Source organism: Sminthopsis crassicaudata, chromosome 3, assembly GCF_048593235.1.
Source record: "Sminthopsis crassicaudata isolate SCR6 chromosome 3, ASM4859323v1, whole genome shotgun sequence".
Classification (NCBI taxonomy): Eukaryota; Metazoa; Chordata; class Mammalia; order Dasyuromorphia; family Dasyuridae; genus Sminthopsis; species Sminthopsis crassicaudata.
Genome location: NC_133619.1, coordinates 561,664,449 through 561,736,537, shown reverse-complemented (window position 1 = coordinate 561,736,537; position 72,089 = coordinate 561,664,449). Strand labels below are relative to the sequence as shown.

General features: G+C 35.8%; 2 protein-coding genes across 2 annotated transcripts; one reads left to right on the top strand and one right to left on the bottom strand.

The window, feature by feature from the left end:
- The first annotated feature begins 27,081 nt into the window (after positions 1 to 27,081).
- LOC141559811 (tripartite motif-containing protein 43-like) lies at positions 27,082 to 34,765 on the top strand. Its single transcript, XM_074297490.1, has 8 exons — positions 27,082 to 27,146; positions 29,128 to 29,479; positions 29,760 to 29,867; positions 32,343 to 32,654; positions 32,949 to 33,077; positions 33,300 to 33,322; positions 33,447 to 33,544; positions 34,455 to 34,765. The coding sequence occupies exons 1-8, from the start codon at positions 27,103 to 27,105 to the stop codon at positions 34,658 to 34,660; spliced, it is 1,272 nt and encodes a 423-aa protein (XP_074153591.1). The 5' UTR covers positions 27,082 to 27,102; the 3' UTR covers positions 34,661 to 34,765.
- Positions 34,766 to 59,636: 24,871 nt separating this feature from the next.
- On the bottom strand, positions 59,637 to 60,911 carry LOC141562389 (E3 ubiquitin-protein ligase TRIM21-like). The gene has a single exon (XM_074302430.1). The coding sequence runs from the start codon at positions 60,909 to 60,911 to the stop codon at positions 59,637 to 59,639; it is 1,275 nt and encodes a 424-aa protein (XP_074158531.1).
- Positions 60,912 to 72,089: the final 11,178 nt, after the last annotated feature.

The following is a 72,089-nucleotide window of genomic DNA, read 5'->3' as shown; positions in this document are numbered from 1 at the left end:
AGTTAGGGAAATGTGTATTCCAAGCATGTGAAAACTTCTTGTGAAGAACAACTCTTTCCAATGACCATAAAAGCAATGTAAGCAGGTGGCTTTGGAGTCCTTTGAGTTTGGTTAGACATCCAAGACTACAAGGTTCCAGCAGGGAAGGAGGCATTCATTCATAATCATCTTAATTTTTGTCTAGTCACTGGACTGACATGGAAGAAAGAAGACTAGTGACTGCAACTCTCTGCCTTACTTAAATCCAATTCATGGGTAAATCAAGACATCACCTCATGGTGTCATGGGTCCTCTTTGAAATGAAGTGAAAGGGAGTGTTAGTAATTAGCCAGATGAGGGTTAGTGGTGGAAAGGGTATATGCGTTGGGGACTATTTAAAATATCAAACCTGTCCCAAAAGGTGTCTTCTTCTTTCTATCGCTTGTTCTGTTGGAGGGATGCCTGCTTCTCACCAGAACATATAATGAACTTCCATTTTGCTCCTAGAGATATCTCCAGTTTTTTTTTTGTTTTTTTTTTCTGTTGTTTTGTTTTTTTTGTTAAATGGTGATCACTCACCATTCTGAGCTACACAGTTTGAATGCCAAATGTACACTTGACAAAAAAAATTATTTTATGGAGAACTCACACAGGGCAAGTGCTCACAAGGTGGTCAGGAAAAGCAAGGGCATTCTCAAGGTCTCTCTTAAGAACTTAAGAATTGATTGTATGACATAGGAGACACTGGTACTGTAGCAGTACCCAGCAGTCCTTTATCAGAGAAGGTGCTATGCTCCATGAGCAAAGCAGAATTGAATTATCCCAAAGGAAACATGAGATGTGCAAAATTAGAGAAGCATCTCCAAATATTCATATGGACTATTTGTGTCTGAACAGTGATAGAGCATTCTGAGCTCATAGTGGTCTGATCAGCCACAGTCCGACACATTTTAACTGGATTCTAACAAAGTGATATTATTTTGGTCCTCTGAAAATGCAGGACTACATATACACACACTGTTTCCTAATTTCCCCCCAACATTTAGCATTTTAGTTTCCTATTGCCACTCTGGTTCTGATGATAATTTATAATATAGTCTTAGATCTGGAGTGATTTTGGCCACCTTCCTTTGCATCACCCCTCATCCCAATAATTCTTTTGACATTCTTGACCTTTGTTCTTCCAGAAGAATTTCATTAATTTTTGACATAAAATAATTTTTTGACAGTTTGATTGGAATTTTTCATTAAATCCTACAGGTGTACCAAATTCAGTGCTAGCAGCTAAGAATTCAAAAACAAAAGGAAAGCACTCCCTGAGCTCTAGAGTAATATAGTGAAGCAACAACTAATAGAGACTTTTGGCAAACAAAATTATTATTTGAAGTTAGTGAAGGAGGAAGATCTTTGTAATACAGGGGAAATTGGAGGTGACATTTGGGCTGACATAAAATAATGATTTTTTTTTTTTTTGAGAATTTTTGGGTTTTTTGAGTATTTTTGATCCTCACCACAATCATGGGTGGTAGGAGCTATTATTATCTTTGTTTCATAGATAAAACAGGCTGAGAGAGGTTAGTCACACAGCTAGTATCTGAGGCTACTTTTATTAGGGAAAACACATACACAAGATAGAAGATAAATGTAAAATAATTGAATAAGGATGATGGAGAGCACCGGTTAGCTATTAGGATTGAGAAAGGCCTTCCCTAGGAAGTAATATTTGAACTAAGCATTGAAATAAATCAATCAACAAGAATTTAATTTATTACCTCCTCATGTGCCAGATAATGGTTTAGGATTGAAGGATATTAAACTAAACAAACAAAAACAAAAAAACCAACCCCACCCCCCAAAAAACCCAACACTCCTCAAGATCTAGGATATCTTGTGAGAAAAAAAAAAAAAAAGTACATATCTCGGTAAAGGCTAATTTAGACCCAAAAAAGCACAAGGAGATTTTAGGGTGAAAGCATTAGTAGCTAGAATGATAAGGAAAAGCTTCATCAGAGTTATTGCTTAAGTAAGTTGAAAAGGAAAATAGAGATTTAAAAGGAGAGGAGAGATTTTAAAGAAGCAAAAATGGAAAAAGGAGTATTGTGTAGGAGAAACCATAAGCAAGCTAATTTGACTGGATCTTAGAGTTTATAAAGGTGAATAATGTATAATGAGGCTGTTGTGAAGGGGGACAAATGCCTGAGAAATATGCTTTCTCCTAATAGGGAGTTACCAACTTTCCTCTCTTCCATGCTTTTTCCTACCTCCCCATCTTGCATCTTTTTCTCCTTCCTACCCAGCCCTTAGTAATCAAATCAATATTACCATTGCCTCATTAAAGGGTCTGCACAAAAAATTTCCCACTGTTCTTTTCCAGAGACTTTTGAGGGAGAAATATTCTTCCCTGTCCATCTTTCCTCAAACAAGTAGTCTCTCTGTGTATTACTTAACAGATTTTTAAAAACTCATTCATTCAGTGATATAATCAGATGTTATTAAAATAACTAATTTATTTTTTGCTTTTTAATTTTTTAGTTACAAAATTGAGAAATATCAACAAATAGACATTACATATGAAAAAGCTCTCCCAAAATTATATATGAAAACACATCCATACATACAGCTTGATTTTTAAAGTATATAATAAATTCAAAATAAATTTCTAAACTATTTTTATATACATCCAAGTTTCTTCTTTGCATTTTTGGGGTCCTAATTCCTATTCTTCTTTTTTTGGCATTGCTGTTGCTAATCTAACTCTCCATTCCTGAAGAAAAAAAAAAAATTCTCCTTTTTAACAAACAATATCCAGAAAGAGAAATGCCCACAATGGCCATATATAAAATGTAAAATTCCAGATTGTACCTCTAGTCTATGAACTGTCTGGCAAGAGGTAAAAATCAAGTGTTATTATTGTTCCTTTGCAGTCACTGAGGAGGAAAGAGAGGGAGCAATAAGCATTGATGGGCCCTCTAAGTGGCAGCTACTATGCTAAAAGCTTTTTGCAAATGTCCTATTTGATCCTCACAAAAGCCAGGAGTAAGCTGTTATTTTCTTTATTTTACACTTGAGGGAGCTGTGTGAAAATAAAAATTGAGTGACTTGCCTATGGTAACTAAGATTTTGAGGTTATATTTGAATTCAAGGGCTAACTCCAGGCACAATGCTCTTAATCACTGGGCCACATAGGTACTAATTTATGAATTGGCTAGATTTCTTTTTGGAGGTGGGTTGGAAATAAGGAATAGTTAATGAATACAAGATGAAGTAGCCTTTCCTTTTATCAACGTTGACCTATTTGTTCCTATGATCCATTCCATCCTATCTCCATTTTTCTTTGCTCCCTCTGCTCAGCATTTTCACTTATTTTCATAATCCATTGGCTCATTTCCTTCTCCCTACAAACACTCATGTTTCTCACCAACTCCTGAAAAAAATCTTCACTTGACCTTCCATTCCCACTATCATTCTATGTCTCTTCTGCCCTTTATACATAAATTATTCCAAAAGGTTATTTACAATAGATGCCTCCACTTTCTATCCTATTACTCTCTTTTAAAATCCTTGCAATTTGGGGGGCAGCTAGGTGGTGCAGTGGATAGAGCACCAGCCCAGACCAGCCCGAAGTCAGGAGGACCTGAGTTCAAATCTGTTCTTAGACACTTAATACTTCTTAGCTGTGTGATCCTGGGCAAGTCACTTAATCCCAATTGCCTCAGGGGGAAAAAACAATCTGTCTAAAGTTACTAATGATTTCTTAATAACCAAATTCAATGTCCCTTTCTCACTCATTATCTTAGAATTTTCAGTACCCTTTGACATAGGACTCTCCTGGTTCTCTTTCCACATAGCTGATTGCTCCTTCCCAGCTTCTTCGCTAGTTCATCTAGATTAGTTCCTCTTACTTTAGTTGTTCTTCATGCTTTTGTCCTGAACCCTCTCCTTTCGATATACTACTTCACTAGTAAAATCAGCTTTCATGGATTTAATTACCCATCTCTATGCAGATAATTTTTAAATCTCCCTCTCCTGCCCCAGTCAGTCTATTGACTCCAAATTTTGCATCTCCAACTATCCTTTCAACATCTCAAACAAGATATCAAATATATATCTTAAAAAAAAAAAAGTAATTGTCTTTTCCCAGAAATCTTTACTTCCTATCTTCCCCATTACTACAGCAGTCAATCTAATCTTCTCAATCCCTCAGGCTTACAGTCTACCAGACATCCTGCATTCTTCATCATTTTACTTTTTCCCTGACCTTGTTCAATCTGTTTTCAAGGTCATTCAATTGGACTTTTGTAACATATCTCTAATATTCCCATTTTCTCTTCAGACACTGCCAAAATGCTAATTCAACCCCTCATCATCTCAAACCAGAATTAAAGCAATATCTTATTAATGTGTTTATCCACCCAGTCTCTCCCCACTCCAAAACACCTTCTAGTCATTAAAATCATTTCCTAAAGCACAGGTTGGATCCCCTCCCCACCCTATCCCACCTCCCACTTAACAAATCCCCAAATTCCCAATTCCTATTGCCTCCAGGAACTACAACAAAATTCTATTTGACATTCAAAACCCTTTATAATCTAATTTCCCCCACCCCCAACCTTCCCTAGTTTACATTTTACACCCCAACCTGTACTCTTTCATTCAGAGGCACTGGTCAATCCTGGAAATTAGATACTGCATCTATGGGCTCCAGACTCCTTCCACTCGACCCAGTAGTCTCTAAGGCTTTTTTTAAGTCCCAAGGAAAATTCTACCTTCTCCCTTCCCCTCTTAATTCCAGTGACTTCTCTTAAGCTAAATATTTCCTATTTGTCCCGTATAACCTGCTTAGTATATATATATATTGTTTGCATGTTTTCTCCCCCACTACACGGTAAGCTCCTAGAGGGCTAGTACTGTCCTTTGCCTTTTTTTTTTTTTTTTCCTCTTTTTTTGTATTCCCAACTATCTAGCAGGGTTCCTGGCCCCTAGTAGCTACATAATAAATGTTTATTTAACAATTGAAAGATTGATTGGTTTTCTTCAGTGCTACCTGGGGCAATTCCCAGAACACTAATCCTATAGAGGATTATTTACTTTATTTGTTGTGTGTTTGTGTCTTCGGCTTATAGTATGCCCGTGATATAGTAGGCATATGATTAAAAACTTGTTAATTAGTGAAGAAGGCTTCTGATCCTTAGTAGACTGAATTATCAAGAAAGGTGTCTTATTCACAGAACTCCCTTGTGTGTTTATTTGCAAAAGAACTCAACATGCTAGGGTTCAATTTAATATCAGTTTCTAGGACAGATTCCCTAGAAACTTGAAAACTTTGCCAACCATATTGGCACAAAAACTATATAGAAGATAAAAGAAGCAGCTCATGGTTTGATCCAGAGAAAAGGTTTTTAGAAAAAGATTTTTGGTGGAATGAAGGTATAACAGGTGAAATTTCAAGATAACTTATATGTGTGTGTATATATCTATGTAATTGAATTAAATTTTGAAATTTTGAGGTAGATTCAGATATCAATATTAAAATATTTTTTTTTTCTGAAGCTAGATAGGACCAGGAGAATAGATTATTCCTCCCAGCTTGTTTGGAGGATTTCCTTTGTTATTCACCTTTGCAAACTAAGTTACTGGGTGGAGGAGAAGCTACCTTGTATTCACTGATCATTCTCTTTGTTTAAATTCTTTCCCCACTATGTACAGTAAGGTTTAGTAGTGTTCTTTATTATTGGTTCCTTATAAAAGTAACTTTTGTGGACTTGGTGAAGTCTGGAAGGAAGGTCTCCAGCCCATTTTCACCATCCAAGCCTTACTTCTAGTCATGGGTGACAGGGAGATAATTAAAAATCTCCTGGATGAGTTTATCTGTTCTATTTGCTTGCAGTATTTCAGCTCCCCAGTCACTATTGACTGTGGACATAGTTTTTGCCAAATTTGTCTGAAACAATGGGAAAAATATTGCAAGCCCTTCTCTTGCCCTGAATGCAGGGAAGTCTTGCAATTAGGAGAATATGAACCTACAATAAGTCTATCGAATCAAGTTAACCTAATCAGACTTGTAGGGCCTTACCTGTTTCAAAATCCAGAGGAACGAACCATGTGTGAGAGGCACCAGAAGGCAAAGAAGTTGTTTTGTTTTGAAGATGAGACCCTAATTTGTGTGTCCTGTTTAGAATCCCAGGAGCATAAAGACCACGAATTCTACCCTGTCATGGAGGCAGTAGAGTACTACAAGGTAAGTAATGTCTGGGTAAATGGAAATCCATGAGGGCAGCCAAGGTTCTTTTTAGTAGGGACTCACTTTCAGACCTTCCCTTCATTTCAGTTTCTCCTACATCTGGGTGTGTCTTTGAGTCTTGTCCTTAACTAACTTAGCTCTCCCCTCAAAAACTAAGTAGCTTCATTTGACTGATTTTCCAAACTTCTCTTGCAGCCTGAAATTTCAATGTCCATTTTTGTCAAAACTTTGGGGTTTCTGGGGCAGTTAGGTGGTGAAGTGGATAGAGCACCAGCCCTGAAATCAGGAGGATCTGAGTTCAAATATGGCCTCAGACACTTTAACACTTCCTAGCTGTGTGACCCTGGGCAAGTCACTTAACCACAATAGCCTCCCCCAAAACTTTTGGGTTTCTGAACCCTTCACATTTCTTATATCTCAGACTCAGCAAAGATTTCTCTTAACAGAAACAGCACTGGGACTATCAGAATGATCTGTGGAAACGTTTACAATACTTACAGAAAACTTTGTCTAAGGAGAAGGAAAGGTGCCTGTCATGGTGTGTAGTGTGGTCTGTAAATATCCAGGTGAGTCTTCCTGAATAGTAACCATTATCTGGTATTTCCCCAACAATTTGGGAGGGAGGCTGTGCTAATATTTTAATACTTAAAAATGTGCAAATTGAGGCTTAGTGAGATTTTTGGTGCATGTGGCAATGTGGAAATAATCCAACTTTTATGATTTCTAAACTACTGTTACTGTTATGTGCTTAGCTGTCTTAAAGTGAAGTGTCCTCCCTTAGATTTCTGCATTGTTTTTGCAATTTCCTTGGTCCCCCCCCTTGCTTTCTCCAAGACTTTATGGTTGGGTAGGAGTTAATGAGGAGTTTTAACCTCCACAACCAACTACCCACAAATAATTAGTATTACCAAAGGCAATTGGCTAGCTTGCTTTGAGAAATGAGAACTTTTGTCAATACAATTTTATTTAGTGGAAAAAATAGCTTTGGATATGCATGTAGTTGTAGAAAATCGGGTTAGGTTTTATCTTCTTTCATTAACTATGATAATAGTGAATCACCTTTCCATAAAAAAATTTAACCTTTAGAAGGTCAGAAACCATTTAGCTCTCTGAAATCTCTTATTTCTGCATGATATGATGAAGAAATTCAAATAAATTCCTTTAAGCAGGTAAACAGTCAGATTGATCAGATTAATGCTAGCAAAAAATTTGGTATTCTAACAGCTCTGGACTCAGGTCTTGTTCTATTCTTCTAAATCAATGGTCTTGTGAATGTTACAGGATCAGTATTTTCAAAGCATCTGACTAGCATCAGTTTAGAATTTAGAAGACATTTCTTTTTTTCCCTCTCCTTTGTTTAGTTTTATTTTTAAAAAAATAACAAAAATATCCCTTTTCCCTTTCAGCTTCACTTCTGCTCCCCCCTGCTTTGAAAAATAAAGAAAAACAGCTTATAACAGATAGAAATAGCACATTAAAACATTTCTGAATTGGCCAGTATTGTCATTTCAACACTTATTAAATACAGAGAAAGTGCTGTTGTGGATGACAAAAAGATCCTGGCCCTGACACTTTGAATCTAGTAGAATGTTTCAGCCTTCCTTTTAAAATGTATTACAAAATAAAATAAAAATTTAAGGGACATTCAGGTAAAGCGCTGTGTGATATTTGGAATCTGGGGATAGATATAGAAGGGGCATTTAATTCCCTGAAGAATGGAGGTGGTATTATATGGATTATCTAACCAAATGCCCCAATACTGGAGATTTGGTTAAGCACTAGGAAAATAGGCTATTCCTATCAGCTGACTATGTGGATGGCTGAGAATTGAATTTGTGGAGAAGTCTGTAAAGACTGGATTGGTATGATATGGAAAGGCCATTTTGAATGTTTGAGAATTTTTCTACTTTATATGCTGCAGGCAATTGGGAAGCAGTGTAGGGTTTTGAGATAGACTTGATAAGCCAGGATCTAATTGCAAATTTGTTCCTAGAAATAGTATGTCAGAAATTCATGATAAAAATGCAGCATTGAAGAAATTTGATGTGAAGAATGCAAATAATGGGCAGTAAAATAAATAATGGAATGGCTCTTGGAAATGTGAAATTTTGCACTTTGATAGACCCCTCTCATACCTTTCTCTTGTCCTGTGAGTACTATGAAGTCTTCCATTTGAGAGAATACAAATCTTCTGTGAGTCTGGGGAACAAAGTTAAGATTGTTAGCCTCATCTTACTTACATTACTTACACTTACATCTCCTCCAGACCCCTGAGGGATAAGCCAAGTGTGAGAAAAGCTATGAGGTGCAGAAATGATTATATTTCAATTATAGAACTCTAATCTGCATCCTATTCAGATTCCCAGGGTTGTGAGGATTACCTATTACATTCCATTATGAAAGGGACTTGATAGAAATTAGGGAAAACTTGGCTTTAGAAAAATTGATTGGAACCTCTTTTGGGAAACCAAGGAAATTGTGAAGTCCTTATAATATTAGACTGATTAGAAGAATGAGATTTCTTTAGAGGAAATAAAGATAGATGTTGGGAAGGCTGATTGAGAAATTCAGGTTGGGTGAAAATAAGGGTTGGTTGGTGGAGATTTTAAAGAAACGTGGAAATTATCTTAAACAGCACTAGTCCCAAAGTTTTGGGGAGATAAACTTCTTCAGATCAGAGAGGTAAGTGAATTTTCCTGGAGCCCTATCTGGGCTCTGGATCAAGTTTCAGGCTATTGTTGGCTAAATAGGAACTGGCATTTTTATGGAGAAGAACAATAAGTTGATCAGCATGTATCACCCATCTAACAAGTTTTTTTTTTTTCTGTCTAAAAGAAGCAAAAGAATCTCAAAGAATTGCTGGAAGCATGTGTTCCTGCAATATTTGAATCTTCAAATGAGCATCTTGAGGAAGAAATTGAGGAAGAGGAGGAGCAGGTGGAAGAGCTAGTGGAGCTGGAGCCTCAGGAATCTGAGCCAGACTTTCAGGAATCTGAGCATGAGCTAGAGTCTGAAGCAGACAGTGAGGAAGAGGAGGAGGTAGAAAATGGTTTACAAATACTCAGTAAGCAGGAAATGGAGGTGTTTCAGCAGCTAAAGAAGAGGGAGGAAAAGGAGATCTCCAAGGTCTTCAAGCAAAAGAAGGAGTGGGAGGCCAAACTGGAACAGCAAATCAAAGGTCTCCAGGAAATGCTTGCAGAGCTAGAACAAAAATGTAAAACATCAGATGAAGAGCTGCTGCAGGTAAGAGATCAGGATAGCTTCATCTGAGGTCTTTGGATTAAGCTGTAGAGTTGCTCTGTCATCTGCTGTTGGCTGGGGTAGAAACATGCCTTGGGCAACAAATCTGGTTTTTAAAGATTATTTTGTTGTCGTGCTTATGGATTTCTTTAAGATGTACTTGTCTGTCCTGTTATATGTACCTTGTGCTCCCTGGAGAAAAGAACAGGGAGATCACTTTTGAGAGATAAGATGCTTGTTGTCTGCTACCTAAGATGAGAGAAGCAGAAAGAGCACTCTGTGCTGATGGGGGTAGAGAAGTTAAGGAGGGGAAAGGCAAAATATTATATAGAATGGATCCTCAAGAATACTGCCCCTCCAACTTAGCTCTGTCACACATACACATACAGGTAGCCATGACTGGAATGAGAGACACCAGGGTATTAGTTTCTTTGGTAATAAATTCTAAGCTCTACTTACAGGACAAGGAAAGAGACTTGGGATGGGATTCTGTGACTTTTTTAGAGACCACTGTTAGAGACAGACTGATATTTTTTCTTTGTGTCTTATGTTTCTCTCCTCGTAGGGTGTGACAGTCAGACTGAGAAGGTAAGTTTTTCTTCAATGAGAAGTTAATAATAAAAGACTTTAGACCCAGGTAAGAGGCAAAGAGATTTGGGGAGGGAAATTAGTGACTGAGACAAATGCAGGGTAAGGGGGTAGGGATTTCTTGCTCTAATGTAAGGCATAGAGCCTGTGCTAACTAGGGCAGATAATTGAATTTCTATTCTCCACAGGAGTGAGACCCTGCTGACACAAGGTCGGGAATCTTTCAAACCAAAGTTGAGTCGTTTTTATCTCATTATGGTAGCAATATTTTTGCTAAAATTTCAAGGTAAGTAAACAGACTTTTTGGTAGTAAACCAACATATTGGCTTTTTCTAAAAGGTTTTTGTAAAGGAAATGATCTACCATTGAGAAAGTAGTCTTCTTGGGAGAAGTCTCCCATGATAATAACCATTTGCCATTCATAGGTCAGGTGCAGGTTTGCCATATATAAGTCAGAAGAAGCCTAAGTATGTTCCATGCACTCTTGTAGGAGAAGAAAATCAATTTATAAAAGTAAAAAGAATCAAAGGAGATTCTTTGAAAACTCTCCATCTAATGCTCCTTGACTGGATTAGGTCTGCAGGTGGGCATTCAGAATTTGGATTGATAAAGGATTTCTGCTTTGTTGGTGAATTTAAGACTGCTTGAATCCAAAACAAAACAAAAAGAAGACATAAGGTTTTCAAAAGGCCAGGCAAAAGGATAACTTGACAGAGATTGGGGAACATGGGCTTGTAGTTGGAACTTTAAAAAGCCAGAAGCATAAGAAAAAGGAATTCTGGATGACTCCTAGGTTGTACTGTGAGGGACACCCTTCAGTAAAAGAGAAGGTAAGAGGGGGAGAGGATTTAGAGAGTAAAAACAATGAGTTCTGTTTTAGACACATTGAGTTAAAGATGTCTACTGCATGTCCATCTTGAGTTGTATGAAAGGCAGTTGGAGATACAAAATTGGAGCTCAATAGATTGGGATAGGAAACATAGATTTGAGAATCATCAGCATAGAGATAGGAACTAAATCTATGAAAGCCAATGGGATCACCCAGTGAGGCAGTATAAAAGGAGAAGAGAATCAAAGACAGAACCTGAAGGACATCTTGCTGTTTGAGGACTTTCTTTTTCAGTAGTAATACTGTGGAACTTGTTTGATTTAGCTGTGTTTATTCTAAGGATGGCATTTCTTGACAGGGTTATGTCCCGTCCAGCAGGACAAAAACATGGACCTAGAAGAGAAGAATAGGGAAGGTGGTGGTGGGGGGGGGGGGGAACAGGAGATTCGAAGAATGGAGACAAGACAGGCTGTCTGATCAAGTCTCATTTATTGTAGAGATAAGCATAAACTTATAGGGTAAAATGGAGCAAGAAACAAAGGCTATAAATCCACAGAAAGTTCTTGTGACAGGAGTTATTCCGGAATGTAACTTGTGTGGAGACAGAATTCTTTACCCAAAGATGTTAAAAATATAATCTTTGTCCCAGGTGTAAATTGTGTGGAGACAGGCTTCTTTACCCTAGGTGGGTATTTGCCTAAGAATATGACCTTTGCCCTCAGTCAGTGCTGGCTCCCCCACAGGGTTAGGTATAAAAATGCATAGAGTTTTCATGCCAAAAAACCCTAAACAACCAATACCAGAAAAGAGCAAAAGGACAGTGAAAAGGGGACAAAGATACAAATAGCAGTGGTGGTACTAACCAGCTACATTTAATACATGCAAAAAAAAAGAAGCTGTACATAATAAAAATTCCCAATTTGAGAGAGGAGAAGGGAGGTGGGAGAGAAGTGGAAGGGAGGAAGAATTCCATTGTACTTTGTCTGCCATTATCTGGAGCACTATTCTGGGCATCTCCTTTTAGGAAGTGCATTAGTAAGCTATAGATCCTTCAGAAGAGGGCAGATACATCTCTATTTTCCTGTGAATCAAGAATAGATAACACCAGTTGGGAAATCTTAGCATAGATAACTTGTCACTTGAGGATATAGATATAGATACAAATTTCAACTTTTGGAGACATAAAAATATCTTTTCTCTCTGCAGACTCTCCACAGGTGAAAAACAACAAATACTATGAATTTTCTGAAGACAAAAAGAGATATATGACATTTCTGCCTTACTGCTGTTCAGGACAGATTCATTCTATTTACACGATCTTCAACTCTAAAGAATGTCAGAAAATTATTTCTCAGAACTTGATATATTTTAATCCTGAAGAAAAGAAAGTATCCAAATTGCTCCAGCAATTGTCATCTTTTAATACATTATCATAAAACTGATGAGAATGACATCTTGTAATATAAATCTTGTCAAATTTGCGTCTATGTGCTTTACATCTTTAATAATGTTCTGCTGGTTTTGTTCATTTCACTCAGCATCAGTTCCATGGTTTTCTGAAATTTACTTGTTAGTCCTTTTTTTTTTCCCTTATATTTTTTTCCTTATTTTTAATACATTTATGAATCATGTTGGAAGAGAAAGGTCAGAGTAAAAAGGAAAAACCATGGAAGAGATTTAAAAAAAAGTGAACATGATTTACATTCAGTTTCCCTAGATCTTTTTTCTGGATGCAGATGGCATTCCGGCAAGTTTATTGGGTTTGCTTTGAATCACTGATCACTGAGAAGGAACAACTCTTTCATAGTTGATCTTCATATATTTTTGCTGTTATTGTGTACATTGTATTCCTGATCCTTGTTTCACTCAGCATCAGATCCTGTAAAACTTTCCAGGCTTTTCTAAAATCAGCATGTTTATTTTTTTTTTTAATAGAACAATAATATTTTATCATCTTCATATATTACAACTTGTCCAGCCATTCCCCAATTGGTGTCATTTTCCAATTCTTTGCTGCCACAAAAAGAGCTGTTATAAAACACTTTTGCACATAGGAAATCTTTTCCCTCCTTTATGATTTCCTTGGGATACAGACCCAGTAATGGCACTGCTGGGTTAAAAGGTACATACACAGTTTTATAACCTTTGGATAGAGTTCTAAATGGCTCTCAGAATTATTGGATCATAATTTATTAAGAAATTCCCGATTTGATGGTTATCTTCTTGATTTTTGAATTTCTTTCCACTACAAAGAGAGCTGCTACAAACATTTTTATACATGCGGGTTTTTTCCTCTTTTTTATGATTTCTTTTCACAACTAGAAACAAAATTGAGTCTTTCAGATTATGTAGGGCAGCTACATGGCACACTGAATAAAAGTGCCAGGCCTGAAATCAGAAATACTCATGTTTATGTGTTCAAATCCAGCCTAAGACAATTAGTTATCTGACCCTGGCAAGTTACTTAGCTTTGGTGCAGTTTCCTTATCTGTAAAATGAGCTGGAGAAGAAATGGCAAACCATTCCTAAAAAAAACCCAAATGGAGTCATGAAAAGTCTGACATGATCAAACAGCAAGTTACACAGAGAGAGGAGTAAAGAGCAAGGCTATTTTCAGAAATCAGACAATGCAGACCTGGTGCTCAATCTATTCAGTGTGTCTCTCCTATTGCCATATTTTTTGACATAAAAAGATAAAAGTTTTATTAAACGATTCTCTCTGAATTTTTTGTGAATTTTATTTTTTTCTCTTTTATTTAATTTGTTTTCTGTCTTTGGAATATACTAATGACTTAGTTGCTATGAAGAGAATTGAGGCTTTCAGATTATGTAAGGCAGCTACATGGCATACTGGATAAAAGTGCCAAGCCTGAAATCAGAAATACTCTTGTTTATGTGTTCAAATCCTAGTTTATTAAATAACATCTGCCTGATTTTATTGTTAATTCTCTTCTCTTGATCTCTTCACCCATCCCAGAAATAATTCAATGGTTCTTTCCTTTTAATCCCCCCTTGATCAGCATCTGCAGTAGAACTATGTGTTTGTAATCCCTACCTGCCACTTAACCTTACTTTTTATATTATGCTTATCATTGGGTCTCTTATTCATCTTTATCTGACCAGCTTAAAATATTTATAAATCAAATCTTTATCCTTTCTCCAAACATTCTTTACCTAATTCTCATAAGATCTAAATTCTCTTATCCCAGGTACCATATTTATATCATCACCAAGGCAGTTAAGTGTCACAATGGATAGAATTAAGAACTGAATTTAAATCATTTTTCAGATGCTTATCTACTAGTTGTGTGGCAATGAGAAAATCACTGATATATTTTACTCATTTGTAAAAGGATAATAATGTAAAATACTTGATAAATCTTAGAATACTGTAGAAATGCTAACTTTGGACATTCCATTCATAAGAAATAATTTATGTTCTCTTTTTTTCTTCCCTTTTAATAAACCATCTTTTTGGTAGGAGGGATAAAATCCAGCCCTTGCTGTATAGTTTGGACTTATTCTGTATTGAAACTGTTTTGGAAATATAATTATCTGAGAAGACTAAATGGGTAGGGCCAATGATATAATCTAGACACAAAGTCTGGTTAGGAATGGCCTCATCCCTTCTGCCAGGTTTCCAACATGCAGACCTGTATTATACATTGCAGGAAAGCTAAGCCTCAGCTGAAGTAGTATCATATTCTTTCTGTGCTCTAAATATGGTATTGCTATCATTTGTTAACTGCTAGGTAGAACACATTATTATTTCATTGCAAATCTAATCCATTCACTTATTAGCTATCAAGTTTATGGTCTTGTTGTAGTTCTAAGCATGTCATTCCATTCTCTTTAATGCACTCTAGGGATTTTTTTCCTCCAGAATCAAATATAAAACCTGTTTGATATTCTGTTCTTTTTTTTATATGACCCTTTCCTATCTTTCCTGTCTTGTCTACAACCTTTCCTGTCTACAACCCTTGTTGTAAAAGATTAAATAACTCCATTTTGTTCTAAGCCCCCATTTTATTAGAGTAATTATTAAGGTGTTTTTTTATTTAAGGATTCAATATCCTTTGGTCATATGTGTCCTCCACATTTGGATTCTCTGGCCATCAGGTTTTGTCTGGTTGTCCTCTTACAATTGATTCATTCCCCAAACTTGGAGATGAAAGCAGAATCTATCAATATGTTGATTGCAGTAAAAACATGTGTAACCTCAAAATTAAACAATCCAAGGACTGGATCAAATTATGTTATGGATGAACTTTAAAAAAAGACAAGAATAGCAATCATGATTTGAGAAAAGAAAATAGTCAAAAAAGGAAAGAATCCTTTAAAAAATGGACCAGGAAATTGCAATATGTTGAAAGGTACCATAGAAAATGAATTAGCATCAATAGATACCACATCCTCTAACTAGCATAGTATCTAAAAACAAAAGCTAAATGAAATGTAGGAGAAATAGGAAGTAAAACTAAAATAGTTTGAGATCACCTCTGTCTTCCCTTAACATGCAAATTTGAAAGAAATAAATTCAGAAACTAAATAGAATTTCAGAAATTATGTATATGATAGATTTCTGAAAATTTAATGTTAATAGATGAAATGTATTTATCTTAAGAGTTGCTAGGCAAAATTTATAGAAATTGAGAGTGTTTTAGGCATGAAATAAGAAAAGCTAAAGTACTAAATACATTTTACTAGTCAGCTGAAAAAATTAAAATGAGCCATTAAAGAATTATAAAATATTTGAAGCATAAATAACTGAATTTTTAGAAACTGGTAATTTAAAAGAAAAAATATATATGAATATAAATTGAACAAGCTGACAAAAATAAAATGTAAAAATTTTTGGTTAAACTACATAAGGTCTTGTGATATATTTGAATTGCAAGCACTTTCATCAACAAAAGAAAGGAAAAAAAACAATTATCAATTGAATATGCAACTAAAATGTAGAATAAAACTCTTTTAAAAAAGAAAGACCAAATATAAATCCCAGAGGAAAAAGAGAACCTCTGTTTATTTTTACTTTTTTTTTAAATTTTATTTAGAATGTTTTTTCACAGTATATATGCATGAATAATTTTTTTTAATAATATTATCCCTTGTATTCATTTTTCCAAATTATCCCCCCCCTCCCTCCATTCCTTCCCCCCGATGACAGGCAATCCCATACATTTTACATGTGTTACAGTATAACCTAGATACAATATATGTGTGTAAATATCATTTTCTTGTTGCACATTAAGTATTAGATTCCGAAGGTATAAGTAACCTGGGTAGATAGACAGTAGTGCTAACTATTTACATTCATTTCCCAGTGTTCCATCTCTGGGTGTAGTTATTTCTGTCCATCATTGATCAACTGGAAGTGAGTTGGATCTTCTTTATGTTGAAGATACCCACTTCCATCAGAATACATCTTCATACAACATTGTTGTTGAAGTGTATAGTGATCTTCTGGTTCTATTCATTTCACTCAGCATCAGTTGATGTAAGTCTCTCCAAGCCTCTCTGTATTCCTCCTGCTGGTCATTTCTTACTGAACAATAGTATTCCATAACCTTCATATACCATAATACCATAATGGTAAACCCAACCATTCTCCAATTGATGGGCATCCATTCAAGTTCCAGTTTTTAGCCACTACGAAAAGGGCTGCTACAAACATTTTGGCACATACAGGTCCCTTTCCCTTCTTTAGTATTTCTTTGGGATATAAGCCCAGTAGTAGTACGCCTGGGTCAAAGGGTATGCACAGTTTGGTAACTTTTTGGGCATAGTTCCAAATTGCTCTCCAGAATGGCTGGATTCTTTCACAACTCCACCAACAATGTATCAGTGTCCCAGTTTTCCCACATCCCCTCCAACATTCATCATTATTTGTTCCTGTCATCTTAGCCAATCTGACAGGTGTGTAGTGATATCTCAGAGTTGTCTTAATTTGCATTTCTCTAATCAGTAATGATTTGGAACACTTTTTCATATGAGTGGATATAGTTTCAATTTCATCATCGGGGAATTGTCTGTTCATATCCTTTGACCATTTATCAATTGGAGAATGGTTTGATTTCTTATAAATTAGGGTCAGTCCTCTATATATTTTGTAAATGAGACCTTTGTCAGAACCTTTAACTTTAAAAATATTTTCCCAATTTGTTACTTCCCTTCTAATCTTGTTTGCATTAGTATTGTTTGTACAGAAACTTTTTAGTTTGATGTAATCAAAATCTTCTATTTTGTGATCAATAATGATCTCTAGTTCTCCTCTGGTCTTAAATTCCTTCCTCCTCCACAAGTCTGAGAGGTAGATTATCCTCTGTTCCTCTAATCTATTTATGATCTCATTCTTTATGCCTAAGTCATGGACCCATTTTGATCTTATCTTGGTATATGGTGTTAAGTGTGGATCCATATCTAATTTCTGCCATACTAATTTCCAGTTTTCCCAACAGTTTTTTCCAAATAATGAATTTTTATCACTAATGTTGGTATCTTTGGGTTTGTCAAAGATTAGATTGCTATAGATGTACCCTATTTTGTCCTTTGTACCTAATCTGTTCCACTGATTGACCGGTCTATTTCTTAGCCAATACCAAATGGTTTTGGTGACTGCTGCTATATAATATAGCTTTAGATCAGGTACACTTAGACCACCTTCCTCTGACTTTTTTTTCATTAGTTCCCTTGCAATTCTTGACCTTTTATTCTTCCATATGAATTTTGTTGTTATTTTTTCTAGGTCATTAAAATAGTTTCTTGGGAGTCTGATTGGTATAGCACTAAATAGATAGATTAGTTTGGGGAGTATTGTCATCTTTATTATATTCGGTCGGCCTATCCACAAGCACTGAATGTCTTTCCAATTATTTAAATCTGACTTTATTTTTGTGGCAAGTGTTTTGTAATTTTTCTCATATAATTCCTGACTATTCTTTGGTAGATGGATTCCCAAATACTTTATACTCTCAACATTTGTTTGGAATGGAATTTCTCTTTGTATCTCTTGCTGTTGCGTTTTGTTGGTGATATATAAGAATGCTGAGGATTTATGTGGCTTTATTTTGTATCCTGCCACTTTGCTAAAATTCTGAATTATTTCTAATAGCTTTTTAGCAGAGTCTTTGGGGTTCTCTAAGTATACCATCATGTCATCTGCAAAGAGTGATAGTTTGATTTCCTCATTTCCTACTCTAATTCCTTGAATCTCTTTCTCGGCTCTTATTGCCGAGGCTAGCGTTTCTAGTACTATATTGAATAGTAATGGTGATAGTGGGCAACCTTGTTTCACTCCTGATCTTACTGGGAAAGGTTGCAGTTTATTTCTATTGCATATTATGGTTACTGACGGTCTTAAATATATGCTCCTGATTATTCTAAGGAATAATCCATTTATTCCTATACTTTCAAGAGTTTTTAGTAGGAATGGATGTTGGATTTTGTCAAATGCTTTTTCTGCATCTATTGAGATGATCATATGGTTTTTATTAATTTGATTATTAATATGGTCAATTATACTAATAGTTTTCCTAATATTAAACCAGCCCTGCATTCCTGGTATAAATCCTACTTGATCATAGTGTATTATCCTGGGGATGATTTTCTGAAGTCTTTTTGCTAATATCTTATTTAAAATTTTAGCATCAATATTCATTAAGGAAATTGGTCTATAATTTTCTTTCTCAGTTTTCAATCGACCTGGTTTAGGTATCAGTACCATGTCTGTGTCATAAAAGGAGTTTGGTAGGACTCCTTCATCCCCTATTTTTTCAAAAAGTTTATATAACCTTGAGGCTAATTTTTCTTTAAATGTTTGGTAGAATTCACATGTAAATCCATCTGGTCCTGGGGATTTTTTCCTGGGGAGTTGATTAATAGCTTGTTCTATTTCTTTTTCTAAAATGGGACTATTTAAGCAATTTATCTCCTCCTCTGTTAATCTAGGAAGGCTATATTTTTGGAGGAAGTCATCCATTTCACTTAAGTTATCAAATTTATTGGCATAAAGTTGCGCAAAGTAACTCCTTATTATTTCTCTAATTTCCTCTTCATTGGTGGAAAGATCCCCCTTTTCATTTGTAAGACTAACAATTTGATTTTCCTCTTTCTTTTTTCTGATCAGATTTACTAAAGGTTTATCTATTTTATTAGCTTTTTCATAAAACCAACTCTTGGTTTTATTTATTAACTCAATAGTTTTTTTACTTTCAATATTATTGATTTCTCCTTTTAATTTTTGTATTTCCAGTTTAATTTTTGGTTGGGGGAAGAACCTCTGTTTAAGAGAATCTCATCAAGAATTTGAAAAGGGAAGATGTAGAATAAAAGTCACTTCAAAAATATCAGGTAAAAATTCTTTTCAAAGAAGTTATTGAGAAAATTGAAGGAACAGAATGGAGACAATCTATGAGAAAGATAATGAGGTTTTAGAACCTGTGGTTGAAGTTCATTGAGCATGAGGAGGTCAAAGATATTTAAGGATCAAAACTGCCCCTGAAATTTCAATTTTAGAGGACTGGTAGATAGTTCCATCAAAGAAATTGGAAAGTTGGAGATATAAGAAGATGAGAAGTTTGGTTATAGATATATTGAGTTGAAGTTATTAGTACATATTAAATGGAAATGTCCAGTAGGCAGTTGAAGATTTGAGATCAGATCTCATATAAGATGTTGGGCATGGAGATAGATATTTGAGACCCATATGATTATTGGTAATAATTGGATTTCTGGAGGTGTGTTTTTTTTTTTTTTTACTTGAGAAAGCTTTTCGTTTCATTTTTTTCCCTTTATTAAAGCTTTATTTTTCAAAACCTATTCATGGATAATTCTTCAACATAAGCCGTTGCAGGGCCAGCTAGGTGGCACAATGAATAGAGCACCAGCCTTGAAGTCAGGAGGACCTGAGTTCAAATTTGGACTCAGACATTTAACACTTTCTGGCTGTGTGACCCTGGGTAAGTCATTTAACCCCAATTGCCTCAGCAAAACAAACAAACAAACAAAAAATTAGCCCTTACAAAACCTTGTATTCCAATTTCCTGTCCCTTTCCCCACTCCCTCCCCTAGATGGCAAGTAGTCCAATATATGTTAAATATGGTAGAAATGTATTGTTAAATCCAATATATGCATATAGATTTATACAATTATCTTGCTGCACAGGAAAAATCAAATCAGAAAAAAAAAGAGAGAAAGAAAATAAAAATTCAAGCAAACAATAAAAAGAATTAAAATGCTATGTTGTGAACCACATTCAGTTCCCACAGACTTCCCTTTGGGTGTAGATGGCTCTCTTCATCACAAGCCCATTGAAACAGATGTGAATCATCTCATTGTTGAAGAGAGCCATGTCCATCAGAATTGATCATTGTGTAATTTTGTGGTTGCTGTGTATAATGATCTCCTGGTTCTGTACATTTCACTTAACATCAGTTCATGTCTCTCCAAGTCTCTCTGTATTCATCCTGCTGTTCATCTCTTACAGAAAAATAATATTCCATAACATTCACGTACCATAATTTATTCAGCTATTCTCCAATTGATGGGCATCCACTCAGTTTCCAGTTTCTTGCCACTACAAAAAGAGCTGTCACAAACATTTTTGCACATGTGGGTCCCTTTCCCTCCTTTAAGATCTCTTTAGGAGATAAGCCCAGTAGAAACACTGCTGGATCAAAGGGTATGCACAGTTTGATGATTCTTTGGGCATTATTCCAAACTGCTCTCCAAAATGGTTGGAACCATTCACAACTCCACCAACAATATATTAGTGTCCCAGTTTTCCTACATCCCCTCCAACATTTATCATTATCTTTTCCTGTCATCTTAGCCAATCTGAGAGGTGTGAAGTGGTATCTCAGAGTTGTCTTAATTTGCATTTCTCTGATCAATAATGATTTAAAGCACCTTTTCATAGATGTCTTTAAGGGAAAACACAGAGAATAAAGAGACCTAAGGACAGAGCATGTTGAACTAGTAATATCTCTAAAACATGTGAAATTAAAAGAAGAATAAGCAATATATGGGAAAAGATTAGTGAAAGTGGGAAGATAGTAATTAGTAGTGTCATAAAATTCGAAGAGTAAGGATAAAACAAAGAAGAGGTAATTGGACTTAAGAGTCAATCAGATTCTATGAATAGAGTTGTAAAAAAAAATATTTTTGAGGCAATTGGGGTTAGGTGGCCCAAGGTCACACAGCTAGGAAGTGTAAAGTGTCTGAGAAAAGATTTGAACTCAAGTACTCCTGACTTCAGGGCTGGTGCTCTAACTACTGAACTACATAGCCGCCCAGGGTTGTAAATTTGTGATGGACATTATTTTTTTTCTAGAAAAGTAAGATTTCCTTATTATTAACCCGGTAATTCCATTGATGGGAGTACACTCTGAAAGACTATGCAAACAAAACTTTCCCAAAATTTTTCAAAGTAGAATTCTATATCTATCATTTTCTTCTCTTGGTCAGAAGCTTTTTGTTTTTTCCCTCTACCTGTTCAATATCTTTGGGTCGCAACCATGAAAGTGCACCATTAAATAGTCTTGAATGGTGATGATGAGAACCGTGGTATATTGTGATGGAAAGCTATAGGATTGAGATCTCCAATTGAACTTTTAAAAGATCAAATAGTCATTTCTTCAGGGGTTGGGGTCTTTAGTTGTTCTCTGTGACATTTGCTATTACTAAGTGGAATTTCTGAAGGATCAGATATACCATCTATAATTTGTGATGATGAAAGATATCTGACTGCTGGAAATTTGAATGGGAAATTTAACTAGCACTAACTAGCTCATTGAGGAGTGACTGATTTGGGACTGGGTAGACCAAACTTCAAGCCCAGAGTCACCTAAAGGAGCTGACTTTCATGAGATAAGTAAGTATTGAAATGGAGTTGCAGTTGTTACTACCAAAGAAGAGTCTTAAATAATCAAGTGTATTCATTTTGGGGGCCAGAGGAGATGGAGCTAAAAGATGTTTCCCCTCCTCCATCTCCTTAATGCTTTTAACATAAATTTAAAAAAAAAAAAAACTGAATAGGGAAAAAGTATTTTAAAAAATAAGATAGGGTGAGTAGGAATGCATAGTATACTATGAATAAATTTTATTGATATATTTTGTACTTAAATTATCTCTAATGTATTCAATTAACAAGAATCAATTCTCTCCAATTGAATTCTTACTAATTAAAAAAAAAAAAAAAAAAAAAAAAACTAGTGTTGGAGCCAACTCTTACCAGGTATAGACAATTGTTAAATTTTCTGTGTTTTCCTCTATGCCTCAGAAATTAGCAAAAACAACAAATCAGGATTTGATTTTGTTGTTGATTGTCTAGATTAAAAAAAAATTAATAGAGGATGCAAGAAGTATTTCTTTAAACTTAAAAGTGTGTCATGTTTTTTGGTAAGGCACTTGTTACCAGCATATCCTTAAATATATTGATGGGTTGACCTAGAAAAAAATAACAACAAAGTTCATACGGAAGAATAAAAGGTCAAGAATTTCAAGGGAATTAATGAAAAAAAAGTCAGATGAAGGTGGTCTACGTATACTTCATCTAAAGCTATATTATTATAGCAGCAGTCACCAAAACCATTTGGTATTGGCTAAGAAATAGACCGGTCAATCAGTGGAACAGATTAGGTACAAAGGACAAAAAAGGGTACAACTATAGCAATCTAGTGTTTGATAAACCCAAAGATACCAACATTAGGGATAAAAATTCATTATTTGAAAAAAACTGTTGGGAAAACTGAAATGAGTATGCCAGAAATTAGATATGGATCCACACTTAACAACAAGATAAGATCAAAATGGGTCCATGATTAGGCATAAAGAATGAGATCATAAATAGATTAGAGGAACAGAGGATAGTCTACTTCTCAGACCTGTGGAGGAGGAAGGAATTTAAGACCAGAGGAGAACTAGAGATCATTATTGATCACAAAATAGAAGATTTTGATTACATCAAACTAAAAAGTTTCTGTACAAACAATACTAATGCAAACAAGATTAGAAGGGAAGTAACAAATTGGGAAAATATTTTTACAGTTAAAGGTTCTGATAAAGGTCTCATTTCCAAAATATATAGAGAACTGACCCTAATTTATAAGAAATCAAACCATTCTCCAATTGATAAATGGTCAAAGGATATGAATAGACAATTCTCAGATAATGAAATTGAACTTATATCCACTCATATGAAAGAGTGTTCCAAATCACTACTGATCAGAGAAATGCAAATTAAGACAACTCTGAGATATCACTACACACCTGTCAGATTGGCTAAGATGACAGGAACAAATAATGATGAATGTTGGAGGGGATGTGGGAAAACTGGGACACTGATACATTGTTGGTGGAGTTGTTAAAGAATCCAGCCATTCTGGAGAGCAATTTGGAACTATGCCCAAAAAGTTACCAAACTGTGCATACCCTTTGACCCAGGCAGTACTACTACTGGGCTTATATCCCAAAGAAATACTAAAGAAGGGAAAGGGACCTGTATGTGCCAAAATGTTTGTAGCAGCCCTTTTCGTAGTGGCTAGAAACTGGAACTTGAATGGATGCCCATCAATTGGAGAATGGTTGGGTTTAAATTATGGTATATGAAGGTTATGGAATACTATTGTTCAGTAAGAAATGACCAGCAGGAGGAATACAGAGAGGCTTGGAGAGACTTACATCAACTGATGCTGAGTGAAATGAATAGAACCAGAAGATCACTATACACTTCAACAACAATGTTGTATGAAGATGTATTCTGATGAAAGTGGGTATCTTCAACATAAAGAAGATCCAACTTACTTCCAGTTGATCAATGATGGACAGAAACAACTACACCCAGAGAAGGAACACTGGAAATGAATATAAATTGTTAGCACTACTGTCTATCTACCCAGGTTACTCATACATTTGGAATCTAATAGTTAATGTGCAACAAGAAAATGGTATTTACACACATATATTGTATCTAGGTTATACTGTAACACATGTAAAATGTATGGGATTGCCTGTCATCTAGGGGAGGGAGAAGAGGGAGGGAGGGGAAAATTTGGAAAAATGAATACAAGGGATAATGTTATAAAAAATTACTCATGCATATATACTGTCAAAAAATTTAAAATTATAAAATTAATTTTTAAAAAGTAAATATATATATATATATAGATGAGTTTTACTAATTGTCCTTTTCTTTTTTCTGTTTCTTTTTTTTTTTTTTTTTTGCTAAATGTTACATCTGATAGATCTCCATTAAGGAGGGAAAGAAATAATGAGGGTAAATGTAAATGATTTAAAAATAGTGGGGAAATAGTCAAAACTATTTTATTAAAGCTTTTTATTTTCAATTCATATGCATGGATAATTTTTCAACACTGACCATTGCAAAACTTTGTGTTCCAAATTTTCCCCCACCTCCTCCCCTAGATGGCAAGTAACCCAATATATATTAAACATGTTAAAATATGTTGAATCCAATATATGTATACATATTTATACAATTACCTTGTTGCACAAGAAAAATCAAATCAAACCAGAAAAAAAAGAGAAAGAAAATAAAATGCAAGCAAACAGCAAAAAGAGTTAAAATGTTATGTTGTAAACTACACTCAGTTCCCACAATCCTCTCTTGGAGTAAATAGCTCTCTTCATTACAAGATCATTGAAAGTGGCTTCAATCATTTCATTCTTGGAAAGAGATGTGTCCATTAGACTTGATCATTGTATAATTTGGTTGTTGCCATGTACATTGTTCTTCTAGTTCTGCTCATTTCACTCAGCATCAGTTTATGTAAGTCTCTCCAGGCTTCTCTAAAATCATCCTGCTGATCATTTCTTATAGAACAGTAATATTCCATAACATTCATATACCACAATATATTTAGTGATTCTCCAATTGGTGGGCATCCCTTCAATTTCCAGTTTCTAGCCACTATGAAAAAGGCTGCCACAAACATTTTTGCACACGTTGGTCCCTTTCCCTCCTTAAAATTTATTTGGGATATAATCCCAGTAGAAACACTGTGAGATCAAAGATGCACAGTTTGATAATTCTCCAGAATGCTGGATCTGTTCACACTTTCATCAATAATGTATTAGTGTCCTAGTTTTCCCACATCCCTTCCAACATTTGTCATTATCTTTTCCTGTCTTAGCCAATTTGAGAGGTGTGTAGAGGTATCTCAGAGTTGTCTCAATTTGCATTTCTTTGATCAATAGTGATTTAGAGCAACTTTTCATATGACTAGAAATGGTTCAATTTCTTCATCTGAGAATTATCTGTTCATATCCCTTGACCATTTATCAGTTGGAGAACAGCTTGACTTTTTATAAATTTTAGAAATGAAGGGGCAACTAGGTGGTTCAGTGGATAGAGCATTAGCCCAGAAATTAGGAGTTCAAATGTGATCTCATACTTCCTATGTGACCCTAGGCAAATCACTTAACCCCATTTGCCTCAGCAAAACAAACAAACAACAAATAAATAAAATAAGGCCTTTATTAGATCCTTTGAATGTAAAAATGTTTTCCCAATTTACTGCTTCCCTTCTAATCTTGTCTGCATTAATTTTGTGTAAAAACCGTTTTTGAAAGCGTAATTTAAAATAAAAAGAAAGTCTGTGTCGGAAAATTCCATAAATGGTTTGGGAACATTAGAAAAGTACTTTGGCCACTTGCCAATTGTCTAATGACAGAATATGCCTGAATAGAACAAGATATCATTTTTCAATGATGAAGTCCTGAATGATGTTTTAGACCTAGAGAAACTAAAGAATCGATCCCAGAGGCAAGCTGGGAGAAGGCACAGATAGAGATCTGTTTAGCTCCATGGTCCCACCCCTTGCCGAGTTTATCTAATCTGAAATGTTAAACCTCTAGGATCCACCCTCTGTAAGGTCTCCAGTTGTCTCACCTTACCAGATCTGTCAAAAATCCCTCTCATGATCCTGAAGTTAAATTTTCCCTATTAAAATATATTTATGGGCTGCCCCATGGCTGCTGCTTTCCTTTGGGTCAGTCTGCCGTGGCAGACAGTCTGCCTCATGGTGTCTTTCTCTTTTCCCCTTTCCCTTTCCTTTTCATTCTCCTTCCCCCACGCCATGTAGAGTCTCTCCTAACTCCACTATAATTCCCAACCCCACTTCTCTTCCTTACAGCTCTTTTAGTGTGCTAAGTCCCTCTTAGAATTTAGCTTGCCAGCTAAGGACATGCCCCAATTTCAAGAGGTGCTCCCTTTCTGTTGGATAATTGTGAAACTTGTCTTTCATTTGCTCTCCCAACTCTCTCTCATATTTACCATTCCTGGTGTCTATTGCATCCCTTCATTTTGTCTGTAACCTATTCCCCTAAATAAATCCACTGTAACTTCACATCACTGAACCCCATCTTATAGTGCTGAACCCCACATTATAAACCATATCAGTAGTACAGGACCTACTTTAATAAGTAAACACTTAATAAATGCTCATGTTTTTCTCTCTTTGTATCTGTTTCTCGTTTCCCTACAAGAATAATATGGTAATATGTTTTACATGATTAAACATTGCTTAGTAATTAAGGGAGGGAAGAGAAGGAGAAGAGAGAAAAATTTTGAAACTCATTTTTAAAAATGACTATTAACATTGTCTTTATATGTAAAGGAGGAAAAATGTTTAAAAATCACTTTAAAACCAGAGCTTTTAAGTGTTGCCTTTAACCTGTTACTTAGGTGCTAAGAAGGTAAGCCCATTAAAATCTTGTTTTCTAAAAACAAAGCTTTCTGCTCACATTCCAAGTTTTTATCAAAGGCCTTTTCCCTCCCATTCTACTCTCATAACTAGTACCTACTCTCAGACTTTTTCAAGAAATTATCTATTTGGAGATAATCTTTGCTAGAAGTGTGTGTTCCTTGAGGGGCAGAATTCTATTTTTGTTTTGATTTTTATTTACAAGATTTAATAAAAAATTTAGCAATTAGTAGTCAATAAATGCTAACTATTTCATTGAGAAATTAACTCTTTCTGTGGAATTAGGGTGCTGAGAGTTCTGGGAAGCCCGAAAAACCCCAACAAAAAACAACCCTTAAGGGATCTTCCTGATTGGGAAAAGTAGCTTTTGTTTTTATAATTGATTTAGCCTAGTGATTCACTCACTGGAAAGAGCTGATGGGGGAGGGGGAAGTACCTGGATCACGTATAAAAGCCAAGCCTAGACACTTTCTGGTAGTGTATTCTACTCAGAGCCAAGATGTTTTCTCCGCCTGCCTTGGGGTTGCAAGAACGACATCCACGGTAAGTTTCCTTCTGAGGAAAGCTCTTTTGTTTTGGTAGACTCCATATCTAGACAATGTCTGGGAACTTTCTCTGTTGTTATTTTTTCTAGGTCATTAAAATAGTTTCTTGGGAGTCTGATTGGTATAGCACTAAATAAATAGATTAGTTTGGGGAATATTGTCATCTTTATTATATTCGCTCGGCCTATCCAAGAGCACTGAATGTCTTTCCAATTATTTAAATCTGACTTTATTTTTGTGGCAAGTGTTTTGTAATTTTTCTCATATAATTCCTGACTCTCCTTTGGTAGATATATTCCCAAATATTTTATACTATCGACTGTTATTTTGAATGGAACATAATATTTCTATTAAAACACTTTTATTATCAAAATTGGGAACATTAAAGGAGAAGCTGGGTTAGTAAAAAGGGCCAATACTGCCTGTGATATTTAGTTGTGTAACCTTGGACAAGTTCTTTTAAGCTCTCTGAGTTATTTATAAAATAAAGTTAATCAACAGCATGCCATTATGTTATTCTGTAGAATTAGTGTGGGATAATTGTATATAGGTATATGAATTTCACATGAGTGTGCATATGTAGGAATTTTATGTGTATCTACCAGATAAAGGCTTTACAATTAGTATACATTTAGTAAATGCTTGCTTAGTTTTAGCCCTTATATATCAAGACTAAATCCATAAGATGATAACCACTAATAAAAAATAGAGGTATAAACAGAAGGGAAAGGTACTAATTTGTACAGTTCTATTCCTCAAGGTCTTTTTTAAAGCTATAGGACTTTCATGTCCAATTAACCTATGTCAGGAAGTTGGGGGCTCTGAGGGTGTAAGGATGAAGTCTGTAGTAATGCTGGGTCAGTTAATGCCAACAAGTGTATTCCTTATTGTAAAAAAAAAAACAACAAAAAAAACTCAAAGCTCTCGGTGTTGGTTTGTTATCCAGACTTAAAGATTTCATCTATGAAGGAAGACTCCTTTTCATGAGTTCAAACCTGACTTCAGATACTAACCGGCTCTGTGTTTGGAGTTTGGGATAAGTGACTTTCCCAATTGCTTCAGTTCCTTAACTGTATAATGGGCAAACTACTTGGATATCCTGCCAAGAAAACCCCAAATGGAGTCATGAAAAGTCACACAAGTCAAATGACTTCAGCAACAACAGTTTTTTGCAGAGGAATTTGTACTCAGCTAAGGAAGAGGAGTCCATCCCAGATGATTTTTACCAAGAGAAGTGACAAGTGCTTAGGGATAGGGGTTCCTTTCATACTTTGATGAATAATGAACTCAGGAAGACATGAGCTGAAATCTTATTTCAAATTTTAACTAAATTTCTGCCCTGGACAAGCTACCAAACCTCTCATCTCAATTCCCTTCTAATATAATGCAAATAATAGTAGCTACTTCAGAGGGATTTGTGTGCTATTTGGTATAACCAGAATGAAAATCCTGGGATTAGGATGACTGAGTTTCAGACCCTTATCTGACTTAATCCCAGTGCTGAGTAAAATACATGCCTTGGACCACACAAAAACAGCTAACTGGATGTTCACCATAGATAAATAATATCTGAGAGTCCTTACAGAGCCATTCATTCATTAGTTGTAGGGTTTTTTTGGACTAAGTAAATGAACAAGGAGATCCATTGCCTCAATTGTCTCTTAATCACTGAATGGGTGCTGTAGCCTCAGTCATATCCACACTTATTTTTGAAACCTTAGTTTACATAGAGTATCTTGTTGCTTCTTTGTCTTTTTTTAAGTGCCATATAGATAGATAGATGAAGATTTAGATGCAGTTATTATAACATTCCCTAGTTGTGCTCACTCTTCCTCTTGCTGTCTACGTTTACAGAAGAATTTGCCCTAGGTTTACAGGGAAAATTGACACTTTGCTCCATTTCATGAAATGTTTTTTGTTTGTTTGTTTTTAACTAAAAAAGTAGGCAACTTTCATAGACTCTCACTCTTTTTCCTCAGGATATTCTTAGATAACTTTGCAGAAGAGGAAGAAAGTCTTTGTACTGTCTGTTGGGCTTTTGAATCAAACATAATCACCATTGAGTGTGGACATGGTGCTTGCTTGTCTTGTCTCCAGAAAAAATGTTTGCTACCTTTCTGTTGCAAAAGATGCTGGGATTTCTCCCAACTAAAAAGTGTTCAGGCTGACATTGCTATGAATCCTGAAGGAGAAGGCATATGTGAGCTGCATCAAGAAGAACAGAAAATATATTGTGAAAATGAGAGGAGGCTGCTCTGTGTGACCTGCTGTGAATCAAATCATTGGAGTCACATACATTGGCCCATTGCAGTGGCTGCTGTGGGCTACAGGGTAAGTCTTGCAAATGGAAATCCTCCATGTAGCTTGAAGTAGACATTTGTTTGTAGTGACCCTTTCATGATCATTTTGGTTATCCCTATTTTAAACTTTCCCTTGGAAATATCCCTTGAGTACATAGCTCTCCATTGGAGATCAGAGGGATGCTTTTCTTCCTGCTGTGATTCTCCCCTGCAGATCATTTAAATACTGCCTTTCAGACTTCCTGAGTTTCTCAGCCCATCACCATTTAGCAGCCTTAGGCCTCCTAATAATGTCTATGTTGCTCTTACAGAAGATGCTCCAGATAGAAATGAAAATGTTTGGGCATACTGCAGAAAAAGTTCAGGAATTTCAATGTCAACAGAAGGAGAAATCTCTGGCATGGGCTGTAATGTGGACTGTAAGTATCTGATTGTCTTTTCAAATGATATTATGCATATATAGATGTTCTATATTAAGTTCCTACTATATTTTAGGCAGTGCTAAGAATACAAAAAGAAGCAAAATACAGACAGCTTTTAAGAAGTTTACAACTTAAGGGGGAAATCCACTGCAACAAATCTATACAAAGCAAACTATAGAAAAGGTATAGAAATTTACAGGAAAATTAAAGAGGAGTTGAAGGTTTTCCAGAAATGATGTAGTTTTAGTTGGACTTAAAGAAGTCAGAGTTCTGAAGCAGAAAAAAGACATAACTCCAAGCACAGGGTATAAACAAGAGAAAAATGCCAGACTACAAACAAAAGAGTTTCTTATTTATGGGTCTCAGATGGGTTTCATAGCAAGTTTCTCATTATTAACCATAATTGGCAGATGAAGAAAAAACCATCGTGTCACTTGCTCTTGTTCTTATTACTAGTATAGAAACTGAATCAAAGCAATGTCTCCTAACCTGAAATTCAATAATACTGTTAAGCTGTTTTAGTTGGTTTCCATCCCTGCTTGGTGCCTTCAGTTTTTTGATTTCTGGCTCAGACTCAAACCCTTCCACCCACTGAACCAGAAAAGTAATCACTTGAGGTGAGGAGAAGGGAGGGTGATTAATTAGCCAGATAGAAGATTTAGTTGGCAAGTAAGCTTTGAAAAATGAGGATTTCCTAATTCCATTCATTGTATGACCTGGTATAAAATATGATCTTGGAACAAAGTATTAGATTATCTTGCTACCGGTTTTATCATAACGATAGTCAGTGAGCATTTACTAAGCACCTACTCCATTCCAGGCACTTTACTAAATTAAGGGGATCCAAGGTGTCAACCTGATCAGAACCAATCTCTAACCCATGGATAACTGGAGCCAAACAAAGCAGGCTAGAGACCTCAAAGTCAGGAATCAAGGAGATTTTATTTTCAAATGGAAGAAAACACATTTTCAAATAAGAACATATGGCAGAGGCTCCCCAAGACAATCTGGGGAGATCTCTCAGTATTTATACCAACTGTTGAGCTTTCAGCTTGTAGCCCTGACAATGAGATTTGACAAGTTAGATTTCTAGCATGACTTCACCACCAGAACAGGATACACAGGTGCTTGTTCAAGCTCAGAAATTATCTGAGATGCTGATATGAAACAATTCTGGGATTTTGCTGTGGCTGAGATCATCCAGAGATCACTAAAGGATTGTTTTTATGCTAGGCTCAGAACAGTCTGCTTCCTTAACTCTGGAAAACAAGAGTGTTGCCTATTTTATATATATATATATATATATATATATATATATATATATATATATATATGTATAATTTGTTGATGCAATTGACTTTCCCACACAGCTTTACACAGCTAGGAAGTGTTAAGTGTCTGAGATCAGATTTGAACTCAGATCCTCCTAACTTCAGGGCTGGTGCTCTATCCACTGTGCCACCTAGCTGCCCCTTGTCTCTTAATATCTTAACGAAAGAAAAAGCAGAAGAACAGTATCTCCTTCCTTGGAGCAAACAATTTAATGGGAAAGACTATTTGAAAAAAAACAATTATGTGCAAACTGGATAGACAAAAGATAAATTGGAGATAATCAATACTAGGAAGAGACTAGTTTGCTGGGGAATCCATAAAGATTTCAGATATTTTTGCTGGGATTTGAGGGCATCAGGAAGCCAGCAGGCAGAAAATGAAGGAGAGAGTTCCAGGTAAAGGGGGAAATCAATGAAAATTAATAAGAGTATGTAAATATGGATTATCTTGTTTAAGGAACAGCAAGGAGGCTTGTGTTACTGATAACTAGAGTTCATGAAGAGCAATGTTTCAAAATTTAAGACTGGATAGCTAGGCGCTATTTCCACAGCATTTTTCATGTTTGCATGGCCAACTCAAATCAGATGGTTATGTTAAGAACTTTATGTAGAAAAAGCAATTACAAATTTCCTTGAGCGGTTTAGGACATACAGCCAGAGAATTACTAATGACTAAAGCACTATTTATACAAAATGTATGCATTTAATAAAGAAGTCAAATAATATTGGAGGCCCAGAACTTAGCTGATTTGACTAGTAAGACAAGAATTTGAGATCATGTTTTCTTCAACATGGCTTGAATGCAGTCAATTCAACCTACAGTGTGGAAGAGAGAGCTCTGTGCTGTGCCCAAATTTTATGTAAATTTGCAGAAGGCATCATGTTCCATTTTTTTTCTTCAAAATAAATAATTGGAGACTAATAGGATGAGTAGTGCAAATTTAATGTCATTGAGATTTGTGAAAATGGTGAAGCTAGGAAGGTTCTCTAAAGACATAGCTGACTGGGACTGGAGTGCTGGGCTGTTGACTCCCACTGAGTACAATATTTTTTGCATTTATACCACAGTGAATAAACAGGGATGAGGTGAGGCCATGAAGTAGTTTTATGTATAACATCAGAATAACATCCTTCCTTGCAGGATGATACAGATATCACCAAAAACATTTTTGAAGAAAAAATGGAAGCAACATGGGAATACCTAAAGAAGAAGAAAACAGAGGAGGAAAAAATGGAGACAGCAGAAATACAGAACCTAATAATGGGAACAGACAATGAAAAGTTATTTAAGTTCTTTCAGAAGCTGCAGCAAATGGAAATTTATCAGGAGCTTGACATAGTGGAGAAACAGAAGGAATGGGAAGCCAAGATGTCCAGATATGTCAAATTTCTAAGAGACAAAATCAAAATATTGGAGGAAAAGACTCAGAAAACGAATGTGGAACTATTAAATGTAAGATAAAAAGTAATATTAATCTTATACAAAGCCTGTAAATGGGAATATCAATGGATGATATCATTGCCCTTTCCTAGACTTTTGGTAGGGGTGGAGGGCCGCAATTGGGAGTTAAGTGATTTGCCCAGAGTCACACAGCTAGTAAGAATCTAATGCCAGATTTGAACTTGGGTCTCAAATGCTATAAGCATTTAAAGGTCCAAGATCTCACAGAACTCCAACCATTAGATTTTTAATGATTTTCATGAGGTTTTTAAATTATTATATCAATTTTTTTTTTTTTTTTGATAGATAATACCTAGATGGTTCTCAGAACATTTGGGAACTGTGTGGAAATACGGTGAAGAGTTCGTACTTAACTACGTTATTCATTACAGTAATGTGGAATCGCCTGAGTTTCTCCTCAGTTTTCAGGAAGATGTGTGTAAAATCTAGCTTTCCTAAATTGAAGTTTAGTGAGACAAAGGGAGGGTGAGACAGGAAAGAAGGGAGGGGACAAAGGAAGGAAAAAAGCAATGCAAGTCCTTAGGGGAGGGGGAGGAAAGGGAAGAGGGATTCCTTGAACTCATAGATGGTCTTATGGACAACTTTCGCAAAGTTCATAAATCAATTCCACTAAAGTTATTCTTTTTCTCCTCTTAGGAGTTGAAAAACAAATTTGCAAGGTATGTAATTGTTTAGATAGTAGATAATTGCATGGGATTTGAGAATTGAGTGTGATCGCAACAGAGGTAGAAAGTGTGGCTTTTAGTATCATAACTGATGTCTTTTTTTTTTTTTTTTAAACAGAAATTTCATACAACCAAGTTTGACTCCTTTCAGTCTTGATTTGAATATCAATTATCTCAAGATGGCATCTGAATTTCTAAAACTCTTTCACTTTAATAGTAAGTGATAGTGTTTTGACTATCTATTTGAGCTTTCTTCACAGGAGTAGCAGGAGGCCAACATACTTGACCTGTTATAAGTGTGGTCTTGAATATTCTTGCTTTGAATACTCTGAAGTCCTTGTGTTTTTACCTTGTGAAACTGTCTTAGTATAGATAGGAACATTTTTAATGGACTACTCCAGAAACTAGAATAGTGTTCCTGGCCAAGGTAGAGTGTTAGAACCCACTTCCCAGAGTGAGAGGGGAAGACAAATTCAAGGTGATTCACTGAGAATCCAGTATCCTACTGATACTCTCCATCTGCACTAGATTAGTCAGGCCTCTAATTGAGCATTCATAAAACTTCATTGGGGTGCATTTATTTTTGTTCAGAGGCAGAAATAAGATTGTAGGAATAGAATTGTTTCTATGGTGACTTGAGGGCATAGGATAGCTGGATTAATGCTGGGCATAGAATAAATGTTTAATAAGAGTTTTTTTCAAGTGCTCCATTGAAGAAATGGATAAATCAAGATTTTCTTCTTTGGAACGAACTTGATAGGTTGAAGGAACAAGCTATTTAGGCTTGATCTTTATTTTAACCAAGTAGGGAAACCCAGAGCAGGATAGCGGAAGAAATCTGGCAAAGACCAGGAAAAAATTTTTTGGTTTAAAACAAGGGGTCACTTACCTGTGTGCAAAATGTAGGAAGAAGAGGTCTATTAAGGAAATACAGAATATGCCTAAAAGAAAAGTCTGGTTCTCAGCCAGAAAAGTCTGTCTCCAGCAGAACATATACAGCCTCTTTCTCTGATCCGTTTCAATTTCCTGCAGACAACAAATCAGTAAAGAATCTGTATAAGCCCTCCCTGATGTGTAAGACATTGTAATTCTGTTGGTTTTGACTGATAGTTTTTCTTTTTTATAGCATCTGAATTATTGAAGACTTGTGATTCCCTCAGTGTTTTTGAAGATAAAAAGGTGACTGTCACAATTCTACCGGACTCGGGAAAGACATATGCTGTTTATGCTAATGGTAATTTTCAAGCTAATTCCATTAGACTAACAGCATTCCTATTGAAAACTTCATGTCGGGAGTATATTTCTTTCTGGACTACCACTTTTGAAAAATAAATCATTCAATCTTCTTTGCCTCAGTTAGAAATCTGTATCTGTAATTGCTGTATCTGCAAATGGCCAATAAACACAGGTTGGAGTATTTCTGAATGGTTCTAAAAATATTTTATAATTCTTGCATCTTGTCACATTCATTATTTATCCCATTCTTACCTGGTCAGTCATAGAACAAAATCTTGTAAAATCTTGCATATATATAACCCTTTTCTTCTGCCTCAATTCTGTGTATAAATATTAGATCTGCAAATGTGGAAAAAAATAGCATTTTAATTTCAAAATAATTAGTTCTATATGTTCAGTGTATAATTGAATCTACTTACATTAGTCTGTGAAGGAGTCTTTCAGGTATCACCAAATAGTCACTTTATAACTTAAATAAGAAAATTAATGGCTTCTCTAAAACATTTGGAAGTTGGAACTTAATTAGATTTTAGAATTTTTGGGAACTGTTTCAATATCAGTTTTGCATTTGTCCACATTACTTGCTTCACTAAATGTGATAATTGTATTTGATATAAAAAGATGCCCTTAGTCCAATCTGAGAACCATTTCTGATTTTCCATAATGGTTGGTTCTTTCCAAACCCTTACCATTAGAAACTGAAAGTTCTTTTTAAAGTAGGAATGACTTGATTATTTTCACTATTTTATCTTCTTGAATTTTATAATCTTCATTGTATGGTTGTATATGATTACTGAATATCAATGCCTCCATTTTTCAAGCATGAATGTATTTTTTTAGTTTATTAGTTAGGCCTCTAGGTGCTCCTGTGGATAGGGCTTTGGGGTTAGATTTAGAAAGGCTTGAGTTCAATTCTACACCTCACTAGCTATATAATGCTGGGCAATTCATTAGTTTCTGTTAGATTCATTCACCTTACCTATAAAATAGGGATAATAGTACCTAATTTACAAGAGTTGTGACAATGGAGAGAGAAAAATCACTGTATAAATATGAGAAACTATTTGATTATATTATTAATTCACATCATTATTTCAACTATTAAAAATATGCCAACGTTTTGAGGCAATGTTGTATTTAGCAAATGGAGACCTAAACTTGGGAGCAAAAGTCTGAATATAACCTCCAAAGCCAATATTGTGTATATTGTATAATTCTTAGGCCTTTATAGTCCCATGAAGACAGACATTACTCTTTATCCCTTACACTACCTTCCCTATAAATGGAAATACATTTGAGGTAGCAAAACTCTTTTGACTTGTAAATGGAGATATCTCCACATTGCCTACTTCTGAGGGTTGTTCTGAGGACCCATAGGTAGATACTATTTAAAATTTGTACTTGAGATCTTTATGTTTTGATAGCTGGCAGTTAAACATTCCAGAGTTGGGTGCTTAGGTTAGGCTGTCCTTTGTTTTCCACGAAGACCAAAATCACATCACAATGTAAAAAGTCAAATTATAGTGTATCCCAACTGTGGTTGATCAAACCAATGTGAGCTTGGAATGCTTTACCATAGGTTGGGCACAAATAGCCCAAATTGGGCTGGATTCTCTAAATTTCTAAATCCCAGTCCCATTCTCATCATAATTTCGAAAAACACATTTAAAACAGCTAAATTTAGTTTGCAATGTTATCAATTTCTCTTATTTTTAATTAAATTGAAAATTTTTTTCAATAGCGTTTTATTTTTTCAGATACCTGCAAAGATAGTTTTAAACATTCGTCTTTGCAAAATCTTGTTCCAAGTTTTTTCCCCTTCAGCCTCAAGATAGCAATCTATCCGAAATAGGTTAAACATGAACAATTCTAAAAATTGTCATATTCATGCTATGTAGGAAAAATCTGGTCAAAGAAAAAACCCACGAGTAATCAAACAGACAAACAACAAAAAAGGTGAAAATAACTATTAAAAACTAGCTATTTTCATCTATTTCTTTGCATTGCTTATTTAAAAAGTGCTTAGCACAAAATAGATGCTTAATAAATCAATTTCTTTTCCTTTCCTCTATTTAAAAAAGTCATTTTCTCAAAATCTTGTCATCCTATTTTCTGTTAATTATATTTATTAAAAATTAAAATTGTATTTATTAAAAACTATTTTAAAAAACTAGCTTTATTCACATTGTCTTCATAGTTCTTTGAATGTGGTTGACACTTTCTAGCCCAAGTCTATTGGAACTGTTTTGAATCACCTCATTGTTGAAAAGAGCCAAATCCATCACAGTTGATCAAAACATAATTGTGTTGTTGCTGCATGCAATATTTTTTTGGTTCTATTGGCTTCATTTAGCATCAGTTCAAATAAGTCCAGGTTTTTCTGAAATCAGCCAGTTTAGCAAATTGTTCACATGAGTAATCTTTTTTTCTTATTTTGTGCGGGTGTAAGAGCATATCTCCAGGTTCTTTTTTAAGTGGGTTAAAGCTATTATACTAGTTATTTTTTGCTAATCTGATTGCATGGGGGCAATTGAAGCCCTTAAAAACAATTTGCATTTGTGAGAATGATCAACCACACCTAAAAACTAAGAAGTTTACCCTGGGGTTGACTATCTATAGTATCACTAATCCCATTTCCCTAGGAGGAAGTGATAGTTACTGAGGTAACTCTTAACCCACATCCTCATTAAAATGTCTACCAATTGGATATCTTACTTTTACAGGGAGACATCTAAATCATTTTTAGGCCAATCTGAAGCAAGATACACATTGATCACTAAGAGAGACCACATCTTGTTTATTGGTTATTGTTAGCCTAACCAATAAATTGATCATGCTTAGGTCCCTGGCCTTACTAGGGTAGCCATTGGTCCACTTTATTAATAGCTATATGCATCATTATCATTAAACTGGTATCTTACCCTTGAGAAAATTGTTTTTGCATTTTAACTTGCCTCAATTTTCAATTCTGCTGTTGCTGCTGTTCTAGCCAACTCTAGGACCCCCATTTGGTGTTGCTGCCATGTATACTTTAGGTATACCACCCCAATCTTTCCTTCTGACTTAAGTTGTCTTGGGCTGGGAAAAAAATTACCTCACCTTACTTAACCTTTCATTGACTCTACCACTCCAGAATTCAGTTTGAAAATAAATTTTAACTTTCAATTTGTTGTGGGGAACATTTTAAGAAATCGGATAATAAGGATCTTTGCTTTCTATTTTGCTATCTTGGTTCTATTCCCACTGTTAATTACAATTAACAGAAAATAGGATGACAAGATTTTGAGAAATATTTTAAATATTTTGAATTTAAAATTAAATATTTTAAATAGAGGAAAGGAAAAGAAATTGATTTATTAAGCATCTACTTTGTGCTAAGCACTTTTAAAATAAGCAATGCAAAGAAATAGATGAAAGCAATAGAATGGGAAAGGCAAGAGATCTCTTCAAGAAAATTAGAAATATCAAGGAAAAGTTCCATGTAAAATGTGCATAATAAAAGAAAAATTCTAGGGATTTAACAAAAAATAGGTGAATAAACTATAGAAGATCCTTAATGTCAATGATAACAATTGTGAGGTTACTGATATACAGCTAGTCATTAAGAAATGAAATTGAGTGTTAGGAAGCATTGCTAACAATAAGGTTAGTGGAGGTGGCAATTCCAGTTGCCTATTTAAAATGCCTTAAAATGAAGCTATGGCCCTTGGATTAAAAAAAGAGCAATTTATGTCCCAATTCTAAAGAAGGGCAATGCTAAGGAATGTTCAAATTGCTGGACAATTATGCTCATTTCACATTCTAGTAAATTTATGCTTAAGACACTGCAAACAAGGCTTCAGCAATATTTGAACTAGATGGCCAGGTTTGTTTCCAAGAAGCAGAGGAGGGGCAGCTAGATGGTGTAGGTAATAGAGTGCCCGCCCTTAGTCAGGAGGACTTAATACTCTTTAGCTGTGTGACCTTGGGCAAGTCACTTAACCCCAATTGCCTCAGCAAAAAAAAAAGAAAAAAGACAGCCAAGAAGCATAGGAACCAGAGACCAAATTGTCAACATTTATAGAATTACAAATAAAGCAAGGGAGTTGCAAAAAAAAAAATCTTTTTCTACTTCATAAACTATGTTAAAGCCTTTGACTGTGTGGGTCACAACAAAATGTGGCAAGTCCCCAAAGAGACCAGCTTGTTATTAACTTTTTTTTTAAATGAAAGCTTTTTATTTTCAAAACATTTATGGACAATTTTTCAACATTAACCCTTGTAAAACCTTGTGTTCCAATTTTCCTTTCCTTCCCCCACCTTCTCCCCTAGATGTCCAATATATGTGAAACATGGTAAAAATATATGTATTAACTTTTTCCTGATCATGAAAAGAGAAAATCTTGTTTAATCAGGGAGCAAATTAAAAATAAAATTTTAATTAAGAAATGGGAAGGAAGATTTGGGGTTTATGTAAAAGAATTGCCTACTACACCCTCACCATTGTCTGGGTTTAGACTTTATAATGACTGATAAGAGATAATTATTATTGTTAGCTGTTTGGGGGAAAATTGCATGGGTCCTTTAAGATATCCTGATAGTCATTGAGGCTTCTTGAAACTTTGCATTCAGACAGGATTATAAAATCTTACCAGCCTTGATCATTTTGAGAAAATAGGTTCATCTTTCCCATTCTACTCAAGATGGGGAAATTGCCAAGTTCAGTATAATAACGAGTAAGTTTTTATGAGGAAAATTTAGGAAACGATAAAAATAAAATGCAACTTGAATGCATTAATAAACACTATATGTTAAGGTTGCATCTTTGAACCAACTCAATTTTAATAACTTCAGATTCAAAAGATTTCAATCTTGGTTTAGGAGTGAATAAATAATTCAAGATGGAAGCTTATGGTAGCCAGAAATCTTCTGGATATTGTTGAGTTTACTATCACTTATTCAGTATATGTGTAGAACTCCAGAGTGTGATAATTCTTAATTTCTAAATGAAAGATAAATGAAATGTCCTTATAGTTTTGTTCTTTGCTAATATTTGAATGAAAAATCATAATCTGGTCTTAATGTGGAATAATAAAATTCTGCTATTTGAAGTAAAATCTCTTGGGACTATAATTTGATATCATTCTGAATGTTATTTCAGATATAATTATCTAAATTGCTCATTCAACTAATCCACCATTCAGGAAGAAAATGGCATGTGTTACAGTCTGAGAACTGCCACAAGTGTATATATATCCCTGGGAAAAGTTGAAGGGATGAGTTTGGCATGGCTTAAAGTAGTATCTTTTTGTCACAATTTCTTCATGGTGCTCTTTTTTGGACAGGAAATTGCCTTCGTGATTAATTCTGACCTGCCTTTTAATGCCTAACTGGAATCAAACAGAGCTAAGGAAGTTTTTCACCTGCTATGACTCATGTCAGTTCAAAAGGGGACAAGTCTTGATGTCTTAACAATGTCCTTCCTTTTTTTCTTAGAAAATTTCTAGGGTGAACTATAGAAATTGGACAGGTGAACTATAGAAATTCATTTGATTTTATAGATTTGGAATTGCATCATGTAGATTTCTTGTTTTTTACAATTACTTATTACTATTAATAAAATAAACTAATATTATAACATTTTAGTTCAAATTATGATATAGGGATGATATCCTCCTAAGTTGAGGCGTAGACAAGTAATGAAACAGATGTAATGTAAAACAAGGCAAGGCAAGCGAAAAAAAGCAAGAAAAGGCAAAGCAAGTGACAAAGAAAAGGAAAGGCAAGCAAAATCAAAAAAAGCAAGTGAAGAAAAGGAAAGGAAAAAATAAAGCAAGGGAAAAGGAAAAAGGAAAAAAAAATAAAAGGAAAGTCAAAGCAAGGCAAGAAAGCAAAGCAAGGAAAAAAAGAAAAGGGAAGTGAAAGAACTCCCAGGAAGCTAGAGACTTTGGTAAATGGGATGTTCCCCCCCCCCCTTTTGAAATTAATCAAGGGTGCATTTAAGTTTGAAATCAGGAGAAAACATAAGATCCTGGCAAAATTCTAGGCCATTGTGAACTTTACACAAGATTGAGTCTCCAGAAAATAACATTATACTTCAGAGAATTAGATCAAAGAAAAGAGAAACCAGGGTTGGTAATAGAACAATAATTTTCATAATAAAATATGGTTTTAAGATATATAAGTAGCATGATTTCTCTTAATAAATTGCTTTGCTGAATTATCAGCAACCCTGACTTCTTATTTTCAACTGCCACTAGCCCATTTGTGTTGTACTGGTCACAACAAGGAAGGAAAAGCAAGGAAAGGCAAGGAAAGAAAAAGAGGAAGAAGCTGAATTGCCCAAATAGAATTGATTATTTCCGGACCCCACTGGGGCAGCTCCTTTTACTCACATTTGTCTTTCCATCTCTATAAGGACCATGCCATCAGGAAGGTGATTCCATAAGTTGCAAATGAATTTGATCTAAATGAAGATGGGCTGTCCAAAATTTCCAGTCTTATTTTCTCCAAAGTCATTTGGGTTCAATGGCAAGCTATAGATCAGAATGAGAGAAGATGACCCCCATTTCTGGTTGATTCCTTTGAATGGCAGGTTTCCCCATCCTAAGAGTGTTCCCATACCTGTCAGGAGGAGTGCTATGGAAATGTGTAGATTTAGCTCAATGGATTTTCAAATCTGATTTGTGTACAAAACTTCCATAGATAGAAGTCTTCAAACAGGTTCTTTCCTTTTTTTTTTTTCTGCCACATCTAATCAATTCCCAAGTCTTCTAAAGTATCATCTACACCCTTCGCTTTCAGTCCACTTACAGAAAATTATGGAATTTGAGATTTGAAAGGGACCTCTCTGATCATTTAGACCAACCCATACATGAAGTCATCCTCATAATAAGGGATGCAAGAAGTGACTGTACATTCCCTATTACAGGAAAAAAGTGGCCACTCATACTGGGGCTCTCTTGACTTCTTTTCTATTTCAGTGATCTCCACCTCTGTCTCCTAGAAAAGTATCTTCTTCCTTCCTAATGCATCCTCTCTAGAGTTGTGAAATAACATTCTTCAAACAATTTGAGCAATGAAACAAAATGGAATGATAGAATAACCAGATAGCTTCATATTTTACATAGTGGTAAGTATGTTTTAAAATAATTCTGGATACAAAATACTTTAGTTGAATTTTATTTTCTAATATTTTTATAAGTATTCCACAAGTCCGCTGACAAGCTTCTCATGCTTTCAAGGGTGATGGTGATGGTGGTGGTCCTGTATATTCTAGATTGGAACTCTTTGATATATATAGGAGCTGTATGGAGTATCTATGTGGGCACTGCACTGACCTTTTAAGGGCACTTAAACACTTGAGTCTTTGTCTCTTCTGGATACTGTGGGAATCTGGGTAGAATCTTCTAGTCTAAATTTCACAAATAAATATTTTCTTTTATTAACATTAATTTGGTTTGAAATTCTAATCGTTTTCTTTTTTTTTTAATTGGCAGTACATATGCATGGGTAATTTTTTACAATATTATCCCTTCCCTCCTCCACCCCCTCCCCTAGATGGCAAGCAGTCTTATACATGTTAAATGTTATAGTATATTCTAGATACAATATATTTGTGCAGAACCAAATAGTTCTCTGGTTGCACAGGGAGAATTTGATTCAGAAAGTAAAATAAGGGATAGAGAATACTATCTGAAAATATTGAAAAAATTAGTTAAAGGCAAAGGTTTGTTAATTAGCACAGGACAGTTAAAAGAATTCTTGGAGTCTATAGAAATATGCTATCTCTGGTTTCCTCAAGAGGGAACAATTGATTTTAAAAAATGGGATATGGTAGGAAAAGAAATGGGAAATTATCTAAAAGAAAAAGGACCAGTATTTTCTCCATGTTTTTTATTTGGAATATTTTTAAAATATGCCTTCAGCCATCAGAGACGGTTCCTTTACATAAAAATATCCTTATTCTTCTACCAATACTCTGGAGAAAGAAGAAATGAAAACTATTGTAGAAAATATAAATACTAAAAAGAAGGAAAAATCAGTACCTCTCTTCCTCCCCCTGGCTTCCTGTTCAGATCTCTCTCACAAACACAAAACCAAAGAGAAGCCAAAGTCCTCTGAATTTATAGGGCTAGTTGAGCAAGAAATTAAGAAAACTAAAGAAAAAAGAGAGGATATCCCTATTGAAATGCAACTAGCCTTCCCGGTTGTTGAGGTTCCAATTGATCCCAATAATCTGAATCTAAATGTAAGAGAATCTCTAGATTTCAAGCCATTAAAGAAATTATATCAAGCTGCAAAAAACTGTCGTTCCAATAATCCATGTATCCCTGTTCTGTTGAACTCAGTCTCACCAACCACTCTGCTAGTGTTCACTAGCAAAAACCACTCTAGATGGAGGACACTATCAGAGTCACACAGGTACTGAGTATTTGAGGCCAGATGTGAACTCAGGAATATGTCTTCTTTCCTGAAGAGCTAGGCATTTTATACAATGTACTACCTAGCTATCCCCTTATGTACATCATAAATTAAATATTTAATTCTAACGGAATCATCAAATCAGTTTCTAAATGTTCTGCCCTTTGACAAGCTTTTCATACTCCATGGGGTTTCACATATCCTAGATTAGGAATCTCTGACATATATATATATGTACTACATACACATGGAGTATCTGTATGGACAAAGGACTGGCCATTTAAGGACACTTAATCTTTTAATGTTTGTCTCTTTGAGACATAGGGAAAATATGGGTAGAATCTTCTAGTCTAAATATTACCAATAAACATTATTTTTTACTAAAATTAATTCATTTTGAATTTCTAATTTCATTTTTATCTCTGTGATTAGTCTCTAAACTTGGAAGGTATATATTGCATGCATATGCCATAATTCTTGCTACAGTGCTTCCTCCTCTCCTTTCATTTAGGTCCCAGAACAGTTGCAATGGGTGAAAACTCTTAAACGGTGGAAGACGAATCAAATATTGGCTTTTTGGTGAGCAGAAGCTCTGGGTCTCTGGCAGGAGCTCCTAAGAAACAGGGAGTAATCTGCTGGAGGTGATGTTCTGATGTTGCTGTTGCTTCTCTTCCCCCCCCCCCCCATCTAAATAATGCTTGGCAAATGTTGCTATACAAGACTATAAAGCGGGGGCAGCTAGGTGGAGCAGTGGATAGAGCACCAGCCTTGAATTCAGGAGAACCCAAGTTCAAATCTGGTCTCTGACACTTAACACTTTCTAGCTGTGTGACTCTGGGCAAATAACTTAACTCCAGCCTCAGGGAAAAAAAAAGACAAGACTATAAAGCCATCAAAGGAAAATTTCCCATGAATCACTTGCTTAATAAAATATAAATAAAAATATCAAAATTGCAGGGGAAAGAAAGGCATATTATACCATTCTAGTAATAACTAATTATCAACTTTGTGATCCATCATTTTCCTTTCTTTTGTGGAAAAACCAAACTTTTAAAAAGCTTATCAAGTGGCTGAGTGATGAGATTAGCTTTAAGCACTCAAGGTGGTATATAGGCTCCTTACTTGGGCAGGCAAAATCCTATCCAACTGAGAGATCTAATTTCTATTCAGAGTATTGAGAATCCTGGGCAAAACTTTGCCTGGAGGAAGGAAACCCTAGTCCTTGATTGCTCTTATCAGAGATAGAGCAACCCAGTTCTGGAAGGCAAATCTTAACTAGAGAGCTCCTGATAAAAATGACTTCCCCAGCCCATATGCCTAGAAAATACTAAACATCATGAGTAAATCACATTCTCAGCGGAAAGAAGGAGCTAAAGAACCTCAGAAGATAGCAGTACAAAGGACCTGCAGTTTAATAGAATTATTTCTCACGTGTTGGGACTAAAACTTGCTTATATTAATAGCTGTTAAAAAAGCAAAATAAAAATAAAAATAAGCAAAGGAAAAGGAACCCAACTATAGACAACTATTATGGGAGATAGAAAAGATCTGGGTTCATATTCAGAAGATAGTGGCACTAAAAAAAAAAAATACTTTTTTTCAATGAGAAACATCAACTGATTCTAAAAACAAAAAATGAGTTCTTGCTAAAAATTAAATAGGACTTTTAAAAATAAAATAAGAGTAATAGAGAAAAAAAATTAGAAAAAATAAGAGTAATCCAAGAAAATCATGAAAAGAAAGGAACCAATTTGAAATAGAAAATCAAAATCTTAAAGAAGGAAATCATTCCTTGAAAACTGCAATTGGGCAAAGGTAAATTAATAATAATCTAAAACACCAAGAAAACATAAAAGAACATTTAAAATTTCAAAAAAAAAAAGTCAAAATTCAAAAAGTAAATGAAAAATAGAAGAGAATGGGAAACATCTCAACAGATAGAGGAGAAATAGTTTGATGATATGAAAATTATGGTTAAAAAAAAAGAATCCTGATACAATATTACAAGAAATTATTCAGGAAAATTACCCTGAAGTTCTAAAACAAGAAAAAAAAAAAGAAAGAAAGAAAGAAAAAAAGAAAAAAACAATCCACTGACTAACTGAAAGCATTTTCAAGAGAAAAACTTCCAGAAATATTTTATCCAAGCTTCAAAGCTCCCAGGTTAAGGAAAAAATATTTTAAGCAACAAGAAAACAAATCAACTTAAAACAATGTAAATATCATGGAGCAAGACTTAGCAGCTACTTTGATGAAGGACTATAGGTCTTCAAATATTATATTTAGTAGAGCAAAAGAGGTGGAGTTATGATTTAGGGTAACTTGCTCGGCAAAATTAAGTATAATCTAAATAAAAACATATCTCAATATGTATCTCAACTATTTACATCACTGTTTGAGCAACCAAGATCTGGGGCTTAAGAGGTTCAATCATTTCCATCATAGTAGATTTTGTTAGGCTATAGGAAATTTAAAAGAATTTACTTTGTGTCAAACCTATAAGCATTTAATATATATATATATATATATATATATATATATATATATATATATATATATATTCATGGTCCTGATCAATAAAAATTGAAGAGTTCTATCTGAATTCTTTTCTGGGCTCCTGATTATCACACCCTTAATCTCAATACAGGAGCTGGACTTCAGCAGCAGCGCCAGAACAGGGACAGAGCCTTACAGGAGTGGAATTTCACAAATGGTCAGAGCTTCCATGGAAGGGTCCCTTCTTTAAACATGTGCATATTTAGGTAAAGGAGGAATTAAATAAGAAGTAAGGATAAAGTGAGGGGGGAAAAGGTGATCATCAACAGGCACTTTATTACTGGAAATAATTGGCATTAGAAATAGCTTATCACCAGGCAAACATAGGAAAAAGATATCAAAGATCAAATAAATATAGAATATAAGATATCAGATATCATTTAAGAAAATATATATTTAATATCACTTATGTTTTCTAAGGCTCAGAGGGTCAAAATAATAATCAAGATGTGACATTCAAGGGCCTCTAGGGCAATCTCATCAGGTCACAGATGTTATATTGAGCAATATTTTTTTAAAAAATCAGTTGCCATATGAAGGTGGCCTGACTGTATGGGGAATAACATTCTTTCTACTCCATTCTTTCCTTTAAAATGAAAATTTTTTGAGCTAAAAACTTCTCAGCTATTGTCTTCATCCATATCCACAGTGGGAGAAGTAGCAGCAGCAGCATTTTTAGTAAGATAAGTCTTGTTTGTTTGTTTTGTTTTGTTCTTCTGCAAGAGACCCAGAGAATCTGCTCATAAAATACAGGGGTTGCTTTGTGTCTCACCATTTAGCAGTTTTTCACCCACTGCCTTTATGTAAATACCCAAATGGAAAATAGGAAGAAGCACTAGAGAAGGAATTATATCATATTCATACTATCCTTCCTTTCAAGGCTTGAGACCCATCACAGGGATAAATGAAAAGCAAGATTAGAGTCTCAGTCATTATATACTTCAATAACTATACTGTATGAGGATGTATTCTGATGGAAGTGGATATCCTCCACAAAGAGAAAATCAATTCAGTTCCAATTGATCAATGATGGACAGAAGCAGCTACACCTAGAAAAGGAACACTGGGAAATGAATGTGATATATTAAATGATACCTGATATCTTATATTCTATATTTATTTGATCTTTGATATCTTTTTCCTGTTTGCATTTTTGTTTTTCTTCCCAGGTTATTTTTACTTTCCCTGTTGCCTGATTGATTTTTGCCCCATTCTAATTATATGTTGCACTTTATCAGCCGGACTTCATGATTTTCTTGGATTACTCTTATTTTTTCTAATTTTTTTTCTCTATTACTCTTATTTTATTTTTAAAAGTCCTATTTAATTTTTAGCAAGAACTCATTTTTTATTTTTAGAATCAGTTGATGTTTCTCATTGAAAAAAAGTATTTTTTTTTTTTAGTGCCACTATCTTCTGAATATGAACCCAGATCTTTTCTATCTCCCATAATAGTTGTCTATAGTTGGGTTCCTTTTCCTTTGCTTATTTTTATTTTTATTTTGCTTTTTTAACAGCTATTAATATAAGCAAGTTTTAGTCCCAACACGTGAGAAATAATTCTATTAAACTGCAGGTCCTTTGTACTGCTATCTTCTGAGGTTCTTTAGCTCCTTCTTTCCGCTGAGAATGTGATTTACTCATGATGTTTAGTATTTTCTAGGCATATGGGCTGGGGAAGTCATTTTTATCAGGAGCTCTCTAGTTAAGATTTGCCTTCCAGAACTGGGTTGCTCTATCTCTGATAAGAGCAATCAAGGACTAGGGTTTCCTTCCTCCAGGCAAAGTTTTGCCCAGGATTCTCAATACTCTGAATAGAAATTAGATCTCTCAGTTGGATAGGATTTTGCCTGCCCAAGTAAGGAGCCTATATACCACCTTGAGTGCTTAAAGCTAATCTCATCACTCAGCCACTTGATAAAGCTTTTTAAAAGTTTGGTTTTTCCACAAAAGAAAGGAAAATGATGGATCACAAAGTTGATAATTAGTTATTACTAGAATGGTATAATATGCCTTTCTTTCCCCTGCAATTTTGATATTTTTATTTATATTTTATTAAGCAAGTGATTCATGGGAAATTTTCCTTTGATGGCTTTATAGTCTTGTCTTTTTTTTTCCCTGAGGCTGGAGTTAAGTTATTTGCCCAGAGTCACACAGCTAGAAAGTGTTAAGTGTCAGAGACCAGATTTGAACTTGGGTTCTCCTGAATTCAAGGCTGGTGCTCTATCCACTGCTCCACCTAGCTGCCCCCGCTTTATAGTCTTGTATAGCAACATTTGCCAAGCATTATTTAGATGGGGGGGGGGGGGAAGAGAAGCAACAGCAACATCAGAAGCATCACCTCCAGCAGATTACTCTCTGTTTCTTAGGAGCTCCTGCCAGAGACCCAGAGCTTCTGCTCACCAAAAAGCCAATATTTGATTCGTCTTCCACCGTTTAAGAGTTTTCACCCATTGCAACTGTTCTGGGACCTAAATGAAAGGAGAGGAGGAAGCACTGTAGCAAGAATTATGGCATATGCATGCAATATATACCTTCCAAGTTTAGAGACTAATCACAGAGATAAAAATGAAATTAGAAATTCAAAATGAATTAATTTTAGTAAAAAATAATGTTTATTGGTAATATTTAGACTAGAAGATTCTACCCATATTTTCCCTATGTCTCAAAGAGACAAACATTAAAAGATTAAGTGTCCTTAAATGGCCAGTCCTTTGTCCATACAGATACTCCATGTGTATGTAGTACATATATATATGTCAGAGATTCCTAATCTAGGATATGTGAAACCCCATGGAGTATGAAAAGCTTGTCAAAGGGCAGAACATTTAGAAACTGATTTGATGATTCCGTTAGAATTAAATATTTAATTTATGATGTACATAAGGGGATAGCTAGGTAGTACATTGTATAAAATGCCTAGCTCTTCAGGAAAGAAGATATATTCCTGAGTTCACATCTGGCCTCAAATACTCAGTACCTGTGTGACTCTGAGAAGTCACTTTACTCTTTTTTTTTTCCCCCCCTTTCCTGAGGCTGGGGTTAAGTGACTTACCCAGGGTCACACAGCTAGGAAGCATTAAGTGTCTGAGACCAGATTTGAACTCTGGTCCTCCTGAATTCAGGCTGGTGCTCTATCTACTGAGCCACCTAGCTGCCCCAAAGTCACTTTACTCTTCCTCAGTTTCCTCATCTCTAAAATGAGCTGGAGTAGCAAGCCATTAAGATATCTTAGCCAAGAAAATTCTAAGTAAGCAAAGAGCTTGACACGAAGAAAAGGAATGAACAAGAAGATACATATAACCACATTAAAATGCTAGAATTTATTTCTTTTTTGTTGTTAAATAAGGGGACAAGGAAGGTTTACTGTAATTCAATGGATTAGGACTTAAAAAACTTGAAATCTGTGGACTTCATAAGACATTGATAAATTCTAGGAAGGCTATGAAAACCATAGCCCTCATGTGATTTTTTTAACTGTTAAAATAGAAGTAATTTATTGTAAAATTTCACAAATAGAAAGGATCCACTAAATAATAGAGAACAAAATACTTAGGAATGGTGTCTTTCAGGTTGCAAGGTGGAAGGCAAGTTTTAAGTTGATGAGCAAGAATCCTTTTATTCATCAAGATGGTAGTGCAACTCATTCTCTTTCAGGGGAAGTTTAGAGATGGAGGAACCACAGCCAGGGAGCCTAGTGGTGGATTAAAAATTCCTCCCTAGAGAAATGCTCAGAAAGATGAATAACAGCAAGCACAAAGATGAGAATCACTGGTACAGAGAGCCATGGGACCGAGTTTTGTTCCTGGAACTGGGGGGAGGGCAGGAAAAAATATGGATGTGTCAGGTGCTGTGAATGAAATAGGAGAGAATTGATAAGTATGAAAATTCTGGAGAGCATTGTAAAAGGCAAGAGTGCCAGTGGTATATTCCATGTACACTCTAACCCTAGGAACAGGGCCTCTAGTCTATGGTTCAGTGATCCAGGACACGTTTGAAATAGTAATCATCTTCCTTCTTGACACTTTGCAGCAAGAACAGAAGCCCAGGGGGTCATGTTCCTGCCGCTCTTTCTCCTTAAGAAGGGTGTGTGGATCCCCAGCATCCACTGAGGTTATTGTGTCACATCCATCTCCCAGTATAGTTTGCCTGAGCTGAAGGCCTGCTCAGCAAGGATGATGTGAAATGAGAGTCCTCAAGATGTTTGGTGTCCACCTGCCAGATTTCTCCAGCTCTTACACTCTTCAGATCTTCAGAAACAATCACACAAGGACTGACTGATGAAGGATCTATTCTGATGTCCACTCTGAATCAATTGAGCATCTCTATTGTGTCAGAGATGGGACACTTCTCAGCTCTGGGATGACCACCTTGGCCCTTTGGGACAACACTGACTCGCTTCTTTCCATCAATTGCTTGACATCCTGGAGCAGATCCAGATTGGGCTGGGAGTCTACTTCCTGTAGATCTAGCATGAGGTTCTGACGGGTTCTCCTATGCTAGGATAATCTGCCTTGCTCGGTCTTTTCTTCTTGCTCCAATGGTGGTTGCGCTATTGGAAGTATTCTATGATCATCCCCTACCAGTCAACAACAGGTCTCTTTTCCTTAACAAAAAGTTTCTCTGCTTCTTCAAAGTACTTCTCCAAGCAACTTTGAATGTGCTGGAGCTTCTTCCTGCAATTGGGAGCAGCTTCTTCTATAGGAGAGATCCTGTGAGCCCCATGCTCTGGATTTTGGTAACATCTCAAACAGAGTAGTGTCTAGTTGTCTTCACAAAAAAGCTTGAAGATTTCCTTGTGTCACACTGCCTCTGTCCTCTAGTACTCTAAAAAAGCTGGGAGCTCAGCTGTTTGCTTAGTTCAGTCAGCTGCGCTAAGTGGCTGTTGATTAATAGGAATTCTCTAATCTGGGGCACTTGCTTGCATTCAGAGCAAGAGAAAGCTGTAGCTATCCAACTTGAGTAGACACATGCTCTGCAAAAACTGTGCCCATACCTGATGGTAACTGGCTCAGAGAAGAGATAGCACAGGCCATCTCAGTCTGCAATTTCTGCAACATTTCCATAGCAGCAGCCATTTTCCTCTCTCTAATTCTTTCTTTTCTGCACCAGCTGAGATCAAGAGACTTCACTTCAATTCAAGGCAATGTTTCTGAGCAGAAGGATGTTCTCCTTTTATAGGAGTGGCCCCAAACCCATGATCCAAAAAAGTGGCTGTTCATTCTCTGTTGCATATACAATGGGATCCTTGTGACTTTACATCTGTTTCTCAGATGTCTCCTTCCTTCCTAACCCAGCTTTCCACAGTTGCCAAAAAAACTTCCTCAAGCAACTTGAGGAAATGTCTAAAAAGGAAATAACAAAAAAAAAACTGGCTTATTTCTTATTTTAAGTAATAAAATATCTTTTTGTAAACAGTTCAACATAAAAAGCACATTAACTGAATTTTCTGTTTTATAATTATAAATTACCAGGAAAGCCTTAGTGGGTGTCCAAAACTTACCTAAGAATTTATAGTTTCCTTTCCCTTACCCTACCTTTCTTTCACAAATGGAGCTCCTTTTGGGCAAAGTCTGGTTTGCTTGTCTTTCTTTATCTTCTAATATATTGCATAGTGCCTGTAAAAAGTTGTAGGTGGCTAAAAAAAAAAGTTAGTTTTTTTCTTCATTTTATAATAAAGCTGGCAATATGAGGTGGGCTATGAAGCATTGTAGATAATTTGTCAGGAACTTGATGGAAGTTTGGCTTCAGAACAAGATTGAGGCAGGGAGAAGGTAGAAAAGAGCAGTAGTGATGGAATGCTAAACAGGAGTCTGTGCCTCTGTGTAGCCCAAGAGGGTGAGTGAGTGGCTTGGTCTATCTGGAACTTTGGGTCCTTTTTCTTAGGGAAAATGTGGAGAAGAAACTAAGGACCTCCATCTCCCTGCCCCTGATTCACAAATTATCTCGTTTTTGCAAAAGCCTTTGCCAAAACAAATCAATATACAGTTCACTAAAAGCCTCTTCCTGGCTTCCTGAGATAGGCCAGCCTCAGTCTCACTCCTTTCCCTATTCTCCTCAATCACACACACACACACACACACACACACACACAGAGACAGAGAGAGAGACAGACAGAGAGAGAGAGAGAGGCAGGCAGAGTTTTCCCAAATACAAATTGAGAAGTATTTTGAACTGCTTCCAAAATTGAAAACAACAGAAAAGTTCCTTGTGGCAAGTTGTCTCAAGACAACAGAATTTGAGAGAAGTCTAAACAAACAACAAAGCTTCTCTTCAACCCATAGCTGAAGAGTTCAACCCAGACATCTATAGTAACCTGTCAGAATTACACAACTGGCCAATTGAAAAGGCTTCTGATGCCCCGGACTTCTTGACACACTAGTGATCCTTTGTGAGTGAACTCTAGCTTATAGCTTCAGAAACCACAAATCTGCCCAGTTACAGACTCAAAACCTTGCTTGGGATTTTCTAAATATTCTGCTCTTTGTTATTGTGTTATTATCCCCATTGTAAAGATGAAGGAACTATAGTAGAAAGAAGGAAAAAGACTTGCCTAGAATCACACAGCTAGTTAGTGATTGAAGGCAGATTTGAACTTCATTAGAAAAACTACCTAGTGGTCTAAGTTTGACTATTTCTACCATCCACCTTTCCTGCCACCTAAGAAAGGCAGATCATGGATTGTGAAAATGAGAATGAATATTTCGTAATTGTATATATCAAGATGACTTCTCCATGAGTTGAACTCACCAATACTGATCATAATCAGGTTATTAATAATTTGAAAAGAATTTTCCAATGCTAATAGTGGAGGAATTCACAGATCCTGTGATAGCTATCCAGTGACTTTGGGAGTGGTAAAGGGTTTCCATTTATGGCCAGTTAAGAACCTTTATTCTAGATTTATAATCCTCTGACTAACCAAATATGAAAGAAATAGACATAAGGAGTTGACAAGATAATGAAGTTTATTAAATACAATAGATTTAACACCATGTTGAATCAACTCAACTATTGTGCAAAGGCATTTTTATCTATTTTGCCTTATGATTGGAGGAAAAGGCATGCTATACAATTAATTATTCTTCATGGCAATCCTGAAAGTGGTGGTAATTTTGGCATAGTATTCTTCAAACACTTTCTCCTGGGACTAAGCCTTGATAATGAACCCTCTTACTCCAATGTCCTCAGCTTGAAAACTTCCATATATATAAACAAGGCATTTCATAATTGGGAAACCAGGGACAATTCTGATGGCCCATTTTTTTCTCCTCAGATAAGTTGTAGAAATTGCTTCTCTCTGACAGTTTATGTCTTATAAAAAGAGAAAGGTAGTAGTCCAAAAGAAAGGATTTCAATATCCTTAGTGAAAGGAAGACCTCCTTTAAACCCTATAACATTCGTTCCATAGATAACAGAGAAATTTTCAGGAAACAACTGTGCTATGATAGATATCTGAGAACCAGAGCTCTCTTTTTCAGGCATTTCCTTTTGTCTAATAGGACACCATAGCCATTTCAAGAGCAGCTCTTTATAGAATAAGAAAGCTTTCAAGGTAGAGATGAAGATAGTATTTGAATCTTCATAGTTTTAAGTAAGGCAAAATGGCGCAGCATATTAATATATTCTTTGAATAAAGATCAGGGTAAGTCCAGTTATAAGAAAAACTATTCACAGATATGTAAACGTTACTTCCTGGATTTGGAATGCCCAGTTTTCTAGCTCTGATGACTTAGGCAAAGAATTAGAAGTTGCCTTCCTATCAACTAAGTCTTCATTTGACTAAACACTTAGCTAATTATGGGAACAGTATAATTAGAAAACTGTCAAGTTCTCTACTGTTCTAAATCTCTCAAAATAAATTGGGTCATCAATGAAACCAGTTTTTACCTCCCCAAATTCTTTTTTTTTATTATTATTTTATTTAAATTTTTTATTATAGCTTTTTATATACAAAGCAAATGCATGTGTAATTTTTCAATATTGACCCTTGCAAAAACTTCTGTTTCAACTTTTCCCCTTCTTCTCTCCACTCCTCCCCTAGATGGCAGAAAATCCCATACATGTAAAATATGTTAAATACAACATATGTATATATATTTATGTAGTTATCTTGTTGCACAAGAAAGATCAGATTTAGAAAGAAAGTAAAAATAACCTGAGAAGAAAAAAATAAAAATGCAAGCAAACAATAACAGAAAGAGTGGAAAAGTTATGTTGTGGTCCATACTTATTTCCCAGTATTCTTTCTCTGGATGTAGCTGGTTCTGTTCATTACAGATCAGTTGGAACTGATTTGGATCCTCTCATTGTTGGAGAGAGCCATGTCTATCAAAAATTGATCATCATATGGTATTGTTGTTGAAGTATATAATGATCTGGTTCCACTCATTTCACTCAGCATCAGTTCACTTAAGTCTCTACAAGCCTTTCTGTATTCATCCTGCTGGTCATTTCTTATAGAACAATAATATTCCATAACATTCATATACCAAAATTTATTCAGCCATTCTCCAATTAATGGGCATCCATTCAATTTTCAGTTTCTAGTCACTACAAAGAGGGCTGCCACAAACATTTTTGCACATACAGGTCCCTTTTCCTTCTTTAAGATCTCTGGGATATAAGCCCGGTCACACTGCTGGGTCAAAGGGTATGCACAGTTTGATAACTTATGAGTATAGTTTCAAATTGCTCTTCAGAATTGTTGGATCCATTCACAACTACACCAACAATGCATCATTGTCCCAGTTTATCACAACCCCTCCAACATTCATCATTATCTTTTTCTGTCATCTTAGCCAATCTGACAGGTGTGTAGTGGTATCTCAGAGTTGTCTTAATTTGCATTTCTCTGATCAATAATGATTTGGAACACCTTATCCTATGACTAGAAATAGTTTCTATTTCTTCATCTGAAAATTTTCTGTTCATGTCCTTTAACCATTTATCAATTCCTCCCCAAATTCTGTCACTCCATGTTCATCATCCAAAGAAAAAAGAAAGACTGAAAGGAAATTATATCTCCACATATCCTTTGACAGGAGCATTTACCAGGCAGAAATAAAAGGAGTTAGAAAAATGGCTTTCTGCTACACAAAAAGTATGAGGAGGAAAATGGTATATACTTCTGATCCAAAAAGTTCTTTCCCCTTGAACTATAACTTCCGGGGTCTATTCCTTCTTCTCTTTTACATATTTTACAAGAGGCACATAGTCAGAGTCACTACTTAATAAAATCCTCCTCTGTCCAGACCCCTGGGAATTTTTTTCTCTGAGTCCTATTTCCTGTTGTTTTCTATCCTTCAACACTGAGTAAAGAGTCTATAAGAATTTACTATATGTCAGGAACTATGCACAGATGTCCTAATCCCTCCAATTGACTTCAAATGTCTTCTGTGTGCTTCTACAAACCCTGCATTGCTATCTCCAGGCAAGGATTCATCCCAAGGAAGTGACATGACTATTCCAATAGAGACCAATCTAATCAAATGTTGTCAGGAAGCACAAACTGACAGAAGACTCTGTGGATCACATGGAGTTCATTTCTCCCTTTACTTGTTTTTCTCTTTGCTTTTTTCTCCAACACTTTACTCTGGGTCAGCTTCTTTTTTCTATCTTTTGGCATATACCTGGCACACGAGTCCATCTATACTAGGAGAAATTTCTATGTTAAAAACAGGAAGTCATCAAAGCTTTGAAAATGGAGATATTGAAGATTACATTTCTAACAGGTAGTTTGCTTGGCTCGTAGGAACTTTGAGAGGAAAGGCCAAAGATTCTTGCCTAAAATGATGATACTTTGAAAGACTTTTAAAAACTCAACCATGGCATTGATGTAAGAATCATCCAGATTTAGTAGGAAAGGTTCCAAATTTGGCCAAACCAAACTTCTATAGAACAATAAATAATTAACGTTGTATAGACTATGCTTTTAATTGTACTCAATGCCTTATTTCCTCTATCTCTTTTGAAAAAACACATAGGCTTATTCTCACTCAATCTCCAAATTAACTCTGTAATTATGTAATATACAGAAAGAAACTTACCTTTCCAGTGTTTCTGCCACATCCTAGAAAGAAATAAAGAATAAGATCAGTATAGTCCATGAAGTTTCTCCTAAAACCTTCTTGTGACACCTACCTCTAAAAAAATTGTGTTCCTGTGCCAGTGTTGTCTATGTCATGTAATGGATTCTAAAGTTTTTAAGAGATACCTTGAGAGGGTCCCTGTATCACTTTTTTTTAATTTTTATTTTTTTTAACTACCTGACATATATGATAGATCCAAGTTAGAGGAATAGGGATTTCTAAGGCTTCAAATGCTGGAATCACTTGGCCCCAGTCTGACCTAGAAGTCCTCCAGGCTGCTCTTGAGCCAAACTCATCTCTCAGAAATGACCTCCCCTTTTTCCTTCCACCCACCCTCAAGAAACACAAGATATATACAGCAGCAAACAAGGGAAGATCCCATAAGAAATCTTTCAGAATCTTGGAAGAGCAATGAAAGAAGATGTCTAAGATTTTTTTATCCCCATAAATAACAGATTTCTAGCATTTCTGCATCTTTTTCTCCAGCTCAATGATTATGTTAATTAGAAATCTGCTCTCGGTGGACATCATGATCTCCCATTCTTTCTTGTCCTCCATAATTTGTAGTTCCTGTTTAGCCTCCATCTTCTTCAGTGTTTGGTAAAACTCATGCAACTTCGTGTTTTCCTTCCCCACAACATTTTCCTCTTTTACTTTCTCTTCCCTTGTCAGATATGCCCACAATTGCTTAAGTTGCTTTTGAAATATTCTTGTGTTTGTATGGTCCTGAAGAGAAAGATATCAGGTGATATATCAAAAGCAATACCCAAATATCGTCTTCCTTGCCTGCTCAACGTGGTGTAATGCAAAGACCTTTTGGCTAAGTAAGAATCAAGAGCTTAGGGAATCCTCCTACCTGTTGTGTGAGCTGGGGGAAGTTATTTAGCTTCTGACTTCAATTTTATCCTTTAAAATCAGAGCTTCTCTACATATGGATCACATTTAAGGTTTTCCAGTTTAATTTTTTTAGAAGTTTCAAGACATTCAAGAAACTTTCTCCACTCTGTCTTTCTCTATCTTCCTTTCATCCCATTCATTCAACCATCTACCATGGTACTTTATAGGAGAAATTTGCCTCCTTTACTATTCCAAACTTGGATTCCCACTTTGTAAAGGTATCTCTAATACATGCAAATCCAGTAATTAAAAAAAAAAAAAATTCTCTCCTTCTCTCTTTGATTATGTGTTTCCCAAGTTTTTCAACACTCATAAACTTCCTAAAAGTCTGTGCATTTAATTTCGACTCTTCGTTATTTCTTTATAATTCACCTTAAGGAGTAATTTTTTTATGTCTTCTATAGGAATTCTTTTCCTCACCAACTTTTTGTCTTTCCATTTTTCTTGTTAAATATAATGGATACTTCTTTCCAAGAAATTTAAGCTTCTCCATAAACTGAAGCCAAAGTAGCTTTATAGTGTCCTCTCCAATGTTCAGGCTTTCTCTGTAGTCAAGCAGAATGTCTCCTTCTGTACTTTTGGTCATGTTACAACCTAATGGGTGCAGTCTCATTGTAATACCATCATGAAGTTTCCAACAATGAAACCTTCCTGAATCTCACATACCTCTCCAACTCACAATGAAGGAAACATGACTTTATATTCCGTTTTTTTTTCTAGACGCATACCAGCTAAATTTTAGAGAAATCCTTATCCTTTGGTGTCATTTTTCCTCATTAAATGTTGTATAATTATTGTGATATTTGTAGCCATCTCCTCTATGACTATAAAGCAGTGATTGCTTATCATTTTTTTCTTTTTTTTAAATTATGCATAGGTAATTTTTCAGCATTGACAATTGCAAAACCTTTTGTTCCAACTTTTCCTCTCCTTCCCCCCACCCCTTCCCCCCAGATGGCAGGTTGACCAATACATGTTAAATATGTTAAAGTTTAAGTTAAATACAATATATGTATACATGTCCAAACAGTTATTTTGCTGTACAAAAAGAATCTGACTTTGAAATAGTGTATAATTAGTCTGTGAAGGAAATAAAAAATGCAGGCAAACAAAATTGGAGTATTGGGAATTCTATGTAGTGGTTCATAGTCATCTCCCAGAGTTGTTTTTCTGGGCATACTGGTTCAGTTCATTACTGTTCTATTGGAATTGATTTGTTTCATCTCATTGTTGAAGAAGGCCATGTCCATCAGAATTGATCATCATATAGTATTGTTGTTGAAGTATATAATGATCTCCTTGTCCTGCTCATTTCACTCAGCATCAGTTCATGTAAGTCTCTCCAGGCCTTTCTGAAATCATCCTGTTGGTCATTTCTTACAGAACAATAATATTCCATAATATTCATATACCACAATTTATTCAGCCATTCTCCAATTGATGGGCATCCACTCAGTTTCCAGTTTCTGGTCACAAACGTTCTTGCACATACAGGTCCCTTTCCCTTCTTTAAGATCTCTTTGGGATATAAGCTCAGTAATAACACTGCTGGATCAAAGGGTATGGACAGTTTGATAACTTTTTGAGCATAGTTCCAAATCATTCTCCAGAATGGCTGGATGTATTCACAATTCCACCAACAATGTATCAGTGTCCCTGTTTTCACTCATCCCCTCCAACATTCTGCATTATCTTTCCCTGTCATTCTAGCCAATCTGACAGGTGTGTAGTGGTATTTCAGAGTTGTCTTAATTTGCATTTCTCTGATTAATAATGACTTGGAGCATCTTTTCATATGGCTAGAAATAGTTTCAATTTCTTTGAGAATTGTCTGTTCATATCCTTTGACTATTTATCAATTGGAAAATGGCTTGAAGAGTCAATTCTCTATATATTTTGGAAATAAGACCTTTATCAGAAACTTTGACTGTAAAATGTTTTCCCAATTTATTGCTTCCCTTCTAATCTTATCTGCATTAGTTTTGTTTGTACAAAACACCTTTCAATTTGATATCATCAAAATTTTCTACTTTGTGATCAGAAATGATCTCTAGTTCTTCTTTGGTCATAAATTCCTTCCTCTTCCACAGGTCTGAGAAGTAAACTATCCTATGTTTTTCTAATTCATTTATAATCTCATTCTTTATGCCTAGATTATGAACACATTTTGACCTTGTCTTGGTGTACAATGTTAAGTGTGGGTCAATGCCTAGTTTCTGTCATACTAATTTCCAATTTTCCAAGCAATTTTTTTTCAAACATTGAGTTCTTATCCCAAAAGCTGGGGTCTTTGGGTTTGCCAAACACTAGATTATTAAAGTTATCAACTCTTTTGTCCTTTGAACCTAACTTATTCCATTGATCAACTAGTCTGTTTCTTAGCCAATACCAAATGGTTTTGGTAACCACTGCTTTATAATATAATTTTAGATCTGGTACAGCTAGGCCACCTTCATTTGATTTTTTTTCTTTCATTAATTCTCTTGAAATTCTTGACCTTTTGTTTTTCCATATGAACTTTGTTGTTATTTTTTCTAGGTCCTCAAAATAGTTTTGTGGGACTCTGATTAGTATAGCACTAAATAAATAGATTAGTTTAGGTAGAAATGTCAATTTTATTATATTTGCTCATCCTATCCAAAAGTATTTAATATTTTTCTAATTGGTTAGATCAGTCTTAATTTCTGTGAAAAGTGTTTTGTAGTTTTGTTCATATAGCTTCTGATTTTCCCTTGGCAGATAGATTCCTAAATATTTTATGCTATCTGTAGTTACTTTAAATGGAATTTCTCTTTGTAAGTCTAACTGTTGAATTTTGTTGGTGATATATAGGGATGCTGATGACTTATGTGTGTCTATTTTGTATCCTGCAACTTTGCTAAAGATGTGAATTATTTCTAATAACTTTTTAGTAGAATTGCTATGTTTTGAAATTTCATAAGCAGAATCCACTGACAATCAGAAGGCACAACATACTTGGGAAGAGTCCTCTTCAGCTTGCAGGGTGAAAGGCAAGCCATCTAGAAGTTGGTGATGCTCCTTGTCTTGCAGGGGAAGTTTGGAAATGGAAAAACACCAGCCGGGGAGCCTAGTGGTGGGCTGAGAATTCCTCCTTGTTGGAATGCTCAGAGAGACGAATAGCAGCAAGAACAAAGATGAGAATCCAGTGCACAGAGAGTCATGGGAGCAGGCTTTGTTCCTGGAAGTGGGGGGCCAGGAGAAAACATGGGTCTAACAGGGGCTACAAATGAAATATCAGGTAACTGATAAATAAGAGAACTCTGCAGAACATTGTAAAAGGCCAGAGTGCCAGTACGGTATTCTAGGTAGAGTCCTACCCTGGGAATAGGGCTTTTCAGTCTGTGGTCCACCGATCCAGGGTAGGATTGCAAAAAGTAATCCTCTTCCTTCCTGACACATCTCAGAAAGAACACAGAGGGACAATGGGTCTTGCTGCCACCACTTTGTCTCTTCAAGCAGGGGGTGTGGATCCCCAGCATCCACTGAGGTAATCCTGTCACATCCACCTCCCAGTATTGTCTCCCTGAGCTGAAGGCCTGCTCAGCAAGGACCATGTGAAGATGCCCGTCATCACCAGGGTCGGTGTCCACCGGCCAGCCTTCTCCAGCTCTTACACTCCTCAGATCCTCAGCCACAATCAGGCAAGGACTGGCTGATGCAGGATCCAACCTGATGTGCACTCTGAAGCGGTTGAGCATCTCTATCATGCCAGGGACGGGACACACTCTGAGCTCCGGGATGAGCGCCTTGGCCCTTTGGGACAACACTGACTCGCTCCTTTCCAGCAACTGCTTGACATCCCGGAGCAGATCCACATTGGCTTGGCCCTCTGCTTCCTGGAGATCTAGCATGAGGTCCTGAAGGGTTCTCATTTGCTGGGAAAGTCTGTCCTTCTCACTTCTTTCTTCTTCCTCAATCCTAGCAAAAGGGCATTCCTTGAATAAGTGCAGGTTGTACATTTTGTAGTATTCTTCTGTAATCATCTTATGCCAGTTCACAAGAGGTCTGGGACTAGCAAGAAGTTTCTTTGCTTCCTCAAAGTGCTTCTCCAAGCAACTTTGAAGGTGCTGCAGCTTCTTCCTGACATTGGGAGCAGCTTCTTCTACAGGACAGTGCCTGTGAGCCCCGTGCTCTGGGGTTTGGCAACATCTGACACAGAGCAATGTCTGGTCGTCTTCACAGAAGAACTCCAAGACTTGCTGGTGAGTGGCACAGCGCCTCTGTCCTTCAGCACTCTGCAACAGCTGGGAGCTGAGCTGTTTCCCCAGTTCAGTCAGCTCTAGCAGGCGCCCATTGATACATAAAGGTAATTCTCTGACCTGAGACACTTGCCTGCATTCAGGGCAAGAGAAAGCTGTAGCTGCTGAGCTTGGGGACATGCTCGGCAAAAGCTGTGCCCACACCCGATGGTGACTGGCTCACAGAAGTACTTCCAACAGATGGGACACGTGATCTGGTTCTGCAATTGTTGCAGCATTTCCACAGCAGCAGCAGCCATTCTCCTCTCTCCACTTGCTTCTGTCCTGCAGCAGCTGAGATGAAGAGCCTTCACTTCTATTCAAAGCAGTGCTTCTGAGCAGAAGAAGGCTCTCCTTTTATAGCAGGTAGCCCCAGCCCTCTAGAGCCTCCCTGGCAAGGTGTGAATTCCCCTGTCCCAGAAATCTGAAGTTCTACTTGTTAACTCTTCCTAGTTGACAGAGCCCTGAGGACCTCAGAGTTCACACTTTTAGTTGGCTCCTTTGAATGTTTGGATTTCACCATCCTGATGGTTCCCCTATCTTTTAGGAAGAAGCCTCTGAAAACAGGGAGCTTCAGATCAAAGAATTTTACAATCTGATTTGTGCAGGAGCCCCATATAAACACAAGGATCCATAAGTACCTTCTCTCCTTTACCCTGCCATACCCAATCACTTCCAAGTCTCTCCAAGAATCCTCTGCATCTCTCCCTTCAGTCCAGTTATGGAGAATCACAGAATGTGAGATGAGAAATCCTCCTCCATGGTCATTTAGTGCAAGGAACCCATGCTCATGATTAGGGCCATCTCTGTGATCCAAGAAATGGCTGCCCATGGCTAAAACACACTGTCAAATCAATATAATGGAAGCCAAAATACAAACAAGGATCAAGAGGAAAAGAGTAGAACAGTTCTTTAATGTTCTTAATCAGTATATCCAAGTGCAAATTTTTGGAAAGAGTTGTCTACTTCATGAAGTTGTCTGCTTCTGGAAAGCATTTCTTCATAGGAGTTCTTCCCTAGGGGACTGTCTTTGAGCATCATCCCAAAACTGTCCAATTTGATCTATTTAATTCTGAAATATATCTAGGCAAAATCAGCAATACAGTATCCTTATTAGGGCCTTATTTTAAGGTCAGATTTGCAGACACATTTCTTCCAGTAGATTGGTTTTTCCAGGTGCCAAGAGACTTTAATGCTGATTTAATCTCCTAGAAAGAGATATTTACAGAAATTCAAAGGGACCTTATGAAAATCTAATCTCTTAAGTCATGTGATGGTCCTGCATATACTTCTGCTTTTCTCCCCTTTAGCATCTCCTTTCTATTCCTTACCTCACTAGCATTCCTCACAACCCCCAAGAGCAGGCTATTGTAGGAACATTAAAGCCTATCTCCCAAAGGAGAAAGGGGGAGTTAATGGCTGTGTGCAATCACTCTCCCCAGTGGCACAATTAGCACAAAAGTTATTAACTTCAAACTTTTGAACTCTTGATTCTGATGGTGTTTTCCCAGCCAAATGATTTTTTTCTCCATTCTCTCCAACCCCATTTGCTCCACTAGCCACTATAATCAGCCCCCACCATTAGCCTCCCATGTAATGTGGAAAGATCTGGTTATGGGGCAGTGGCACAGTCCACCCTCAGTGGAAAGTTGGGAGAAGGGGTATGTTCTTCTCATTACTGATTCTGGGAAAAGATAACTGTACCCGAGAGAGTGGTGTGTCCATGTTGAGAGCAACCTAGTTGCTAACGTTTGTTCTGTCATGATGTTCTTGCTGTGCCTACTTATTCTTCTGTCATTGGAGCAGGCATCCATGGAACTCCTTTGGCCTTGTGGGATGTCCCATTGTGTTTCTTGCTGATGATTTGGGAAGATCCAGCCATTACTCTCTCATGAATGACAGTCTCTGAGATCAATTGGGCTATGAACATGTTATAATACCTCCTATTGTAAAACGATTATCACATGAGAATGTCATTTTGCATTTTAAGGATATGGGTGGCTCAGGCTATCTTTCTCCCCCTTCCCCCCATCCCTACCCTGTTTCCACTGAGAGGCAGGTCCTGGGATCCAGTTAAAGATGGTGTCATTAACTCTGGGAGATGACTATGAACCACTATGTAGAATTCCCAATCCCTCTAATTTTGTCCTCCTGCTTTTTGGATTTCTTTCACAGGCTAATTGTACACTATTTCAAAGTCCAATTCTTTTTGGACAGCAAAACAACTGTTTGGTCATGTATACATATATTGTATTTAATTTATACTTGAACATATTTAATGTGTATTGGTCAATCTGCCATGGTGGGGGGGGGGGAAGGAGGGGAAAAATTGGAACAAAAGGTTTGGCAATTGTCAATGTTGTAAAATTACCCATTCATATATCTGGTAAATAAAAACTATAATTTAAAAAAAAAAAAAAGATGGTGTCATTGTTCATGGCAGGGAACATAGCTACAGATCCTTTACCCTAAAGACCACATTTCTTGCTTGGTCCCTCACAGTCTCATTATGATCCCATTATTAAAGATCAGGGATTTGGATTGGGACAAGTATGATTTGCATGCTTTCGAAATGTTTATCTTATTGGATGTCTTCCAAAGCCCAATTCCTGGGAACCAGAAAGCATATTCACATCTATGATATAACCCATACCCCTTTTGCAATTTTCCCTGTAGTAGCTCCACTAGGCTATGATTTCCCTGCCCAGGAAACACGTACTACATCCAGCTTAAAAGAGAAACAAAAACATATTTCACACATACTGTCGGGGTCATGTTTAGCAGCTCTTATTGGTTCTGCACCTTCCATTGCTATTTCTGTACTAGCTGTCTTTGAGAAGGGACAGATAGCTCAGTTTGTAACCACTACACAGCATAATATAACCCTTGCATGGGAAAAACAGGAAACCATTCATGGGGTGTTGTTACAACTCATTACAGAAGTGAGAGATACTTTGTTAGCCTTAGAAGATCAATAAGTCTGCCTGGTGTAGAAGTTGATGCTGAAGATTTCACCCTCTGAGTGTCACTGATGTAAAGGTTAATGAATCTGATTCTTCTTGGGACCAGCTAAGAGTTCATTTGTTTAGGGTATTTCAACTATTCTAAAATTACCATTGACATGGCAGCTTTTAAAAATAATCATTCAGGACATGAACCGGGCTTCTATAGATCAATCACACCCTAAGGGTATTGCTGATGACATTTGGAAACTGTTCCAGAGAACCCTGCCTTCATGGCATTGGGCACTCACCTTCCTTGGCCCTATTCTCGCTGTTATTGTTACTCATGCTCTGTTGCCTGATCCCTTGGTTTTGTGGAGTAGCAAGGGGCATTTACAAGCAGATATTAGTCACTAATCTTCAGATACACCTGCAGCAAATAAAAAGGGGGAATTGTGTCTCTCCAGGCCAATGCACCTGCCTAACAGAATGGAAAGAAGGATAATCTTCTCCCAGCCCCTTTTCTTGGGGCCATGGTTATCCATTCTAGCTACAACTAATTAAGGAAATATTTTCCCTCCTTTTCTTTGATATCTTTTCTCTTTCTCTTTATTCTGTCAATAATACTTACTAACCAACTGCTTGTCATTAGAGTCTGAATAAAATTTTAAATTCTAATTTTCATTCGGATCCATAAGATATATAGTCAAGTGGACCAAGGTGGAAGGAATCACTTTCCAGCATGATATTAGAATTCTGGATTGAGAAATTCTTCAGTAATTTGGCATGGTGAGTAGGATTTATTGGGATTGCTGGTAGTAAGAAGGAATTTCCTTTTCTGGAATTACTGAGGTAATACATATTACTTTTGATGTCCTTCTCACTTCAGTGTTTTGTTTTTTTGAGGCCTGATAACTTTAATGCAATAACAGATCAAACACTGAACAAATTTACAGATCATCATGTAACAGAATTTTTTAAACCATAAATTAGATAATTCAAGTTTTAATAGCCAAATTTTAATTTTCTTTAAATTCTTACTTTTCTTTAAATCTGCAAATACCCCCTTAAAAGAAACCAAGTCAGTCCAAGCAATCTGTCATTTCAGGGAGCATTGAGACAAGGCTCAAAATGTGGCTTGTTTTAGGACCCAATTTAGTTGGAAATGTATAGTCTTTGGATGTATCCCACATTGAATCATATTTACCTGGTACAAATCCTGTCCAATACTGTTAAGAGGGTGAAACACTGTTCACGAAGTAGACATCTGTACCAGTAGTGACCTAGCATAGTGAACCTTTAATGGAAAGTGCTAAAATGGTACAAAAAATCTTCCAGGTTTCAAGCATCATTTTTGGATCGACTCCAATGTTCTTTAGAGTCTTAACACCAATATGTCTCCAATTGTTATGATGTATGAGAATGATTAAAATATAATTAGTTGAAAGGGCAGAGTCAAGATGGCAGAGAGAAGCCAGGAGGTGTTTTGTTAGATTTTTAAAAATTCTGTAGCTACCTTAAGGAGAGGAAGAGAATTTTAGGAAAGGTAAAAATTTCTAATAACTAATATCTTTGCTAAGAAAAACCCAAATGGGAAAGCAAAGAGCTTGACCCAAAGGAAAGAAATGAACAAGAAAGGTACAAATTAGCACAAGAAAAACTAAAATTTGTTTCTCTTTTTTATTAAATAGGTGGGAAAGGAAGATTAACTTTCATTTGAGTGGAACAGCTTGAAATCTATGGATCTCAGAGAACTTTAATAAATTGTAGGACAATTTTAAAAGCCACAGTCCTCATGTGTGCTGTTTTTTGTTTGTTTGTTTGTTTGTTTTTTTAACTATTGAAATACAATCATTTTATTGAAAAGTTTCATAGGCAATATCCATTCAAAATAAAAAGGCACAAAATACTTGGGAACTGTTCCCTTCAGCTTGAAGAGTGAAAGGCAAGCCATCTAGAAGTTGGTGATGCTTCTTCTCTTGCAGGGGAAGTTTGGAAATGAAAAAACACCTGTCTGGGAGTCTAGTGGTGGGCTGAGAATTCTTCCTTGAAAAAATGCTCAGAGAGATGAATAGCAGCAAGCACAAAGATGAGAATCCACTGCACAGAGAGTCGTGGGACCAGGCTTCGTTGCTGGAAGTGAGAGGCCAGGAGAAATCATGCTTGTGACAGGTGCTATGAATGAAATATCAAGTAATTGATAAATAAGAGAACTCTGGAGAACATTGTAAAAAGCAAAAGTGTCAGTTTTATATTCCAGGTAAAGCCAATCCTGGGAAATCTCTTATTCCAATGTCCTCAGCTTGAAAATTTCCATATATATGCAAGGATTTCTTAATTGAGAAGCCAGGGATAATTCTGATGGCCATTTTTTCTCTTCAGACATGTTGTAGAAATTACTCCTCGGTGACAGTTTATATCCTATAAATATAGAAAGATATCAGTCCAAAAGAAAGGATTCAATATCCTTAGTGAGAAGACCTTACCTGAATCCTATAACATTCATTCCATGATGAAAATTTTCAGAGGAGAAATTTTTGGGAAACAACAAGGTATGACAGCTGAGAACTAGAGCTCTCTTTTTCAGGATTTTCCTATATGTCTAATAGGACACCATAACCATTTCAAAAGCAGCTATTTATTGGATAAGAAAGATTTCAAGATAGAAGTGAAGATAGTATTTAAATCTTTGTGGTTTTATGTAAGGGGCTGAAATTCTGAATAGGTGTACTGGAATCAGATTACCTAGCACCAAAGGCTAATTACCTATGGGACAATACTCTATTAGCATATGCTTGGAAAAATGGCCCTTATATTCTGTGCTGGCTTGATCTTTTGGTGTATACAGATAATCTTAGGATGGATTAGGGTTTGGAGTGAGACAAGCTAGAGTCACTTTGGAGGAGGATGAGGAGAAGGGAGATTGGTAAGGTGGAGAGTATGTGGAAGTTTTGTCCATCCCCTTCACTTCTCCTTCTAAAGACCAAGGTCTTTTGCTTATCCTGACTCCAGCTGATTTTAAGGCCTCCTGGAGGTAACCTGGACTTCACAGTTTTAAGTAAGACAAAATGGCCCAGTATACCAGTATATCCTTTTAGTAAAATCAGGGCAACTTCAGTTATAAGAAAAACTATTCACAGATTTGTAGACGATAGTTACTTCCTGGATTTGGAATGTCCAGAGTTTTCCAGCTCTCATGACTTGGAAAGGGAATTTCTAATTCTTTGCCTATCAACAAAGTCTTCATTAGACTAAACACTTACCTAATTAAGGGAATAGTGTAATTAAAAAATGGTCAAGTTCTCTACTGTTCTTAATCTCTCAAAATATATTGGATAATCAATGTCATGAGTTTTTACCTTACCACATTGTCACTCATTATGTAGTTCATCATGCAGGGAAAAAAAAAAAAAAAAGACTGAAAGAAAATCATATATCCACATGTACATTGACTGGAGCACTTATCAGGCAGAAATGAAAGGAGTTAGAAAATGAATTTTCTTCTACACAGAATGTGTGAGGAAGAAAATAGTATACACTTCTGATCCAGGAAGTTTTTTCCCCTTGAACAATTATAACCTCCAGGGCCTAGTCCTTCCTCAATGTTTTACATATTTTAGAAGAGGCTCAGACTTCTGGCCAAGATGGCGGAGAGAACACACACATCTATTTAAGCTGTGTCTTCCTCTCAGAAATTTTTTTTCATAACAAGGCCTCGGAATTAGTGCTCAACTGAAAAAACCTACAAATAATTGCCAACAGAAGATATCCTCAAAATTTGCCAGAAAAGGTCTGTTTTTGCTTGGGGGTACAGTTAGATTGGATGCAGACTGAGGGTAGGCAGCAGCAGAGCACCAGACTGTGAGAGTACAGAAGGCAGCTCACACTGAGCAGAACTGAGGGTGGTGGGGTGTGATGTCAGCTATTTCTAAAGAGAGAATTTTACCACAGTGTGACTACTTTTCCTTACAGCAAGCCAGTAGATCAGCAGAGAAGCTATAAACACAGGGTAAAGACTATAACCCTGAAAAGTTAGGGTCTCTCTGGACCTGGCCACACCTACCTGGAGTGCCTCAGCATGCTCTTAGAGTCTCAGAGTGCAGATGCAGGGCAACCATTGCTGTCCTGCTAGTGCCTCACTGCTGCCCCCTGCAGCCCCCTCCCCTCCCCAAAAAAACCAGATTGCATTTGTTTATTTTTTGTTAGTTTGCTTTCTTTCATTCTTCTTTTTAAAAAAATGAGCAAAAAATTAAAACAGAGTCTAATTACTGATAGCTTCTATATGGATAGAGAGCAGACTTTAAAGCCTGAGGAGACTAAAAACAGATTGTCCCTAGATGAATCCCCAAAGGGGGATATGATCTGGTCCTCAACACATAAAACTGTCATAGAAGAAATAAAAAAGGCTCTTACAAGAGAGCTAAAAGAAAAATAGGGAATGGAAAGGGAAGCTTGGCAAGAGAGTCTGGATAAGTCTTCCCACTCATTTAAAGACAGAGTGGATAAAGAAATCAAATCTCTGAAAAACAGAATTAGGGAATTGGGGAAAAAAATAGCTCTCTAAAAAATAAAATTGGCAAACTGGAAAAAAATTCCTAGAACAAAACAACTCACTTAAAAACTCAATCAGATAATTAGAAAAAGATATAAAAAAGTGAGTGAAGAAAATAATTCATTAAAAATCAGAATTAAACAAATGAAATTGAAGGACTCGAGGAAACCCCAAGATTCAGTCAGGCAAAACCAAAAAATTGAAACAATGGAAAAAAATGTCAAATGCCTTCCTGGGAAAACAGCAGACCTGGAAAACAGATCTAGGAGAGACAATCTGAGAATTATTGGATTCCCTGAAAAATATGATGAAAAAAAGAGCCTGGGCACTATTTTCCAGAAAGTTATCAAACAGAACTGCCCAGATGTTATAGAAACAGAGGGTAAAATAGACACTGAAAGAATTCATCAATCACTAACTGAAAGGGACCCTAAAATCAAAACTCCAAGAAACATAGTGGCTAAATTCCAGAACTATTAGACCAATGAAAAGATACTACAAGCTACTAGAAAAAATCAATTCAAATATAGAGGAGCCACAATAAGGATAACTCAGGATCTAGCAGCATCCACATTAAAGGATGGAAGAGCCAGAATCTGATATTCTAAAAGGCTAAGGAACTTGGTATGCAGCCAAGAATAACTTAACCAGCCAAAATGAGCATTTTTTTCCAGGCAAAAAAGATGGGCATTCAACGAAATAAGTGAATTTCATCTATTTCTGATGAAAAAAACAGAACTAAACAAAAAGTTTGATCTCCAAATGTAAGACTCAAGAGAAACCTAAAAAGGTAAAAAGAAATCTTGGGAACGATATTGCTGTTATAAAGATAAATAAAGAACAGATGTATAATCTTTAACAAGTATTGGTCAAATCTGCCATCTGGGGGAAGGGGTGGGAGGGAGGAAGGAGGGGAAAAGTTGGAACAAAAAGTTTTGCAATTGTCAATGTTGAAAAATTACCCCTGCATATATATTGTAAATAAAAAGCTATAATAAAAAAAATACAAATTTTAAAAAATAATAAAACTGAAGGAAAAAAAAAAAGAACTCATGTATAATTTGTTCTAGAAACTAGAGGTGGAAAAGAAATTATACCAAAAAAAGGGTAAAGTGGAGATAATACATCTCACAAAGAGGCAAAGGAAATCTAATATATCTGAGAGAAACAATGGAGGGGGATGAACATAGTGTGTATTTTACTCTCATCAGAACTGGCTTAAAGAGAAAAATATTATACATATTCGATTTATGGTGAAACTTCTCCCACCTCATTGAAAAGTGGGAAGGGAAAAGTGAAAAGGGAAGGAGTAAGCTAAGCAGGAGGGAATACAGAAATTTTGAGAAAAAGAGTTAAGAAAAGGGGAGGAACTCTAATGTGGGGGAAGGGATACTAAAAAGGGAGGGTGTGAGAAGCAAGTGGTGCTCACAAGTTCAATACTGGGGAGAGGGGTAAGGTGGAAGGAAAGGAGAAAAACATAAGAAAAGGTTAACAAGATAGCAAATAAAGAATTAGTAATTTTAACCATAAATGTGAATTGGGTAAACTCTCCCATAAAGAGGAAGCAGTTAGCAGATTGGATTAAAAGCCAGAATCCAACAATATGTTATTTACAGGAAACACACTTGAAATAGGGCGATACATAAGGAAGGAAATTATATCTTCCTAAAGGTTAGCATAGATAGTGAAGCAATATCAGTATTAAACATACATGCACCAAGTGGTATAGCATATAAATTCTTAAGAGAAATTAAAAGAGCTGCAGGAAGAAATAAACAACAAAACTACAATAGTGGGAGATCTCAACCACTCTCAGAATTAGATAAATCAAACCACAAAATAAATAAGAAAAGTCAAAGAGGTAAATTGAATACTAGAAAAGTTAGATATGATAGATCTTTGGAGAAAACTAAATGGAGACTGAAAGGAGTACAGTTTCTTCTCAGCAGTTCATGGAACCTATACAAAAATTGACCATATATTAGGATATAAATACCCCATATTCAAATACAGAAAGGCAGAAATAGGAAATGTATCCTTTTCAGATCATGATGAGATGAAAATTACATTCAATAAAAAGAAAGGGGAAAATAGACCAAAACTAATTGGAAACTAAATAATCTCATACTAAAGAATGATTGGGTGAAACAGTAAATCATAGACATAATTAATAACTTCACCCAAGAAAATGACAATAATGAGACGTCATAGCAAAATGTATAGGATGCAGCCAAAGTGGTAATAAGGGGAAATTTGTTTTTTTTTTTTTTTTTTTTTTTTTTTAATCTTTCACTTCCAAATTCTTTTTTTTTTTTTTTTTAATAGCTTTTTATTCACAAGATATATTCATGGGTAATTTTTCAACACTGACAATTGCCAAGCCTTTAATAAGGGGAAATTTGATATCTCTAGAGGCCTACTTGCATAAAATAGAGAAAGAGAAGATTAATGAATTGGGCTTACAACTAAAAATGCTAGAAAAAGTATTAAAAACCCCCAGTTAAACACTAAACTTGAAATTCTAAAAATAAGAGATCAATAAAATTGAAAGTAAAAGAAAAAACTATTGAATTAATTAATAAAACAGAGTTGGTTCTATAACAAAACAACAAAATACACAAATCCTTAGTAAATCTGATTTTAAAAAAGGAAAGAGGAAAATCAAATTGTTAGTCTTAAAAATGAAAAGGGAAAACTCAGATTCTGCAACAGGGGTCATTCCCAGTTAGGTACAGTTTGGACTAATTAATATCTATAGGTGGGACCTTCCCACTCTGTCATTCTGTATTTATAATATGCTGAAAAGTTCAAAACCAAGAACAAACTCAGCTGTGGCAGTCACTTTCCCAGAAATAAGAACTGCATAGCACTCACTGCTAAGGCAGTCGCCAGATTTGTGAATGTCAGAAGTATCAGAACAAAGCTTACAACAGAAAGGTGGTCCTGGGGATAATAATAATAATGAATGAAGTTCACATCTTATGCTGGACCAGCTGAATTTTCACCTTGTATGGGAAGGGGTCAGATTCAGAGGAAGTAGCCTGAGTAAAGATTTTTATTTTAAAAAAAAAAAAAAAAAAAAAAAAAAAGTTTCTTATTTAGGAATTTTATTTCCTTTTCTGAATCTCAGATTTGGGTCCATTTGCAAGAAATTAAAAGGCATATATTTCAATTACAATGGCTTAATACAACAGTGATGATAAACTATATATGAACTAGCCCCATTTGGTTCTCTATTTGGGATTTTTGATGATTGATTAAGTTGACTAAGGAGACATCCCAACTTTCACCTTAGGAGTCTTCAGGGATTTGGATATTCAATGTAATTTTAATTCTACTCAGTTAGAATGTAATTCTAGTTTACTAATCTTCTAACTTGGCATTCTGCTGCTAAAATTTTTAAATTTTATTTATTTTATTCTGAATTTTAGGGGGAAGAGGGAAGGATTTCTGTAACATAATACAATAGAAAAAAAAAACCTAACTTTATATGAAACTGAAAAGCTTATATACAACTTCCTATTCCTTTTAAATATATTATTAAGTTATCCTGAAACTTTTTAATTTTTTTTCTCTCCCTGCCCCATTCTAGAAATGGCTAACATTAGACACAAACATGTTCATGAAATGTGTGTGTATATATTCATGTATATACACATACCATTCTTATAATACTATTTGTCAGTTCTTTATCTGGTTGAAGATACATTTTCCTTAATATGTCCTTTGTAGTTAATTTTGGAATTTGTAATAGTCAAAATGGCTTAGTCACTCAAAGAGTTCTTCTTAAAAAACTATTTTTTGTTACTGCCTAAATTGTCCATT

Bases quoted from the DNA above. Each gene is read 5' to 3' on its own strand.
- LOC141559811 (XM_074297490.1), top strand. From the start codon at position 27,103: ATGTTTTCTCCGCCTGCCTTGGGGTTGCAAGAACGACATCCACG. The intron at 29,868-32,342 runs GTAAGTATCTGA...CCTTCCTTGCAG, and splicing joins CATGGGCTGTAATGTGGACT to GATGATACAGATATCACCAA. The intron at 33,078-33,299 runs GTGTGTAAAATC...TTCTCCTCTTAG, and splicing joins TCCTCAGTTTTCAGGAAGAT to GAGTTGAAAAACAAATTTGC.
- LOC141562389 (XM_074302430.1), bottom strand. From the start codon at position 60,911: ATGTCCCCAAGCTCAGCAGCTACAGCTTTCTCTTGCCCTGAATGCAGG.